This window comes from Calypte anna, chromosome 28 (genome assembly GCF_003957555.1).
Source record: "Calypte anna isolate BGI_N300 chromosome 28, bCalAnn1_v1.p, whole genome shotgun sequence".
NCBI lineage: Eukaryota > Metazoa > Chordata > Aves > Apodiformes > Trochilidae > Calypte > Calypte anna.
The window spans coordinates 5618170-5683165 of NC_044273.1; the positions used below are offsets into that span (position 1 = coordinate 5618170).

The following is a 64996-nucleotide window of genomic DNA, read 5'->3' on the forward strand; positions in this document are numbered from 1 at the left end:
GATTGACGCACGTCCTTGCCAATCAGACGCGGAGTGGGTGGGGGAACCGTGGCCGAGGGGGCGGGGCGAGGCCAGAAGCCGGGAGGTGCCCGGGCCCGCAGGGTCCCTCCCCGCGGGCGGCTTCGCGCCGGGGCCGAGTGAGGTGATGGGCGGGGAGAGGCCCCGCCGGGCCGCCCTTATCCGCCCTCACAGGCCGGGCTGGGGCCTGCGATAGGGGCGGACGGGCGGCGGGGGTCACTCGGGGGGGGGTGTCGGGGGGTGCGGGCCTCCCTGGGAGGCTCCGCAGGGCGGGGAAGGCCCCGGGCGGTGAAGCGGGTGCAGGGCCGCTTCCTGAGGGATCTGGGTCAGGGGTGCGGGGAGGTTCGGAGATAGAGGCCCCGGTACCAGCAGGGGTTACGGCTCCTGGTGCGGGGGGTCCCCACGCAGCGAACGTCCGCGGGAGGGGTTGTGGGAGACTTGAGGGGTTGCGTGGTACTCGTGTGGGGTTATTCCAGCTCCCCCCCCCCCCGCTCTGCCAAGCCGGTGAAGGGAAAATGGGAACAAAGGAATTAATAAATTTTAAGTTTCCCCGTGAGAGTTGCTCTGCAAATATTCATCCACCCAAAAAAAAAGAAAAAAAAAAAAAAAAAAAAAAAAAAAAAAGTACTCTGCCCCCCCCCCAAAAAAAGGGAAAAAAAGAAAAGACAAAAGAAAAAAAGTACCCTGCTGGCTGGCAGTCTCCAACACAGACCTCAGGATTTCTTACTCAGCATTTTTAAATACCTGCGAGGGATCTTAGAAAAGGGGGGGAGGAAAAAAAAAATCTGAATTAAGTTTATAATTTAGGATAAAAGCAGCAACGTCATTTCTGATGCCAGCACTGATCTTCCATCAGTTCTGTTTTACAGGTGGCTGAGGTGTTTTCTTTCAAAAGAGAAGTGAGATGGTGCTTATTATTATTATTTTCATTCATCACAGAGAATCCTAAATCAGGATGCAGAATCCAGGCCTCACCCCTCCCTTTCCAGGACTTCAGGGCTCTATTCAGTCCAAAAACTCAAACTTCCAACTCAAAAAACTGCTCCAAAACCTTCCAACACCCTCCCCACCCAACACCCTCCCCTTTTCATGGCACTTTTCCCCTCTAGATTCAGGATTCTCCAGGCTGCATCTTCCTTTGTTTTTTTCAGCTCCTCCCAAGGCAGAACACAAGGAGCTGAGTTTCCAGCTCTAAGGCAGCCACCAAACTCCTGTCCCTCTTGCTGCTGTTTTTGGGATGTGTTCCATGAGGAATTTTGCCACCAGGCCCATCCTTGGTGTCATTCCAGAGCCAGCCCAGCAGAAGGGAGAGAAGGTAACAACAGCTCAGCTGATTCCAGATGGAATTTTTCTTTTTTTTCCTGTGGAAAGGACTGCAGGGAAGGAGGGTGAGGAGCCTCAGGCTGATTTTTGACAGGAAGCTGCCATTTGGGTTCCAATTTTTGGAATTCTGGGGTGAGATGGGAGGGAGCAGTTCAGAGGATGGCTTACAAAAAGGCTGCAGTTCAGTTTACCTTTTTTTTTTTTTTTTTTAAGTTTCTTCCAAGTTTTGACAAGTTAGCAATTCCCTTCCTTGGAAATTGAAGGTAAAAACACCTGGCAGGACCCCTGTGGTTTGGGGATAAGTTCTGTGGAGCCAGTTCCCATTTCTCAGGGGAAGTCAAGGCTGCTTCTGAACTGCACAACCAGAGTGAAAAATCTAGAGCAATAAAAAAAAAAACCACTTCCAGGTATTTTATCCACCCCAAAAACCTCTCTCCCAGCCACCTGCTGGGGTTCCAAACCCTCTCCAGGGCCTCCTCTCCCCCAGCAGGTACAGCTGAGCCATCAGGTGGATAATTCCAAGCATGAAATTCTGGTTCTGGTTGTCCAGAACCTGACCCAACCTCTCCTGGGCAGTGGGTTAAGCTCCTCTTGCCACCTCTGAGCCATCCTTGGGAGGCAGAGCCCCTCTGAGGAATCAGGAATTCTCCAAGCAAACTAGAAGAAGTAAAATTAAACTTTATTTTAAAAATTATTCTAATATAGAAAAACGAGAGGAAACAAAGGCAACCAAAGTCCTGCCCCCCCCCAGTTCCACCTCGTGCCAGGAGGGTTCCTCTTCCAGCCTGGAGAAGGAAGGAGCAGGGACAGGAGGGGACACATCCTGCTACACCTGGAGAACTACAAACACCTGACAACACCTTGAACAAAGCCCACAGGACATGGAGAGGCTGCAGGAAACAATTAAACACGTTTGCTAAGACAGACAGAGCACGAGACAGGTGGGATTTCATCCTGGCTGCTCCCAGGTGTTGTGCAGAGCCTGAACTCCCCCCCCTTTCCCTTCCCAAAGAACTGCCAGGAGATATGGAAATGGGATCAGGCAGCAGGATTTGGAGAGGGCAGTCACCTCCAAAGCTAAACAGGACATGACAGAGCCCTCTTTATCCCCTACTTTTGACTTATTGGACAATTAGAACAAAATTAAAACAGTGAAGAGCCCCTGTCCTACACACTGGAGGCCCCAAAACCTTTTGTCCCTGTTAATTGTTGTTTTTTTTTTGCTCCTGGTGGCACAGTGAGTGCACATCTGGCATGGGGAGGATGAAGTTACTTTTTTTTTTTTAATTCCCCAGATGTGTTTCCATGGGCCTTTCTGCTGCTCTTACTGTAGGAAATGAAATACAACAGACAAATTCTTCAGCCTGCATTCTCTATACATACAGAAGTTTTTACACTATCTACAAAACAGTGATTAGATGCTTCTCTGTAAGTCCTTGCTACTCCTTTAAAAATACTAGAGAAAAAAACTGTACAGTTCTCTAAATTACATCTTTAGAAGAATAATTTTTTTTTTAGAAGTTCATAAAAGACTTCATGTTGGTTTCTAGAGAAGATTCAATGATTGGAGAAGAAAGTTTAGAAATCTGGTGTTCAGATCAAGTTGAGAGAGACCAAGCACTTAACAGAATGTTATTTTGTAAACTGTAAACTTCTAGTTTTCTGTTCAACTTTACACAAGCATTTGAAAATTAGGAAGAACTTCAGTTCTGAGGTCCTTGTTTTCATCTCTGCTACATACAAAAGATACTGAAAAGCAAAAAACTATTAAATAATTTAATATACAAGTGTAGTTAAAAAGCACTGTACATTGTAACAAATGTACATTGAATTTGAGAGATAGAAAATCACCCAGTTATGTTCAAATTTACATGATTTTTTTTTTTGTCCTTTTTTTTTTTCTTCTTTTAAATTCTGTGAGGGGAAGAGGACTCTGGAAAGGGAGCTCTGCACACCCCAGGCCACAGAAGCTCCTGGTGAAACACTCCCAGCACTTTCCCTCAAATTCTTCCTTCCCTCCTGAGAACTGGAAGGGACTCAGCTCCAGAGCAGCCTGGGTGGCACACAAGGACATTTGGAGAAAATTGCTGCTGAAATCATTAAAAAAAAAAAAAAAAAAAAAAAAAAAAAAAATCACCACCCTCTTGCAACACAACCCTCTGCAGCTACTGGACACCTGTCTCCAAAATCCTTTTTCTCCAACTCAGCCCAAATCAAGTTGGGATTTTTTGGAATATTGCCTTATAGGAGCAGTGCTCTTTTCTCTCTCTCTTTTTTTTTTTTTTTTTTTTTTTTTAATTTTCTTTTTGGCCAGCAGTGACAGCTATTTATTGGTTGCCCTGGGCATGTTAAATCAGTTCAATAATAGCCTCAAAATCAAAATAAAACCAAAAGGAAAGACAATGCCTGGCTTACCCAGCTGGGACTCCAGCAGCCTGTAAGGACATCTCAGTCACTCCCTAATTCCTCAGGGAAGAAGAAACATGGAACTGAGGTGTTTTCTTGCAACTCCAGAGACTTCTGGAGGGAACAACCAAGAAGTGACACTGCTCCCCCCCCAAACACACCAAATTCAAGACTCCAAAATAGTCCCTGGGGTCACCACATTCCCCAGGCAGGATTTACCTGAGTACACGACAACTACTGAACTTTTTCTACCAACCCAGGGCTGGCTCAATACAAGCTCAGTAAACCTGGAGTCACCTCCTCAGGGTGTCCCCAGGGACACCAAGGTGCTGGGGTGAACCTGGCAGCACCCCTAGGGACACTGCCCTGCTGGGCTGTCACCTCCAGGAGGCCAAGGGGCCAGGAGGTGGACATTGAACAGAGCTGGAGAGGCAGTGGCAGACACAGAAGAGCATCTCCAGGAGCAAGGGGAGCAGAAACAGGGATCATCTCCCTGGTGTGGTATCCACAGATACCCTGGATACTTCCTCACAGATGGATTTCCTTTTCCTTACAGATTGATCTCCTTCCTCACACACTGATTTCCTCTTTTTACCCAAGTTGGGAGGGAGACTTTAAGCAGCACTGAGCAGAAGATTCTCTCCCTCTGCCAATCCTGAGGCTCTGTTGCCCCTTTTCCACCCAGGACCAAAGCACACGTGGCTTCTGCAGGAGGAAATCTCCAAGAACAAGCCCTCAATCAGCACTAGAAGAAAGATTAAATCCTATTTTTGGTCAAAATCCAGGGGTAAAAAGCAATTGTTTCTGTGAGCTGTGGCTATGAGAGGGGACAAGGCTGAAAAAGATTTCACAGCATCCCTCCTACAATCAAAGTTCTCAGGATTGGAGGGGGGGGTCAAATATTTCCTTTATAATATTCCCCTCCTCGCTCAGTGAAAAAGCAGCAGTCCCAGAAAGCCCTAAACAAGCAATTTTCCTAGCAAGACTTCCTTTTCCCTCCTTTTTTTTAATTGAGGAGATAAATATGCAGAGCTACCCAGAGTGAAAACCACTTTTATTCAGCCCCATGAACCTCACAAGCTGCCCCAGATCCTTCCTAGGAAGCTGCTGATGCTTCATGAAATTTAAAACAAGTTTCCCCCCCCCCCAGGTGTTTTCTGCAGAACAACCCTGGGCCTCATCTCTCCTGTTCTGTGACAACCACAGAACTGAAAAGTTAAAAAAAAAATAATAAAAAGAACTGAGAACAAGGAAGCTGAGACAGAAAAGTTGAGAAACCTCCCATTTTGGGCCAAAACTAGAGTTGAGGTTTTTTTCTAAGCCTCTGGCTGGGGTTGAAGCACTGAAGTTTGAACTCTGACTTGGAATAATTTGGGAAAATCATTAAGGCACAGGTGCTGCCTGCCCCTGGGGAGCCTCCAGGGAAAAGCCAAATCCTGCTTCCCAGTTGTTTGCCCCAGAGGGACCAGCCCAGAGGACAAGAACTTTTCCAGCTTCCCTACAAATCCCAACAAATGAACTGAGACGGAGAGAGCCAGGGCTCTGCCTTCCCCTGGGGGGCACTGGACAGCAGGAACCCCCTCAAGGGGTCACCCCCTGATGAAGAAGCAGAGAGGTGGCACCTGACAGCATCTGCAGAACTCCCCCAGGACACCAAGACCCCCCCAGAGCTCACCCACCTCCTCCTCACCTTCCCTCCAGACAGCCCTGAGAAGGATTTGCAAGCAAGGAAGAGGGAAAAAAGCTGAGGAAGTACAGAGAGAACTTTCAGGGCACCCTCTGATCAACTCCTGATTCAATCCCAAGGCTCCCAGGAGGGGAAGGGATGCAGCAAACATTCAAACTGGCTGAAAAAAAAACAGGCTGGAGCCTGGAGAATACAACTGGTATTCCAAACTGTGCAAGTCCTCTTCAGTTGCTCTGACAGTTGGTTTTTATGTTGTTTTTTTTTTAAGTAGATATTCTAAAAATTCAAGGAACAAGAATCCTTTGGACTAAACCTTAATTTTCTCAGCAAGAGGAAAGCAGATTAAAACCTGTGGGTATATACACACTACCTGTATATTCACACACATCATGGAAAAGCAGCTTCAAATGCCCTGCTCACTTTGCCAGTCTATGAAATGTTTCTTGTCTTCCTTTTTGCAATCTGTTTCCTACAAGGCCCTCACTACAAGAGGAATTTGCTGCCTTTTCTTTGAAGAAAAGATTTTGCAAGAATTTTTTTTTCTTTTTTTCCTTTTTCTTTCTTTTGAAACACACTGTCCTGATAAGTTTTGTTTGTTTGTTTGTTTTTTCCTCTTTCACAGGAGGCTGGCCAGGCTGGTGGTGGGTCCATTCTGTGCCTGGAACTGTACAGGAGGGGGTCCATCTGTCCACTGCAAGATAATAAACAGCATGAAAATCCTCCAGCTGCTGCCTGGGGAGGGGAGGAAGGGGGGGCAAGGCCAGAGGAAGGAGCTTGCTACCTCCAGATCATTAAAGATTTCATCACCACAAGCTGCTTATCAGGTTTGACTCTTTCTGACATGCATGGAGCTCCCCTCCCTTGAGCAGGATTTTCTGGGGAAGCCACTCCACATGCTCATCATTCCAAAGCCAGCTGCCTCCCCCTGCTGAATCCAGGCTGAGTGGCAAGGCAGGGAAAGCATTTCCTGCTCCCACAGGTAAATAGCTGACCCTCCAAACAGGACAAACCACAAATTTCAGCTGGGTTTGAGGCCTTTTTGCATCACATTGCAGCATTGCCAGAGCCACAGAAACCTCCCTTGGCTTTTTGTACAGCCACAAAACATTCCCAAAAGGAATGGAGCCTGCATGGCCTAAAAACTGAAATTAAACACTTGAGTTTCTTTCAGAAGTGGCCACCTGCTACAAAAGCTTTAAAAAAAATGAATTAAGTTCTGAGGTCCCAAGAAAACACTTCTAAGAAAGAGAGCTCACCCCCCAGGTGGGAGGAAATGAATCCATGGGCTCACACTTCCTTTCCCTGTTACCAGCCCAGATTAAATCCTGGGAAGCTGCCTGGATTTGGGCAGCTCTGGGGAGAAGTGTGCTCAGCAGAGAACAGGAGAGGGAAAGGAAGGAAGGAAAAGGAAAGGAAAAAAGGAAAGAAAGGAAGGAAAAAGGAAAGGAAAAGGAAAGGAAAAAGGAAAGGAAAAAGGAAAGGAAAAAAGGGAAAGGAAAAAAGGAAGGAAAAGGAAAGGAAAAGGAAAGGAAAAAGGAAAGGGAAAAGGAAAGGAAGGAAAGGAAAGGAAGGAAAGGAAGGAAGGAAAGAAAGGAAAGGAAAGAAGGAAAGGAAAGAAAGGAAAAGGAAGGAAGGAAAGGAAAGGAAAGGAAAAAGGGAAAAAGGAAAGGAAAGGAAAGAAAGGAAGGAAAGGAAAGGAAAGGAAAGGAAGGAAAGAAAGGAAAGGAAAGGAAAGGAAAGGAAAGGAAAGGAAAGGAAAGGAAAGGAAAGGAAAGGAAAGGAAAGGAAAGGAAAGGAAAGGAAAGGAAAGGAAAGGAAAGGAAAGGAAAGGAAAGGAAAGGAAAGGAAAGGAAAGGAAAGGAAAAAGGAAAGGAAAAGGAAAGGAAAAGGAAAGGAAAAAGGAAAGGAAAAAGGAAAGGAAAAGGAAAGGAAAAGGAAAGGAAAAGGAAAGGAAAAGGAAAAGGGAAAGGAAAAGGAAAGGAAAGGAAAGGGAAAGGAAGGAAAGGAAAGGAAAGGAAAGGGAAAGGAAAAAGGAAAGGAAAGGAAAGGAAAGGGAAAGGGAAAGGGAAAGGGAAAGGGAAAGGGAAAGGGAAAGGGAAAGGGAAAGGAAAGGAACTGGCTTTACTTCCAAGCTGAGAGGAAGGGGGAGGCTGCATACCGTGATGAGGTTGTGTTCTGGAAGACTGCAGGCTTCAATGTGGTCCTGGAGGAGCTGCTGGGAGAAGTTCTGATGCATCTGGGCTGCCTCATGGGCGTCCATGGCATTTCCACAGGCTTTGTTCAGGTCTGGAAAACACAAAATCCCTCATTTCCACAGCACTGCTGGATGAGAAGCTCCCTTAGGAGAGGCAGGAGCACACCAAGCCCTTTTCCAAGAGTGCCCCTCGCAGGATTTGCTGTAATTTCACTTTCTAACTATGAATAAATCATCCCAGGAAGGTCTAAAAGGAGGAAGCCAACTCCTCAGCTCCTCCTGCACGGCTCTGCTTCGGGATTTTGAGGTTCCAGCACCACCTAGTGGGAACCAGAGACCCGCGGGTTTCTCCCTGCAGCTCCACCACTCAGCCACACAAAGGTCAAGCAACACTTTTTCTGGTAAATCCGTTTTTTTGGAGGGGCTACAGAAGCCCACAGCTCTGCAGAGACAGTGAGCTGGGCCTGGTGTCTGGTTCCTGCCAGGTTTTTACTCACAGGTATCAGCTCAGGCAGACGTAAGGCTGGAAAGCTATTAAAAATCTCCCAATTTCAGCTAAAAATCAGAAGCAGGGCAGTGGTAGGAGATGAGACATCACCATTTTTAATCCATCAACATTTGGTTGTGTTTTTTTATCCCTCATGAAGCACTTTTCCTTCAAGAGCAGGTGATTGGTGCTAGGGAAGAAGTTCTCTTTTTTGGGGGGGAAAAAAAAAAAAGAGAAGCAGAAGAGAAACTGCTCCTTGCTCTCCCCAGGGTGGTGTTTTCCTTGTCCCATCATGTTTTGGATGGAAACCACCACTTGGAAACAAAGAAGAAAAGGCTTTCAATTGCTTGGCAGCTGTTTTGTAGCAAAAGCAAAGCAGAAAAGAAGCCTGGCCCACAGTGCTCAACCCAGGGCACTGTGCTCAGAGTAAACATGACAATTTAATAGAAATTGAAGCTGCAGGGTAAGTTCTTGGAAGAGGGGAAGACTTACAGCTTTATTTTCTAGCCAGAGCAAATCAATTGCAGCATTAATGCTGTCAGCCTGCCAAGGAAGCAGTCAATATTTGAACAGAGCATCCTGGGGCTTGTCTAAGTCAGATTAAACAATATTTACCTACCAAGTGATATAATAGTCTCTTATATTTATTAAAGCCCTTACACAGAGGCAAAGCCTCAGTGAAACCTCACCAAATGTTTGCTCCAACTGGAACTGCAGTGGAAGCAGAGCTGCCCCTTGCAGCAAACCCCTCCATGCTCCAGCCCCAGGCAGAACCTTCAGGCCCTCTGCTGCTTTTTGAAAGCAAAACCCTTTTCTTTTCCCTTACCTCTCAGCAGAGCTGAGGACCAGAGCTGCACAGACATATCTGGGATCTTGCTTGCAAGCTGCATGGCTGGTACTACCATGTTGTTACTTTCCTAGGGAAGAGCAGATATTAAAAGATGAGAACTATGATAAAATGGATAGCTTGAAATTTTTTTTCCCCTCCTCACCAATATACATTCCATAAAGTTGTTACATTTGTGACAAAAAAAAAAACCCTAATTTGTCTGCTTTAATTGCTGCTTCATTCTAATGAAGAAGAGGAAGAGCTTCATGGGACAATAACCCAGACCTGGTTTGCTCTGTCCTTGTGGTGTTTGTACCCAAACCCAATGACAGTCTTTGTCCTTCATCCAGCTGCTTTCTCCAAAGGATTTCAGGCATTAAAACCCACACTTTTAGAGCAGCCTCCACTATTCTATTGAATTAAAATTGCCAACGACAGCTCCAGAATCAGATCAATCCACGAGCTGCCAACTCCCAGGGAGACGGCACCGAACGCGCGTTCTGCAGAGGAAGTGGAATTTCCCAAAATGTCCCCATTTGCTCTGACAAATGACAAGTCAGAGGTGGGCACAGGACCCCAGGAGGCAGCTTACCCTGTGGTTCCCTAACACATAGAATATGTGGCCCAAGAGGACGAGGGAACAGGCTGTCAATCGATTCAAATCTTCTGCATTTGACATTTTCAGCGTCTCTCGTAAAAATCTCCTGCCAGAACAGAGCCAAAAAAAAAAAAAAAAAAAAAAAAATCAAGTGTTTGAAAAGCTCTCCTTTCCCTCCAGGAGGTAAGAAACATCCTGAAGAACTGAATGAATCCAGGCTGGCAAATATTAACCTTCAGGAATAAACGTGTGCTCTGGGTGACCTTAAACAAAGCACTGCAATCCCCAAAGCTCAGCTCTCCCTTAGCAAAAATGACTAAAGCAGAGGTTTCTCCCTCAAAAAAAAGACTCTGGTGCAGCTGGGCTGCTGCAAAACACTTCACAAGTTGCCTTCTTAACATTAAAAGGATTAAAAACATTAAAAACTAGAAAGAGGTACACCAAACAGCTCCCTGGCATTTTTCCCCCACAAGTCAAACAGAAAGTTGACAAAATCCGGAGGGAAGAGGAGCTCGCAGAAAGGCCTGAGGGGCTGCATTTTTCATCTTCAAAAGCTTGATTTAGTGTTTCCCTTTTTCTCCCCACTTCCTAGGCACCAATTTAGACACTTCCAACTTCTCCATTCCCAGTTTCTACTCACTTGGCCTCGTTGTATCTTCCTTGGAAGAAGGAGAAGAGCCCTCGGATGTAGAAAGCTGCTGCTCGGAGGCAGTGGGAGCTGCAGAGAAAGCAAAGCACTGGAATTCGGGCATGGACAACAGATTTCTAGGAATCTTCCTAAAAATCAGGTTTCTCAACAAAACATTTCAATGGCCAGTCAGAACTTCTGCCTTGAAAACAAACTGATGATCTTGTTTTCTTTCAAAAGCAAAAAAAATTAAAAAAAAAAGCCAACCACAGATCCAATGTTACCCTCCCCAGGGAAACAGCAGAGTTTCTGGAATTCTCACCTCACAGGAAAATTATGGTCTGGATTTATCCTTTCCAATAAGCTGTAAAGCTACAAAGGAGAAAGGGAAGATCATCAGTTTCTCACACTTCAGATTTGCAGTCCTGTTACAGAAAATGTGCATCAAGTCACCAGACACACTCCAGGTTCCTTGTAGGGCTTGGATCAGAGCACAAATATTCCAAATTTGACCCTAAAAATCAAGTCTTGTACAAAATAGACTCCCTGGGACTTCATACAACTTTCTACACACTGTTGTTATTTCCTCAGAAACCTTCTAGCTGTTGGCTCAGCTGCCAAAACCCAACTGAATGCTGCAATCTTTACTTCAACACAGAAATCCACTAAAAACAAACAAACAAACAAACACACAAAACCAGCTTCTGAAATGATGATTTTTTTTTTTTTTGCTTTCTCAACTCTGGACCATTCTGCCTGACAAGACCTCACTTTGCAAAAAAAAATCCTCAGGAAGAGGGGTTCATCCAAGCAGAGCCTGAGTTTTTTTCTGCCAGGAAAGCTCTGAGTTGAGGAGGAGTCAGGAGCTCACCTCTTGGTGTCGATTGCCTTCCCTGATGTACACACTGGCCAAGTTGGTCACAATAAATGCCCACAGCTCCTGATGTGTGGTGAGCTAAAACAAAATTAAAAAATAAATCAAAAAATACCAACAGCACAGTCAAAGACTTCAGCATCCAACCCAGGATGTGCTCACCCCATCGAAAAAGAGATTTTTGGTGTTTTGCTGTTATTAAATCCCTCCCCAGACCCAAACTGTGAGCAGGAAATGAGTTAGAATTGATCAGAGATTTCTCTTCCAAACCCATTTCCACATGGGACAGAGGAAATTTGGGGGAAATAATGAAATGAAAATAAAAAAAATCACTTTACCCTCAGTGCTGTGGTAAATTGTGCTTCTGCATTGTCCATGCAATTAACAGAAATGCAGTAGAGCCCCTGCAGAGGAGAGGACACTGCTCAGGAAACACAGAATTCTGTGAAGCTGAGAGAACTTTACACAAAACCACAGAGATCTCAGGAAAAAAGGTAAGCAGGGAAAAAAAAAAGCAACTTCTACACCAACTCCTTCAGAAGAGTTTTTCTGTACAGCCCCCTCCCCCCTTCATTTTTTAAAATACTCAACCACCACTACTACAGAAACTCTTCCCAGCAGATAATTCCCACAACACGCTGTTCCAAACAACCAGGGGATAAATTTGGGATTATTTCCCTTCTGTAAAGAAGGATTTGAGGCTTTGGAGAGGTTGAAATCACAGGGGGTGACCCCCCCCCCCAGGAGGAAACATTGCTGGGTAGTTCCTGGTGGGGGGCAGAGCCTTGGGTAGGGGGGTTTCTGGAGTGAGCATCTTACTACTGGTCACAAACACTTACTAATAGAGTGTGCAGCTGGGCAGCATGGTTGGAAAAGAGTCTGGGAGACTGCTGGCAGAGCTGACAAACCTGGGAAATCTGTCAGGAAAAAGAAGAAAAAAAAGTCTGTTGAAAAAATACCATTTTTCTGCTTCCTTTTAGGCTCTAAATCCATCAATTTGCATCCTGGGTGAAGGTGGGGAGGGTTTGAGCTGCTCCACACACTCCCCCCACACCCCCGCAGGCTCCAACCGGTTTTAAATCCTTTTTTTTTTTTTTTTTTTTTTTTTTCTGGCTTTGCAGCAGCTCCACCATGTGGTGGCACCACCTGCAAACCGAGGCACAGCTCTGAGAGGCTCAGAACAGGAAAAAAAAAAACCAAAACTCTTCCAGCAGGTGAGTGCTTGGGAGGAGTTCTGGGAGCAGAGATTATTCTTGAAGCAGAAATTCCCCCCCCTTCCAAAGTGCACTGGGGAGGAGAAGGTGAGATGAAGAGGACTGCAAAATTGTGAGAATGGCAAAAAAAAGGAGAAAAAAAGGAAGGGGAAAAAGGAAGGGGAAAGGAAGGAGGGAAAGGAAGGAGGGAAAAGGAAGAGGAAGGAGGAGGAAAGGAGAGGGAAAAGGAAGGAGGAAAGGAAGGAGGAAAAGGAAGGAGGAAAAGGAGGAAGGAAAAGGAAGGAAGGAAGAAAAGGAAGGAAGGAAGAAAAGGAAGGAAGGAAGGAAAGGAAGGAAGGAAGGAAAGGAAGGAAGGAAGAAGGAAGGGAAGGAAGAAGGAAGGAAGGAAGGAAGGAAAAGGAAGGAAGGAAGAAAAGGAAGGAAGGAAGAAAAGGAAGGAAGGAAGAAAAAGGAAGGAAGAAGAAAAGGAAGGAAGGAGAGGAAAGGAAAGAAGGAAGGAAGGAAAAGGAAGGAAGGAAAAGGAAGGAAGGAAGGAAAAGGAAGAAAGGAAAGAAGGAAGGAAAAGAAGAAAAAAAGAAGAAAAAAACAAAAAAACAAACAAAAAAACCCCAGAAGTTTTTTCTTGCATGCTACAACACTGCCCCTTCTCTTCCTGGCTCCCAAAAAAAGGGCAGGAAGGCAGGGAGCCTAAAAACTGAGGAACACTTGGGCAAGACAGGAATGCTGCTGCACTCCCCACCCAGAGATCTGCCTCCAAAGGGGAATTCCCATGTTTTCCAGGGAAAAGTGTCCACATCCAGAGGGACAAAGCCCCCTCTTCTCACCTCCTGCAGTGCTGTGGCTTTGTGTCCTGTGACCAGGCGACACATGATGATGTGTTCCAACAAAATCACTTGGAAAGAGGAGAGGATGGGACTGCAATCCAGCACTGAAAAGGGCACAAAAGGCAGGCAGGGAATGAAATGAAGGCAAAATTAACATCAATTAACATCCCCCCCCCTCCCAGCACCTGTCCCAGCTACAGGTGGTGCAGTGAGGCTTTGATACAGAAGCTGCTCTGCCTGTGGGAAGGGTGGGTTGCAAATCCCCCCCCAAGAAACCCCAAATCCCCATCAAATCCAGGATGTCTGAAGGGTCAGGAGCACCAGGCAGGGAAAAACTCCTTGGGAATAGAGAGAATAAAAGGTTGGATAACCAAAGCAGGCAGCAAAGCAGCAGGAAAATGTGTCATATTTACATATTGTTGAGTGACAACAAACCAAAACTTGTTTTCTGTATTCCAAATAATCATTGTTTTAACCCAAAGTCCTCCAAAACAGCAGGAACTGAGTGACAACAGCCCCAGGCTTGGCTGGAATTCCAATTAACAGCAGAACCAGTTCAATGCTAATCCTCATCCTTACTTTTCAGCTTCTCCAGCTGCATGAGAGCTTTGTCTGTGTATTTCTGAGCCTTCTCCAGGTACCCTGCTTGCATGGAATGCATCACTGTCACCTGCCAGAAAACAAGAGGAAAAGCTGGCAAAAGAATTCCCTTTGCAAAGAGGAAAAAGTCTGGGAGTTCACACAGCTGCCAGCTCTTAAATGTTGACAGGAGAAGAGTCCCAGGCAAGAAGTGGGGTGTGGGTTCAGGGAGGGGAAGACTGATGCTGGTACAAACAGGCAGAGAGAGCTCTGGGTGGTTCATCAGGTTCTGTCTGGGTTAGGGATTCATCAGGTTACAGCTCCCAGACTTGTTGTACAGTCTCTTGAAGCACTGAGAGTACTGAGAGCAACAGCCTGACAGGGAGAAAGAGGCTGACAGGGAGAAAGAGGCTGACAGGGAGAAAGAGGCTGACAGGGAGAAAGAGAAACAGCCTGACAGATGCTGTGGCAGAGTGAAACTCTCAGGGTCAAGCACAGCAGCATCTGGACTGCAGAACCCACCCCTGTTGGCTCCAAGCCACTTTTAACCCATTTCTCATTCCTTACCAAGATACATCAAATAAGAGCAAAAAAAATAAAACCCAAAAGCAACCCAAAAGCAAACCCCAAAGAGCTCCTCACCAAGTAGACAAGCACACACATGTGCTCCTTGGGCAGCCAGTGGAAGAGGTCAGCAGGGTTGCTGGGCAGAATCTCATCATCATGCAGGGTGGAGATGGTCTGGATGCACTGCTGGAGCTGCTTCAGGCAGGGCTTCACACTCTTCACCTGCAGGAGACAATTCCCCTCAGAGATGCTGCACCCCAGATCACAGAATCCCAGAATGGGCTGGGTTGGAAGGGACCTCAGAGATCATCAAGTCCAACCCTTGATCCACTTCCCCCGTGGTTCCCAGCCCATGGCACTCAGTGCCACATCCAGGCTCTTTGGAAATATCTCCAGACACGGAGAATCCACTACTTCCCTGGGCAGCCCATTCCAATGTCTGATCACCCTCTCCAGAAAGAAATTCTTTCTCATCTCCAACCTAAACCTCCCCTGGCACAACTTGAGACCCTGCTCTCTTGTCTTGCTGAGAGTTGCCTGGGAAAAGAGCCCAACCCCCCCCTGGCTCCAACCTCCTTTCAGGGAGTTGGAGAGAGTGATGAGGTCTCCCCTGAGCCTCCTCTTCTCCAGCCTCAACACCCCCAGCTCCCTCAGCCCTTCCTCACAGCAATTCTGCTGGATCCCTTCACAGCCTCCTTGCTCTTCTCTGGACCTGCTCCAGCACCTCAATCTCCTTCCTGAGCTGAGGGGCCCAGAACTGGACACAGGACTCAAGCTGTGGCCTCACCAGGGCTGAGCGCAGGGGCAGAATCCCTTCCCTGGACCTGCTGGCCACGCTGTTCCTGAGCCAGCCCAGGATGCCATTGGCCTTCTTGGCCACCTGGGCACACTGCTGGCTCATGGTCACCTTCCTGGCAATCCAGACTCCCAGCTCCCTTTCTGCCACTCTGTGCCCAGCCTGGAGCTCCCCATGGGGTTGTTGGGGCCAAAGTGCAGGACCTGGCAGATCCTCCAACCTTTCACTTTCTTCTGGGCAAATCCTCTCCCCATCCAAGGAATGAGGGTATGGATAAATCCCAAGGTGACAGAGCAGGAGCTTGAGGTCTCTGCCAGGCTGAGCAAGACTCAGCCCTTCCTTTTCCTGTATCCATCCCAAATGTTTTCCCAAAGCCTCCACAAAGCTTGGCAGCTCCACCACCATGGAACCAGGAGTGGCTGAATCCCATAAACCCCCTCAAATCCCCCTCAAATCACCTCAGGAGCTACTTTGGAGGCAGAAATCTTTTTTTTTTTTCCCTCAGGGGAACTGGACCAGCACATACCTGCCCTGCATCCAGGTAGTGGGTGACCTGCAGGACCAGGAAGAACACACGGAGTGATTCCTTCTGGATGGGGTTTCCTTGCCAGTTCTCAACAATCTGCCCACAGAGAGTGAGGAGGGGATGTACCTCCTGCAGCTTTCTTTCCATCAGGAGGAGCTGCAAATTGAAAGAAAACCTCATGATTTTTGTGCCAAGTGCTTTGAAGGCTCAGCCCCAGAGGTGCCTAAATCTATCTGAGAGAGAAACTGATCCCAAGGCCTCTTTGCTGCAACACCAGATTTTTTTTCCCTATTTACAAGGCCTCCTGTGACAATTTCCACTTCTCCTTTTTCCTTCCAAATGAATTCTTTGCTGTGATGAATAAAGGAGAAAGGGAACCAAACCTACTCACAAGAATCCTGCAGGCTTAAGGCACATTTTTATACTCTGATTCCTCACAAAGCTTGTGAGACACCTTAAACACCCAGGTTACATCCCATTGTTCTCTAAATGTAACTTAAAACACTTTATTTTAAAAATAAAACCATACTTACCATCCCCTTGCTTAGCAGAAACAGAGCTCTGAAACAGAAGAAAATGATGTCAAAAAAAAAAAAAAAAAGCAAAAAGCAGCTACTCAAACCACAGCCCTATGTAAAACCCTGAGGAAAAAAAAAAATCTGCTGTTCTTCTCTTTAAAAACTTGAGATAAAGCTGTCCTAAGGAAACTACCACAAAAGGAATATCTAAAAGTGAGGCAGAACAGTCCCTGGAAGCAAATTCCCAGCCTCCCTGAACAGTTTCAGTTTCAAGAGGTTTTTAAGGCCAAAGCAAGCAAGTGGGAAAACTTGCTGATAAAGTAATAAAAAATAAACACAATTCATTTTGAAAAAAAAGGCTCTGCAGAGTCTTAAAGGCTAGGAAAACTCTCAGATCTAAGGGAACCTTTAGAAACACTGCTTTGCCTGGAAAAGCCATGAAGCAATCATAGCTCTGACTACACCCAAAATCTCTCTGGATAAAATGTAGAGGAAATCAAAATATTTTGGGGGGAAAAAAAAATCCCAGAAAACTCACCTGGTGTACTCTGAGCCCACCACCCGAGCATATTCTGCTCCAACTCCCAGGAGGTCACATGCAGACACCAAATCTTTTTCAAGTGTGTGTAGTTGCTGAAAAAAAAATAAAGGGAATAAAATAAAGGAGGATTTGGGGCACCCTCAAAAAAAGGAAAAAACAACAACCCACAAAAAACAAACAAAAAAACCTCAAAAAACCAAATAGAAACAAACAATAACCTCAAAGCTACAAAAAACAACATCTGTAATATCTGTAAAAAAAAAAACACGGAGTATTACATTGGAGAAAGTGGAAAAAGCACGTGTTTTACAGGAAAAAAAGCAGAGGAATTGTGGAAAGAATGTTTCAGGGGATGGAGAGAGGAGGATGCAGCCACCAGAGCAGCTCTCCCCCCCCTCCCTCCCAACTTTTGCACCTTCTCCAAAGTTGAGGGGCAAGCCTGGAATTTTGTAACCATTTTTTTCCAGTCAGGGAGATGGGAATTATCCAGAGAAATCACTTACTGCAAGCTGAAAAAGCAATCTGCAGTGCCAGTAGGGAGTCTGCTGGGAGATCTGGATGGCTTTACGGAGCAGAGGTTTTGCTGTATCCACTGAATTCTGGAAAGCAAAGAGCAAAACATAAAAAGAGGCCCCTGGGAACTCCCCCCCTATCACCACCAACTTTTAAATGAGCTGCAGTCTGGGGTTCTCCCCCCGCTTAAAGTCAGGAAGCTTCAACGGTGAAAAGAAACAAAGCCAAGTGTTTGCTAGGCAGGCCCCCACCCCTACACTGGGCTGAAAGGTGGCTCAAAAGTTGAACTTTTTAACTCCTTTGGCCACTGTTCCAACATGCACCTCAAGAGGAAAGGCAAAGCTTTGCTTCAGGGAAAGGAAAAGCTTTTTTTCCCAGAGAAAAAGAATCAAAATAGCCTAGGAACATAGTTAAAGTGTTAGGAAAGCCCTCTACTCTTACCCTGCCCCCCACATTAGCTGATTTTTTTTATATATATATTTTGGGGGGGGTTTTTTGGTTTTTTTTTGGGGGGGAGGGTTGCCTAAATCAAGGCTAAAGAAACAGTTTCCCCAGGTCAACTTCCTTTGCTGCAGGAGACCCCCTCTTGGAGTTCCAGCAGCAACTGCAAGAAAAGCCCAAATATCTCCCAGGCTTCCACCTCCTCTGCTCTGCAGTAACCCTGCAGCTGACAAGTCCTGTTCTGCATAGCACCAGAGATGAAAAAAAAAACAAAACAGACAACCCCAAAGATGCAGCTGCAGCCCAGCCCTGCAGCCCCAGGACAAGGCAGCTCTCAGCACACTCACCTCCTGACAGTACAGCTCAGACAGGAGGCTGGCAGCCTCAAACTTCACATCTTCAAACTGAGGAATCTTGCAGCAGCAGAGTTAAGGCAACACTGAGCCCAACAGCACCCAAAGAACCTTTTGGAGAACACCCACACCTGGGAAGGGACCCAGAAGCATGGAAACAGCTTAAAAATACCCCGTCAACCCCCCACCCCCAGAGCCAGCCTCTCTCCAGAGTTTTTCTCTTGTCAGAGCTCTCCCAGCAGAGGAAGGTGGTCGGGCAGTGATGCTCCTCACCCGGGCAACCTTCTTTTTTGCCGGGGTAGCCACGAAAAGGATACTTGCTGGGATATCAACCACTGCAAGAGAAGACAGGAGGTTAGTTTCCACCCAGCCCAGCACAGCCCCGGCTCCCCCCACACCCCCAACCCCTCTCACCGCCTTCTCCAGGTGCCCTCGGGCCTGATCGCCGTTGCGGGTGTGGTGGTAGAGGACGGAGCCGAGCTGGAGGTGGGTGCGGGCCTCCATGCGGGCCGGGGGCTTGCGGGGCAGCACGGCCTGGAGGCAGTGAACGCAGAGCCGCACTTTGGGCGGGCTAGAGGTGCGGAAGTGTTCGGCCAGGCCCAACAAAGCCAAATACCACGATTCCCCCCCGGCCGCACCTCCTCCTCCTCCTCCTCCTCCGCCCGACCCCGACCCCGGTGCGGGCCCAGCGCCTCCTCCACCACCTCCTCCGCCACCGGCCCCTCCACCTCCGCCACCGGCAGCTTCTCCGGCCCCCCCCGCACCTCCCGCTGCCGGCTGAGGTTGTTGCTGAGGCGGTGGTTGCTGCTGAGGGGCCGCGCCGGAGGCCGAGCCCGAGGCTCCCGCTGCCACCGCCGCCATCTCAGGGGCCGCCGCGACAACAGAGGCGGGAGGGGAGGGGCGGGGGCGAGGAGCGGCGCGCGGGGCACGCTGGGATATGGAGTCCGCCAGCGCCGGGAAACGCCGGCGGAAAAGCCTCCTGGGAGACGGGAAAGGCTCGGAAAGGAAATGGGAAAGGAGGGTGATGGGGGGAGGGGGCGATCCCGCCTGCTCGGTTTTCTGATCGTCGCCGCCGCTGCGGAAGGAGCGGGGACGGGGACGCGGGGGGAGGTTCCCGCGGGACTACAACTCCCGGAGGCCTTTGCGGCACGGCCGGCTGGCAGCCGCCCCCGCCCGCCGCGGGGCATTGTGGGACGGGAGCTCCAAAATGGAGAACGCCAGGGATGCGCCAGGTAGGGCCGAGTCCTTGCCCCAGCGCCACGGCTCCTTCCTTCCCTCATTCCTTACCTCATTCCCTCCTTTCCCAACCTTCTCCTGGCCCTGCAGCCGATGCAGCGTGGGGGGAACCGCGTACCGGGCTCGGCGGCCTCTGCGCTGCTGAGGGGTGGGAGCTGAGGAGGGGGGAGCCCCTGGGACCTCATCCCCTTCACTCCCTCCGAGGCCTCGTCCCCTTCACCTTCCCTCAGGGCCTCTTCTCCTTCATCCCCCCCCGGGGCCTCGTCCCCTTCCCCTCCTTCTCCCCCCAGGGTCTCGTCCTCTCGGTCCCCCCGCTCCCCTGAGGGCCTCTGGGAGGTGCTGAAGCTCTCCCCGTTAATTTTTCTCCCTCTTTTAACCCTCGCAGGGAAGGCGAGCCGCTGGTTTGGGGTCTCGCAGTCTAAATCGGCCAAGACGAGTGTGAATATCCTGCAGCAGGAGGAGCTGATAGCCCAGAAAAAACGGGAGATCGAGGCCCGGCTGGAGCAGCAAGCCAAGCAGAATTCCTTGAGCATCCAGCAGCTGCCTCTGTTGGGAGAGTAGGTGTGGGGTTAGATGGGAAGTTTGCCTGCAGGAGTGGGCAGGCTGAGCCTGGGTAAAGCTGTTGTGCTGGGGGGGAGCTGAAAGTGATAATTTAGTAAAGGTTGGAAGAGGTTATTTGCACTTAAATTGAGCTGTCTGGGTTTTCCAGATACTTGTGAGATAGCAGCAATGCTCTCTGTTTCCCAGAGAGCACCTCCTTTCTGCTTTCTGTTTGTTCCCTTTCTTATGAAAAGCTCCTCAGAGTCAGCAGAGTTTTCCAGCTAAATTCTTGCCTGGCTTTCTGGGAAGCAAAGCAGTGTCCCAGAGGCAGCAGAAATCCTCTTCTCACAGAGTGCAGGGGGGGGTAAATGCTGGAAAGAGCACCCTGGATGGGTCCCATCCTTCCCAAAAGTGTTGGATGACAGAGGACAGGAACCACTGGGATTTCTTTTTTATTCTGTTGAAAATAAACCTGCAGCAGGGGAGGCTGGGGAGGAGGGGGATTCCCATCACCAACTTTTCTTTTTTTTTCTGTTCAGAGATGATGGAGGTGACAATGAAGCCTGTGTTTCCAACAAGTTTGTTAATGATGGCAGTTTCCTCCAGCAGTTTCTCAAGCTGCAGAAGGAAAAATCAAGTGCTGGTAGGTCAACCTGTGGGCAAGAGGAGCTCTTGGGGGTACCAGCTGCCTCTCTGGGTTCACTTTACAAACCCTGCTATGAGTTGCTACTAGGAGGAGTAAGTTCTGAAGCAGTGGTGGTGGCTTTGAATGGGGATGGAGGCTTTCTCTGAGGTTTGCCCTCTTCCTTAACTCTGGCTTGATAAAAATCACCACTTTATGCAGCTTCTAGCAGCCTTTCATTTACCCTGAAAAGAAAAAAAAATGCTGCATCTCTCCATGGTGCAGCTTTTCCCCATCTTTTAAAACTTAATCTGAAAAGAAAAAGTCACCCCACTATGCAGCTTTCCCAATCCTTTTCACTTTGAATATAAAATCCAACTATGGAGCTTTCCCAATCTTTTAATTTTGAAAATAAAATCTCATTATGCAGCTTTCTAAAGTATTTTAACTTGGAAACTAAAAATCACCACATTGTGCAGCCTTTCCCAATCTTTTTACTCTGAAAAAAATCCCACTATGGAGTTTTCCCAATCTTTTAATTGTGAAAATGATTGTGCAGCTTTCCAAAATATTTTAACTCTGAAAATAAACAATCATATCATGGAGTTTTCCCAGTCTTTTAACTTTGAGACTAAAAGAATGACATCGTGGAGTTTTCCCAATCTTTTAAATTTTGAAAATAAAATCCCATTATGCAGCTTTCCCAATCTTTTAACTTTGAAACTAAAAAATTAATAATAAATAAATAAAAAAAAATCACGTTATGGAGTTTCCCCAGTCCTTTAATTTTGAGAACAAAATTCTATTATGCATCTTTCCCAATGTTTTAACTTTGAAACTAAAAAAATCCCATTATGGAGTTTTTCCAATCTTTTAACTTTGAAAACAAAATCCCATTATGCATCTTCCCCAACCTTTCAACTTTGAACCTAAAAAACCCCCACCCCACACAACTTTTCCCGTGTTTTCCAACCTAACTCTGAAAACAACTCCCTCTCAGCCTCCTTTAAAGGCGAGTTGTAATTCTGTAACCTTTTTTGTTTAATTTTTTTCCTCCCCACACACACTCCCCCCCTTTTAAGGCCGCACAGGCATTGTTGTGGTTTTTTTTTTTCTTTTTTCCCCAAGAACCTCCCCCAGGTTCTGCCAGTAACTCCGCAAACACCTCCCCTGCTGGGAAGAAGCCTCTGCTGTTCGGGAAGCGCCCTGGGCAGGTCCTCAGCATGCTGCACCAAGCCAAGAACTACTCCCACTCCAAACAGAGCCCAGTCCTCACCCGGCTCAGTGTCTTCCAGTCCCCAGATGAAGAGGAAGAGGAAGATTATGAGCAGTGGTTGGAAATTAAAGGTAAATGGCAGCTTGTTTGCTCAGGGGGGGCTCCCCAGGGCAGAGCTGGGCTGGGTTCTTGGTACAAATCCTCTAAAAGTGCCACCACTTGATGCTGGGGGGCTTCTTCAGCAAAAAACAAACAAACAAAAAACCTGAATAATAGAAATTTGTTCTGAGGGTAATGGAGCTTGGGGGGTTTCTAAGCCTGTTTCTGCTTTTTGGAGTCGGAATGTGTTACGGGCAGCTCTCTAGGGGGTGGACAGGCAGAGTGCTTGTATTAAAAGTGGGAGTTTTGGGGTTCAGAACGTGTGCTTGCATTAAAAATGGGATTTTTTGGGGGGTTTAGGACATGTGCAGGCAGAATGCTTGCATTAAAAATGGGAGTTTTTGGGGGGTTTAGAACAGCACGAACAGTGTTTGCATTAAAAGTGGGTTGTTTTTTTTTCTTGGTTTAGAATACGTGCAGGCAGGATTCTTGCATTAAAAATGGGATTTTGGGGTTTAGAACATGTACAAACAGAATGCTTGCATTAAAAATGGGATTTTTTTGGTTTAGAACATGTACAGGCAGAATGTTTGCATTAAAAATGTGATTTTTTTGGTTTAGAACATATACAGGCAGAATGTTTGCATTAAAAATGGGATTTTTTTGGGTTTAGAACATCTACAGGCAGGATGCTTGCATTAGAAATGGGATTTCTTTTGGGTTTTTAAAGGCTAGAAGATGAGAAGCCTCCAGTTGAGGTGTTGATGCGTAAGGGAGGAAATTGTGTTACTAAATTCAGGGAAATTCCAAGCTCTTGCCTCTTTTCCAAGTTTTACAAGGAAATCTCCTTTCTGTGCCTTGACTGCAGGCCAGAAAAGCAGCTCCTAATTATTATTATTCCAGCTCTTAATTAACCCAATTTGTCTGGATCAACAGGGCCAGGGAAGCAGCAGAGCTGTTCAATAATCTGAATTTTAGGGGTGTAAAATCAAGTGTAAAATGAGATTGGAGCTGCTAAATAAGCCCCACTGAGCTTTGTGTCATCACTTATTTCACTCTGTGTTTACAAAACCATCTCTAGGTATTTCTGGGGGGGTTTCTAGGAGTTTAATCTGAGTTTTTAATCTGGGTAAGTCTGAATTTAAGGCTGGAATGCACTTGAGGAAGGTGGGGAATGGCTTAGAGACCCCCCCAGAAAAAGTGGATCCATCATTTAAAGGCTTTGAATGGGTTTGAATTCAGTTGAAAATCAGTGTGGCTGCCCTTTTTTTGTTAAAATCCCCACCCAAAAATGTGGCTGCCTGTGTCCACTTCCCACTGACTGTGTCCTGGAAGTGCTGAGGGTTCCTCTCTTGGCACTGAGGCCAAAATTCCAAAATTCAGGAGTTTTTTTGGGGGGGGCAGAGCTTTTCTCTCTGCTGCGATCCCCTCCAAGGGAGGGCTGAGCCCTGGGCATGTGGCAGTGCTGTGCTCTGCCTTCACCCTCTCTCCCTGAGCCCAGAATGGTGTGAATCTGCCCCAAAAAAGTGGGGTTGGGAATCTGCAAATCATTGCTAAACCCAAACTCCTTTTCCTCCTTTTTGGGATTGAGCCTGGAGGAGAAATTCCCGGGAGCAAATTTTGTTGTGATTGGAATTCCCCCCCCCTCAGCTGCACTGAAAAAAAAGAAAACCACCCAAATTCTTCCCTTCCTCTTAGAGAGGGGGGTGTGTGAGGGAGTGGGGGGGTGTGTGGGGGGGAAGGGAGGTGGGTTTGTCATTCCAGCTCTGGAAAAATGGATTCCCCCCCCCCAATTTCACCCTTTCTCTTCCCATCCCCCTTCTCCTTTTTGTCGGCCGCCGTGGTTCTTTAGAAGTAATGTGCCTGTTGCCTGTTTGGTGTGTGAGTTGAACCCCAGTACTGACAGCCTGCTTAAAGTTTTACCCCCAGAGGATGCTGAGACCAGACAAGTGGTGGAAAAACTGGCTAGGTTCGTGGCTGAAGGGGGACCAGAGTTAGAGAAGGTGGCAATGGAAGACTACAAGGATAACCCAGCTTTTTCGTAAGTGTTGGGGGAATTCCTCCTTCCCAAAGCACAGCACTGGCCCTGGGGAAAAGGGGGAAAGCAGCAGCCATACTTTGGTTTAATTGGAGTCATGACTAGCTGGGGAAACTGAGGCAGGAAGTGGTGGGGCCAGAGGATTGCTCCTCCCTCAGAACTGTTGGGTGTTTCCTTCCAAGTGACACAAAATTTGGGTGCAAGGCCTGAAATGGAAGCTGGGTCTGTTTTCTACATGCTGAAGGCTTTTAAGTGCATTCCAAGGAGTTTCTGTTTGGTTTGAGCTGTTGATATCCCAAAGCATCAGTATTTGTTTGTAGCTGTTGCTGATAACATTTTTTTTTCCCTCCACCTTAGGTTTTTGCATGATAAGAACAGCAGAGAATTCCTTTACTACAGAAAGAAAGTGGCAGAGATAAGAAAGGAGAATCAAAGTTCTCAGGCATCCTCTTCTCAGAAAGGTAATTAAGGCTGGGATCTGGAGAAGACTCTATGAGTTGCAAAATAGTTTTAATTTAAGCTTTTTCACTCTCTGCAACTCGTTAGGTCTATTCTGGAAACAGCTGGAGGGGATATTTGGCTGTCAATCTCCTGCCTATAAATAGAATTTCAAACTGGGAGATGGTGATCAAACATCAAACTTTTGTGCCAAAAATATTTCCTGAGCCCACTGCATACTGCACAGAAAGGGCTCTTGCAAGAGGTTTTCCTCATATTTCTCCAAAATCCCTCAAGAGAACTCAAATAATTCTTCATCAGGTGTTCTGGAAAGTGTTCCAGCCCTGGGAATACATTTAGGGAAAGGTGTTTTGTAAGAACAGTTGGATTGCTTGACCATGATCCCCATTCCTGCTGCCATTTCCCCACCTGAAGCTTTGATTTGCTGCTGGGGTTGTAAATCCTTGCAAGTCAGGGAGTTTTCAGGTGGGAAACAGCAGAAATGGGTGATCTGCCCCCAGCCAGGTGGTGTGGAGAGTGGAATCTGCTTAATACTGGGTTAATTAAATTATTCAGTGGGTGAGGTGTGGTTTGTAGGCCAGGTGTTTTCTTGCCTCTGTTTTAGGCCTGTGTGTGGCTCAACTCCCTTTGCTGTGGGAGTTAATGCAATTAATGCAATTTGGCTGGCCTGGGGATGAGGTAATACCTGAAACAACCCAGGGCTCAGCAGCCTGGAGGCTTTGAGAGCTTTTTACCAATATCACCTGACTTCCATGTGACATTTTGGGGGTTAAACAGTGTTATCCATGCTTTACAGGTGTAGATTATGGATGGAAGGGGAAGGTTGTGACTTGTCCATGGCTTTTATGTCTTCTGCCTCCTGGAGTGATGGCACTGGGACTGCAGCAAATGGCACCCAAGGCTGTGGTGGCTAAATCAGGGATTTGGCTCCTTAGAAACAGCCAAAATGCTTGAAAATATTCATGGGCAGAGCCTTCCCCCTGGTTTTGGATGAAGGCTGCAGTAACCACCTCTTCCAGGGACTGTCCCAGGGAGAATTTCCCTGGAATTTCCTACAGCCCTCCCCTCAGGTGGCCAGCAGATACAAAGGGCTCTTGCCATTTTTTTTTTTTTTTTTTAAGGCCTTCCCCTTGCTCCTGAGGGGGATGTCAGTGGCCAGGCTGTAACTGGAGGTGGTTACCAGTGCTGAGGTGGAACCATCTGGGAAAGCATCTCAGGAAGGGGAGGAACAGTGGGGGAGAAGCAGGTGTTCTACTTTTGAAGAGAAAAAGGTGATTTTTCTGTCCACCTGCTCCCATCTTTCCTGACACAGAGGAGTGGGCACTTCCAGAGTTATCATCCAAGCTATGGTGCAGTGTGTTTTGGGGTTGGTTTTGTGATGTAAACTGCTTCTGTTTAACACTTCTAAAAATTAAACTCCACCTTTTGCCCTTATTCTGCTCTTGGGGTCCTTAGAACAGATAGGTTTTGACTGTTGCTTGGGTGAGTTGGGCCCAGTACTGACAGCCTGCTTAAAGTTTCACCCCCAGAGGATGAAGAGACCAAGAACTCTGCTGAGAAACTGGCCAGGTTCATAGCAGAAGGGGGTCCTGAGGTGGAAGCTATTGCCTTGCAGAACAACAGAGAGAACCATGCTTTCAGGTGAGGGCAGAAACTTCTGCTCTGGGGAGGAGGGAGGGGGTGGGATGGGCTCTGCTCTTCCCATCCACCAAAAATGTTTTGGTTTCTTACCCTGATGCATAGGGGAGCCCCTGCAGCTTGGCCAAACGTGTCCTAGAAGGCAGGGGAATCCTTAGGGAGGGCCTCGGCTTTCCAGCCGTGTAACCTGATCCTTTTCAGTCCCCCGGGTGGTTTTTTGGCACCCAAATGAGCTGGGGTTTGCTGGGGAATGGGAAAGGCTCCTCCCCTCCTCCAAACCTCTGCACTGTGTGCACACACACACGGGATGGTGCTGGAGAGCAAGGAAAAAAAAAACCTTGCCGGCTCTCCAACCCCTGCCGGTGGCTGTGACAACAAAACTTTCGCTTTTATTCTTTTATTTTATTTTTTCCTTATAGGTTTTTATATGAGCCAAACAGCAGAGGCTACAAGTACTACAGGCAGAAGCTGGAGGAGTTCCGGAAGGCCAAATCCAGCCCTGCCCCTACTCCTTCCCCTCTAGAGCCCACTCTGAAAAGGAAGAACAGCCCTGAAGCATCACCATCACCTTTGCCCTTACCAGCTTTGCCCTTGCCCTCACCTTTACCTTTGCCTGTCCCCTCCCCTCTGCCCTTGCCCCTGCCTGTCCCCTCCCTGCTGCCCCTTCCCTCCCTCTTGCCTATGCCCCTTCCCTCCCCACTCCCTTTGCCCCTTCCTGTGCCCTCCCCACTGCCTCTGCCCTCCCCTTCCCCATCCTCCTCCACCACCCCCCCTGAGCAGGCAGCTCCAGCCCTTGCCACCACCACCACTGCAGCCCCAGGCACCACTAAAAAGAAGAGGAAGAGCAGATGGGGGCCGGAGGAGGAGAAAGTTGAACTACCCCTCCCACAGCTCATCCAGCACCTGGATTCCCCCTCCCCTCTTTCAGGTGAGTGGGGATGGAGATTGGGTTGGATCACTGGGGTTGGGGTTTTTTTGTTTTTTTGTGCTTTTGGGTTTTTTTGTTTGTTTGTTTGTTTTGTTTGTTTGTTTTATCCTGGGGAGTCCCTTCTGCCTTTTTTTGCAAATGGAAAACCCAGCAAGTCTTGTCTCTTGCTGTCATCTCCTTGTTTGCCAGCCCCCTCCCTCTCAGCTGGCTCTAGCAGCTCACTCTCCCCTGTGTGGAAACCCAGATAAACCACTTTATCTTGCTGACACCAGGGATTGGATCTTATCATTCTCCAGCTCTCTCTAAAACCCTGCTGTGCTCTAGCTCATTACAGCTTTAGCCTCTCTGCTATTTAGGGCTATTTCACTTCAGGAAGAGAGTCTCTCAGCAAACAAATACCAAAGGCTGAACTGGGCTTCTTCCCCATGGCAGGAAAAAAAATCCCTGGGCAGCACTTCCAGCTCCTTCCAACTGATCAGAGGGCTCAGTGGGAAGAGCTGTTTTCCACAAGTAGAACCTCCAGGTCCAGTTTGTTCCCATTTCAGTTTATTTGACTCCAGGGGGGGTTCACAGCCCTCAGCCAAGGCTCCTGCACCTCTTCCTTCACCTGAGAGTGCAGCTCCTTCTGAGTTTTGGAAAGAATTCCTCCAGTTGAGGCAATCCTAGGGAGCTCCCGGAGGCTGAGCTTGGGTGGCCCCTCTGTGCCTGTGCAGAGAGGTAGAGATGCATCCAAAAATGGAGGCACTTGGGGACAAGAGGTGAACACAGGCATTTAGGGTGGCATCTTGGAATCCTGGGCACAATTGGCATGGAATGGGGAGAGGGTGGAAAAAGGAGAAAAGACCCAAGATGAGGCACCCAGCTTGACAAACGGGTTTAGTGGCACAAGGCTAGAGGCATGGGAAGGGCACTGAGTGCTTGTCTCAATAAGGACCTTTTTTCAGAAAAACAGTCCCAGGAGTGAGGTGGGACAAGGAGGAGAGAGTCAGCTGTCACTTTCTGAGCTGCAGAGTGAACCCCCAGCTCATTCCCAGCACAGAACTGGGAATTCAGCCTGTTCAGCTTGCTACTCCAGCAAGGCTGCCGCTGGGCTTCAGAGGAAGGAATTTCCCGAGCCATTAACAGCTCAGGTGGGGTTGGCTGCATGTGCTTTGGTGTCTGTAGGTCCTGCAGGGTTCAGGAAGGACAGACAGACCTTTTCCAGCACTGCAGTACAAGATCCCAACCTGGGTGGCTTTATTTGCCCTTGAGTTGCTGCTCCTAGGAAGGCAGAACTCGGATGCAAAAGTTTTTCCTGATTCCTCCCTCTGGAGTAGTTCTGTGTCCTTGCAGACTGTGATGAACTTCCATGGTGGAGCTGGGCAGGTGCTTTCAAAACAAACATCAGATTCCATCTTCCTGCTGTCCTGGGAGGCTGCGTGGGTATCCATGTGCTCATTCCAGCATTTTCCCTGCTGAAATCTCCCCTGGCTCTTTTAGCTGCCCCTTGGTTAGGTGGGGTCATTGTGTTCATGCTGACTTTCTGCAGAGTTTTGTGGCAAGGGGAAGAAGAGGACAGCAAACAATTTGCCAGGCATAAGAAATCCACTGTGAATGCTCTGCAGGGGGAAGGATTTTATTAAAATTTATTTTTGTAGCTTCAGGTGGGCTCAACCCTTTTCAGCCTGAGAGGGGAAGGGAATTGTGAGTTACAGCCCTGGTCCTGGGGAAGGTTTGAGCTGCCCAGTGTGCTTTGGGACCTAACTAGCAATGTCTCAGTCCTTTCTCCTCAGCAATCATTTTGGAATTAGTGGAGAAGTTTTCTAGTTCTTTTTCCTCTTGACTCTTGTCATAAATCAGCAGTGGGGAGGAGGAAGTGCTGCCCTTTTGGGCAGAAACAAGGCTCCTCTGAACTGTATTGATATGGAAACACTTAATGGCAGGGAGTAAAACCTGAACAGAACAGCAAGGCTGTGATTAATGAACTCTGGGGACTAATGGGAAAATTACAGGCTGTCATTAGAATTTTCTGAAACCTGGGATGGGATTGGTTTGGGCCTGATTAGTTTTAATTGAGTGAGATCTTCAGAGGAGGAAGCTGAGAAGCCAGGCACCTCTGTCTGCACTGAGGTTTCTTTTGCTGTCCTTAAAGGACATTTCCTTCTCTTGTAACAAGCTCCTCTCTGGGCATGTGGGAAAGGGATAAACCATCAGGTAGGCTTCTGCCAATGCTGCAGATAGACTGCACCATTAACCCTCTAGGCAAAGCTGATGTCATCCAAGGATTAAAAAAAAAATAAAAATCTCTTTTTCTTTCCTTCTTCCCGCTGAAGAGGAGACTAAGAAGCAACTTGTGCTCTGCTTGGTGTGAGGAGCTCAGGGATATTATCTCTCTGCAAATTCATTGATTATATGAATAGACTTCTCTATCTTCAGGTGTGGCCTTAGGGGGGAGCTTTGTTTTTCCTCTCAACTTTCCCTGATTTGGGACGCTTTGGGCCAAGACCACAAAATTGACCCTGCTGAGCTCCGGCCCTGCAGTGACTCCTTCTGCATAAAACCTCCAAGGTAGCAGAGCACTCAGACAAGCCAGGTGTAGTTTTAGCACACCAAGGAGCACTGCCAGATGCTTTCTGGGGAGCAGATGATGATGTTGTAGCTTCACCTTTCTGCTTTGAGGTGGTTATAGGTGCTGGCAAACCACCAGCTCCTGGGGCCCCTGGAGCTCTGCCTGGCTCTTTGCCCGAGCCTTGAACGGAGCCAAAGAGCTGCTGACCTCTGTGAAGGGCAGAGCCTTCCTCAGGGCATTCAGAGAAAGCTTTCCCATGCCCTGGGACAGGAGGTGAATCTTTGATCAGGGTTTGGTGCTGAAGTGCCCCAGTCTCATGTAACATTTTGGGGCCAGAGCTGGAGGTGGAACAGATGCCAGGTGCTTCTTAAAACCATTTCTGAATCTGGGTTCTGCCCCAGAGAGAGAAATGGGGCTGTTTATCAACAACAGATAGATTTATTTTCCTATTTGCTCTCATTTCTCAGGAGCTGAAGGTGCTTATCCTAGCACCAAGCCTGCCATAACACAGTTCCTTGCCTCCCTCCTCTTTGGAAAACCTCTTGCAGTGCTTTACATAACTCTTCCTGCAGAGTTGACTCCCAGAATGTGCAGAGGGAGGGTGGGTGCACCCTTTGATGTTCTCCTGGGGAGGCTGGAGCTAAGGAAGCCACTTTCCAATCCTGGAGTGGCTCAGCCAAAAGCTGGAAGGGAGATAAGAGTGCTCAGATCAATTGCCCTGAGTTCATATAAGAGGAAGGAAGAAAATGACCCCTGGGGCCTAATTAGCATGCTGTGTAGGCATTTGGTGTCATGAACAATGATCCTATTATTATCTGGCTTCATAATTAATAGAGAATTAATAATTAATGAAGCATCATTTAGCTGTAGTCTGGACTTATATTTATGGAGGGGTTTTTTTTTTTTTTCAATGAGGAAGAAATCCTTTTCCTGGTCTTGACAAATGCTGCGTGGCTGCTTTTCATCCCTTAAATATTTAACTGGTGGGGTTGTAGCTCTGAGGTGCTTTAGAGGAGCTGCCAGCCCTACTAGATACATGTGAACCAAGTTCACAAGGTAATTCCTATTGTAAAATCTCAGGGTTTTTGTAAATCTCAGCCCCACGAGTGTTACTGCACCAGTTTCAAATAGAAGTTGAAGTTACCCTTTGAACTTGGAGTGCTGTAGGATCATTTCAGAGTAGTAAGTGCCCTGCCCAGATGATGTTAATATCTAATTTCAGGGCTTATCTGATACAACAGCATCAAAACATCCCCAAGGAGGAGCTTCCAAGAGGAGATGCTGCAGGAAGAGCAGGCTACATCAGTGGGATCATGGAGGAGAGAGTTCAAATGCCTCTGAAAGCAGGGACCACGTCCCTCGCAGTGCTGCTCTTGAGCCTGCATATTAGAAACTAAAATCTCCTTGGGGAACAGCAACTTCCCAAAGCAGCATAATGCTCCTGTCTTTATTCTGATGTGGTCAATTGCTTATTTGGAATGAAGTTGCTGTTGACACAGTGAGCAGCAGACACTTCCATGCCCAGATTGGCCAAGATGCTGCCAGGCTCCTTGCTGCCCCTGACTCAGTTCTGAATAATTAAAATACTGCTTTTTGCAGTGCTTGGGGTTCACGAGGAGCCCTTGTGGGGTGAATTAGTCTTAAAAAGGACCAGACTGTTTAAAAAGGAGCAGATTGCTGAGCAGTGTGACCTCTGAGGCTGCAAAACTGAGTCTGGGAGTTTGAGAACGTGACACAAGCAGAGCCTGGGACCAGAGGCAGGGAGTGCTGGTGAAGAAGCTATGACCTGGTGACTTTTCTGCTCCTGTGGTTCCTAAATCCTGCTCCTGTGGTTCCCAAATCCTACCAGGTGGTTGTTCCTCAGTTAAATGTCCCAATGAACCATGAAATGAGTGTAAAACTTCAGGTGGGGATCTCAAGCTGTGGTTTTGTTGCTCTCAAGGGTTGTCACAGATTTTTGAAAGTCTTTTCACCTGTGCTTATTCCAGTTCAGGACCTGAAAGGTCTTGGCTATGAAAAAGGGAAGCCAGTTGGTTTGGTGGGTGTGACAGAGCTCTCAGAAGCCCAAAAGAAACAGCTGAAGGAGCAGCAGGAGGTAATGCCCCCAAATTTATTTCCAAGTTGATTTGTCTGTGGGCTTTTTGTGTTGCAGCATGGCTGGGGTAGGTGGGAAGATGGAGATAGCAAAGAAACTTGCCCAGTGAAAAACTGGGCAGTGAGAAACTTCCCACAGGCAGATCTCTGGGATTGGTGCTGAATGCCCAGGAATCCTGGGATGCAGCAATGTCAGAGGACTTTGGGGAATCTGTCTTGAGCTGGCCCCAAACTAAACCCCAAAATCTATAAGGTCTGTGGGGTCCCATCTGCAGCTGGTTCTGGATTGCTTCAGCAGTGGGGAGAAGCTTTGGGGGAGCCAAGAGCAGGACTGGCTTTTTGCAGAGGGTGAGGGGGTGATGTTTACACTCAGGGAGGGATGATCAGAAGGCAGCAGCCCTCTGTGTTAACATCCAGGGACTTTTTCTCAGAGGAGCCAGCACGTAATGCTCCTGTTTGATCTGGGAAGGCAGCAGATGAGCTCAAGCACCAGCTCTGCCTTTTGGGATTTTTGGTTTTCATCCTCTGGGTTCTCCAGGGCAAGTGGGGAGGGGGTGGGCTCTGCCCCAGGGCTCTCCAGGCTGATTGCTGCCTGGGAACTGCTTTGTCTTTTGAGCAAGCTCTTGCATCTCTCCCTTTAGATGCAGCAGATGTATGACATGATCATGAAGCACAAGAGAGCCATGCAGGAGATGCAGATGATGTGGGAAAAAGCAATTCAGCAGCACCAGCATGGCTATGACAGTGATGAGGAGGTGGACAGTGAGCTGGGGACGTGGGAGCATCAACTGAGACGCATGGAGATGGACAAGACCCGAGGTGTGTGGGGAGCTCTGCCAACCTCTGCCTCTCTGCTGCCTCAGAAGGGAGATATCTGAGCTTGCCTGGCTTGGCATGGGAGTTGCAGGGTCATTTTTGGCTTCCCTGCCTGGTAGATAATGACCTCTTGTTGCTGGGAGGCTTTTATGCTTCGTCAAGCCTCTGAAATTCCCAGTCACTGGATGATGGGGTTTATTCTGGTTTCTTTTTTTTTCTTTGTCTTGGGCAGAGTGGGCTGAGCAGCTGACCCAGATGGGCAGAGGGAAACATTTCATTGGAGACTTTCTTCCACCTGATGAGCTGGAGAAGTTCATGGAGACATTCAAGGCATTGAAGGTGAAATGGCAGAGACTTGACAGGGTGTCCCCTATAGCAGGGAGGGAGGCACCTGGGTGCTGGCAAAGCTTCCTGGAAATATTTCTGCCCCTGCACTGGGAGCTCTGTTACTTCTGGAGGAACCAAGGAGTTAGTTTTTTGACTCTTTGCAGAGAACTGGCTGTAGCAAATCAGAGATCTGATACTGGGACAGTATTTGGAGGTGAACTGAAATGACAGATGAGCCTCTGGGGCTGCCCAGCATTTGTCTGCTGCTCCTGTTTCAGATAAGTGGTTGCTGATGCCAAGCAAGGAAAATTTTAATTTCTATCCAGTTGATTGCAGCAAAATGAAGATATAAAACCCACAAAAAGCTTATGCAAAGCACTGCAATACCTGCCAGTTCTTCCTGAAGTGCAGAACTTCTTGATGCTGGCACATTCCTTGTGTTGTTGTGTAACCAGCATGGGGTCTGACATCCCTGGAGATCCTGGCTGAAATACAAACTCTGTCTGAAGCTTGATCCACTGAGCAACTTCAAACTAAAGAGCTAAATATTTCTCTGCTTAATCTCCCAGTAGCACTCCCTGCTTCCTGCAGATTATGTTACAGGGCTGTGCAGGGCTTTTATCATTTACCTGCTTTCTTTTTTGTGGTGTGGTGCAGGACTGGAATCCCAACAAATAGTGCTGGTTGGGATGGTGCTGGCAAACAGCTGATAACTGAGTAGCTGAAGCTGGTTTTCCCCTCCTCTGAGCAAGAAAGACAGGAGCAATAACCAAAACCTCCCTTTTGTGTCTCTGCAGGAAGGACGTGAGCCAGATTATTCTGAATACAAAGAGTTCAAACTGACTGTGGAAAACATAGGTTATCAAATGCTAATGAAGATGGGCTGGAAGGAAGGAGAGGGACTTGGCTCAGATGGACAAGGGATTAAAAACCCAGTCAGCAAGTAAGCAGAGTTCTTCTACTATTGATTTAGCCCTTTCCTCTTGGGCTGAGAATTGCTGCTGCTGGCAGCAGGTGCAAGGAACATGGCTGTAATTCATCACTGCAACAGAATCTGGAGAAAAATAATCTCAGATTTCTTTGGGGCTCCCTTCCCCCATGGCCTGGGTTGGTTCCTCTGTTGCAGGACCCAAGACAGGAGTTTCTTTAACTTCTAATCTCAGTTTGCATGGTGCCTTCTGCTGTCAGGAGCCTTCCCCCAAAGCTTCCCCATGGATAAAAGGAAGAAAACCATTGGCTGTGCCTCCCTTCTCCCCAGGCACCTGAGGATTAAGCTTTACATTTATTTTGGTGTTAAAGAACACACCTTTTGCATCTGAAACACCTGCTGCCTGCCACTAGGCCTTGGTCTGCTGTGGCTGAGAAGCAACCACCAGTGTTTGCCACTGCTAGACCTGTGTTTGAGGGATGTTTGGGTCCAGATCAGAGCTTTGTGTGTGATCTTGCACCTCTCCTGGTGTCATAGGAGTTTTTCTGAGCTGATCACACTTTTACCTCTCCAGAAATAGATGAGCATCTCCTTTTAGGTGGCTCATCTGTTGGGAACATCTGCTGAACTTCAAATCTTGGGGATAGGAAATAATCTGAATTGTTTTCTAGCTTTTGAGAAAGAAGAGTTTGTTGATTGCACAGTGGAAAGTATCACTACAAAGAGCTTCTGCTCTTCTTTTTGCAAGATGATGTCTCTGGGAATGGTGTTTCTTGGTTCAGAGAAGTCCTGTGATAAAAGGTGGAAGTAATCAAAGCTCTGGAAGGCAGTGCCTTCCCATCCCAGGGTTCAACCAGGGCTCTGATTTACTTGGGCTCTACCACCTCCATGTCCTTAGGATGGTTTAGAAGGTGCTGCTGCAGGTGGAAAGGGGTTGCTGGTGTTTTGGAGGCTGTTGTGGGGTGAGGGGATGGGAGGCAGATGTTCAACAGCTCTGTGCCTCCTGTCACCTAGGAACAAATCCAGGGCTTTGCTTGCCAAAGGTTTTGTCTGCCCCTTGGAACCGGGATGGGATTTTTCCCTTCTTTAAAAGGTTAAGCAAATCCCTGTTGACATTCCTGCTTCCACCCAAGCCCAGTGACTGTCATTGCTTTGGAAAGGTGGGATGGAAACCTGGGAAAGGCAATGAGGTGCTGAGTGCCAGCTCTCTGCCTCCCTGCAGCACGCTCTATGTGTCCGTGCTCCCCAGTGCTCCCTCTCTGAGCTCGGAGAAGAGCCAGAGGTGTTTTTCTGGGGAGGAAGGGAGGTGACCTGACCCACTGCTTACCTCGGAGCCTTCCTTCCCTTTTTCCAGAGGAACCACTGCTGTGGATGGAGCTGGGTTTGGCATTGATCGTCCTGCTGAGCTGACCAAGGAGGATGATGAGTACGAGGCCTTCCGGAAGCGCATGATGCTGGCTTATCGCTTCCGACCAAACCCTCTGGTGAGCTCACCCCAAAACCAGGCCAAAAAAAAAGGCAAAACCAGGGTAAAAAAAACCCCAGGGCAAATCCAGGAGGCTTCCCCTAGCATCTCATGGGGTGGGAGTGTTCCCAGTGCCTCACCAACCAGCCAACACTCTGAAAGTTGCTCGTGAAATCAAGTGATCACTACCAAAACACCCCTGGATGTGTCATTTTCCTTGCTGGGCCTTTTTTTTTTTTTTTTTTTAAATACTGATTTAATTTTCTCTCCTACATACAAAGTAGAAGCCCTGCACACAAAAGGAAGTGAGTGGGTTGTCTGAGAATCCATGGTTTGTTTGGAAGAGCTGTTTTCTTGGTTGCAAAAGCCAGGGAAGTTTGTGTTTGCCTCTTGCAGTCAGTGTGCCAACACACCTGGGAAGCTGCATTTGGAGGTTTTGTTGGACAGACCTCAGGTTTCTTGGTCAGAAGCGTCCCATTTCAGTGGCTTTTTTCAGATAATTAAGCTCAAATGCTTAATGCTCTGTGAAGACATCAATTCTGATTCATTTTTTCTTGTTTATTTTCCCCCCCTTCAGAACAATCCACGACGACCTTACTACTGAGAAGGCTCTGGGGACAAGGTCTTTCCAAACCAGTTGTGATGTTTCCTGTGAGATGTTATGAAAACTGCATTGCCATTCTCTTCTTTCCTAACATTGTGAAACCTCCTGAAGTCATGATACCATCTCTCACCCAGAAGGAACCAGCCTGCCAGCCCACACTCTTGCACCAGTGTCACGACAGCCCCGTCGTGAGGAGGCTGGGGTGGTGGGTGCAGTGCAGGTGAAATGGAGACCTTGACACCTGGAAGGGCACCAAAGATACCAATAGGAACAGTTCAGGGACTCCATTCCTGCTTAGCTCAGTGCCATGTGACAAGGAATGAATTTTTTTGCAGCTTGTGCTGCTCTGGGGTTGGTTGGTTTTTTGTTTGGTTTGGATTTGGAACATAGGGGATTGTCTCCCACCCAGCTTGTTGTTCAGTCAGGCTGTTGTTCCCTAAAGAACTGACTTCTGAGGCTGTCTTGAAGCTGGAAGTACAGCCTGACCTTCAACTGTCATTGCAAAACCAGTGCCTGGTTGGTTTCTCCCTGCCTTGTGGAAGGCAAGGATGTGGCTGCAAGGGTTGAGGGGCTGAGGGGCAAGTTCAGAGGCAACAACTTCTTGATTTCTTGAACACAAAGCTCAGCCAAGAGGAGATTTGCTGACACTCTGGATGGGGCTGGGAGGGTGAAGATCCAAGCCCTTCAAACACAGTTTGTCAAAGCCTGTTTGGCTTTTGTGGTCATAAGAAACCCCTCTGCAAGTATGAATTTTCTTCATTTGTTCTGTAAATAAAATAAAACTCATTTGTTCCTTAGTTTCAAGCACTGAATTTTGGGAAGGAGTGGCGAGTTTTTTCCTAGGCTGAGGGACTGCTCTAGAGCATCTTGGAGAAAACCCCAGATGGTTTTGGTTTAGGTTCCTCTTGGGTTCCTTTTGCATTTTTTTTTTTTTCCTCTCAGTCCAGCCACTCAGCAGATGATTCCCTTTTGTTCACTTCCCAAGGTGGAGTTAAGGATTGGCTTTCAGGGGAAGCATTCAGAACTGGGAATTCAGGAGGGGTTTTATGCTGAGGAAAATGACAATGTGGCTCGGGAGCAGGGAAGGTTGGGAATACCAGGTAAGAAATCTGGCAGGAGGGGCAGTTCCTGCTCAGATGATGAAGGTCCCTGTGATGACTGCTTTCCTGGGGCCTTGGGACACCCAATCTCTGGGGCTTTTCCCTCTTGGGATTCCAAGAATTTGGGGTTTGCTTCCTGGCTGGCATAAACCTGGAGCTAGTAATCCTCCCTGACCAGAACCAGGAGCTGGTTAATTCTCAGTGACCAGAACCAGAAGCACATGGGGCTGGAGCTGGGCTGCCCTCTTTATCCAAGGTGCAGTTTTTATTCCAACCCTTGGGAATGTGACATCTTTGGGCAGTGCCAGGGAGCTGGTTCCAGGCTGGGGGCAGGGATCAGGGATTCCTGTGTCCATTCCTGGTGTCCTGGCAAAAGTTGGTTTATTCCTTTATTTTAATTTCTGCTTTGCTGTGGGGTTTTTTTTATGGACCTGCAGCCACACATTCAGCTCTGGAGACTCCTGGAGAGCCACAGCATCCTTGGCTCTAAAGCAGGAATTGCAACTTCAGAAATCACCAAATTTTTTAGCTGAAATTCCCAGTGTGAAGAACATGGGTGGCTCCGTGGTGCCTTTCCTTGGGAAGAAGCTGAAGGAGCAGAGGTCTCAGGAGTTTTTCCTCCTGAAAAAAAGGAAAAAGTGGAGTTTTTCCACCCTTTTCCTGGGTGCTGAGAGGCTGAAGTTGGAATCCCTCCTACCCACTAGGTACAAAGTCCTGGGTGGCTTTTCTGAAGCAAGAGGGCAGAGCCAGGAGAGGAGGGGGGGGGTGGGGGGGGGTGAAGGAGAAAAGTGGAGCTGAGAAGGACCGGGGTGGGTTTCCTACACCTCTGCCTGGTTCTGGAGGCCTGACCCAGCTTCTGGAGTGCTGACCCAAGGTTCTGAGAAGAGGAGGAGGTTAGGGGAATGCCAAGCAGGGACCTTGCAGCTCCTCTGCTCCGTTCAATTCACGATTCAAGGGATGAGCTAGGGGCTTCCCTGAGCTTCACTCCTCTTTTCAGCTCCTCCTGCCTCTTTTAAACACTTAAAAATTCCCAGAAATTTCCAGAAACAATCCCCCCCCCCCCCCCCCGAGCTTTCAAAGCCTCTCCTGGGGTGGTTTTATCCTTTCCCTGCAGCCCTGAGCATCGTTTGAGGGGCACAGGACCCTCGGCAGGACACGGGGACATTCGGTCCCCTCTGTGTCCCCTCCCCCCGGGACCCCTATGCCCTCCCCCCCTGGGGTGTTTCGGCCGCTTTAAGGGCTCTGCCTGGTGGTGGCAGTGGGGACAAAGTCCAGGGGTGGTGGCAGTGGCCGGGCCGGGGATGCAGCTCCCGGGGGTGCAGCTCCCGGGGGTCCTGGTCCCCTCCTTGCTGGCCATCCCCGTGGCCTTGGGCACCAACGCTGCGACCACCTTGGCAGAGTGAGTGTGGGCTTTGGGGACAAAAACTCGGGGGGTCGGGGTGTCCCCCCCGTTCCCTGGAGCTGCTGGGAGAGAGCATCAGACCCAGGAGAAGGCAGAGCCAGCACCACAGGGTCTCATCCGGATTTTGGGAGGGGGAAGCAGTGTCCAGGACAGGGTGCTGGGTCCCTCCTGGGGTGGGGGGGAGCAGCAGGATCCAACCCTAGGGATCAATTTGGGTGCTTCTGCCAGTTTTCCTGGGTTTTAAACCCATGTCCCAAGTGACACAAGGGAGCTGTGGGGGTCCCTGCACGGCACCCAATGTCACGGGGGGGTCCCCAACAGCCCCAATCCCCTTTAGGGTGCATTAGGATGCTCAGCACCTCCCTGAGCCACCCAGCATCCTTTCCAGCTCCTTGGCCCCCAGGACAGGGCTTCCAACTCTTGGGTGTTCCCTCCTGGGACACTGGGGACTCCTCCAAACCTCTGCTCCCAAGGTGGCCAGTGCCACCCCTCCATGCTGGCCTTGTCCCTGTCACCACCATGCTGCCTGCTTGTGGTTTTCCTGCTGAGGGACACCCCAATCCTCTGCTCAGTGTGTTCCCCATGTCCCCTGAGCAGGGGACCCCAAGGTGCTGGTGCAGGGGTGGGGGTGTCTGGGGGTGTCTCTGTCACACTCATGGTGACATCTCAGGGTCACACTGTGCAGCTCCACCTCTGAACTTTGAATGAATGGGAGTCGTAAGTTAATTCCACGGGCTTAATAATGCACTGAGGTGGGGATTCTGCAGTTATTTGATTGGTTTTTAGGTGATTTTGTTGGGTTTTTGTTGGTTTCTTTTTTCCCCCAAATACTTGGTGGTTTGGGTGCGGGGAGGACAAGCTCAGCTGTGACCCCCATCCTGTCCCTGGGATCCTGTGCTCCCCAGCTCCTCTCCCCCTTCCCATCCCTGTCCCTGGAAGAGCAATTCCACCTTCTGCAAAAGGCAAAAAACCCCAAAAAAATGAGCTTGGGGTTGTCCCACCCTCCTCTAAACCCCTCCCGAGTTCCCTGGGGCAGGGCCTCATCCTTCTGCTCCTCCTGCTTCGGTGGAGCCCTCTCTAAACTGATGGGACAAAAGGTGTTTGGGGACACAGTGCTTCACCCCCTGGCTGTCCCTGGGGGTTTGAACCCCTCCCCATGTCCTGCAGGAGCCCACTGGTGCTGGTGCTCACAGGGCTGCTGCTGCTCCTCGGTCTCATCTCCATCATCTTCATCACTGGAGGAAGCCACTGCCAGGACCCCCTTTTCTGCGGTGAGAAAAGACACCCCACACCCCCTTCTTCTGCTATTTGGGGACTGATCCCAGGTCAGGCAGTGGGATTTGGGGATTTGGGGGGAGCCCTGGGCCCCTCTGGGAGCTGTCTCTGGGTGTCCCCCAGTGTTCGTGCTGCTCTCCTTCACCTCGGTGGTGGATTTGGTGATCTCCTTGGAGGAGGATGGCTTCATCTCCGGCTTTGTGGAGTTCTACATCAGAGAGGTACCCAGCCAGGGCAAGCCCCACGCTGTGGGGGGTATTTCTGGGGTGTGGGAAGGCGCCCTCCCCCCCATCCCAAACCATTCCAGGGTGAGCCCCACCTGCGGACGGCCCACGGGATCATGATCTGTTACTGGGATGGCATCGTCCACTACGGACTCTACCTCACTATGATCGTGGCCATTGGGCAGAGGTGAAGGGGGATCCCGGTGGGACAGGGCTGGGAGCACCCTGAATTTTGTGGGGTGAGCCCGAGTGGGGTGTCTGATCCCCGCATTTCTGCAGAAAGAGCTACAGGAACCTGGGGCTCTTCTGGCTGGGCTCCCTGGTAATGAGCATCACTGTCTTCCTGCTGGGGAATCTGATAGGTAAGGGGGGTGCAGATAGGGGGTCGGCTCTGCCAGAGGCTGGGGAAGGGCTGGGGACATCCAGCCCCGTCCCTGAGCCGTGGGTTTGCTCCCAGCCCCTCGCTCTGTGGGCAGGGGCAGGAAGGAGCTGCCCCCGGGGACAAGCTGCGGGTCCGGCTCCGGGCGACTGAGACCTCTGCCCCTCCTCCTGCTCTCCTTCCCCAGGGAAATACAGCTCGGAGCTCAGCCCTGCCCTCCTGCTCAACCTGCCCTACATCCTCATCCCCCTCTGGGCCGGGGGGAGGCTTTTCCAGCAGCCCAAAACTCCGCCGAGCTTCAGCCCTGAGAAGGTAACCTGGGGGCTTGGTGCCAGGGGCTGCACCCTCAGCCCACCCCACACCCCCAGACCGGACCAGGGGCTCACAGAGCCAAACCCACCCCCCCCACCCCCGGGGTTTTCCCTCTCCCAGGTTGCAGAGGAGCAAAGCAAACGCCTGTACCAGCGGCCACAGGACCTGGGGCTGATCCTGCTCCTGCTCCTCACCATTGCCTTCACCTTTTTCAGGGGGATGGTGAGTTCCGGAGGGGATGGGGGAACCCGGGGATTGGGTGTATCCATCCCACACTCCCTTCTCCTCCACTACCTGCATCTCCAGGTGGTTCTAGACTGTCCAGCTGACTCCTGCTTTGAGTACATCTACCAGCGGGAGCCTTACCTGCGCGACCCTGTCGCTTACCCCAAGGTGCAGGTGAGTGGGGCTGAGGTCCCTAACCCTATAAAACCCTGACCCTATAACCCTAACCCCCCCTAACCCTAACCCTTGTGTGTCCTCAGATGCTGATTTACCTGTTCTACATCCTCCCCTTCTTCTGCCTTGGAATCTACGGACTGGTGCTGCCCGGCTGCTCCTGGCTGCCCGACTGGAGCTTGGTGGTTGCCGGGGCCGTGGCTCAGGTGAGGAGGGGGCTGGGGGGGGGAGTCACAGCGGGGGGGACCCCCAGGGGTTGGGTTTGAGTACCAGCCAGCAGAAAGCAAGCAGGGCTGAGGCTTGGGGGGGTTGAGGGGGGAAGGATGGAGCTTCCCCCCTGGCTGCATGTGGAGCAGCTCCCACCTCCCCTGCTCGATAATTACTTTGGCCCCGCTGGATTCATTGGACAGAAATAGGCTGGAGCCACCCCCTGGGGCTAGAGCTGGGGCACGCTGGGGGTGGTCTCTCACTACCGGACCCCCCCCCCCACCCCTCCCCAGGCTCAGTTCTCCCATTTGGGATCCTCGCTGCACCCCCGCACCCCCTTCCCCTACCAGACCCCCGAAGATGTTTGGTGGAGCTTCCTCATCACCAACCTCCTCTATGCTCTGGGACCTCAGCTCCTGGCCTATCGCTGCCTGCACTGCCCTGCCTTCTTCCTGCCCTCCCCCCCTGCCACCCTCCTGCCCAGCAAGAAGCACCAGTGACACCTCCTGCCCACCCCGGGGGGGCTCATGCCGCCCCCCACCCCCCACGGAGCAGCCTCTGAGGGGACCAGGCTTGGCAGAGATGTCCCCGCGGATGCTTTTGTCCCCCGGGGGATGTTCTGGTCCCTCGGGGTGCTCTATGGGGACACAGCTCCGGCCACAGCCCTCCCGGGGTATGGGGGGGGGGGGGGGGGGGGGTGAGGGGGCGTGTGGGAGACGGGGTCCCCTCCTGGCAGGTCCTGGGGGGCCATGAGGACTCCGTCCCACCCTGGTGCTCCCGGGATGATGCTGGAGAGGGGACCGTGCCAGGAAAACACTGTTTACAAAATAAAGGACTGAGGGTACAGCTCTGACCCCGTGTCCCTGCTCTGTCCCCCCCGCCCCCCCGTCACCCTGCTGTCCCCTCCACCTCAGCCCGGGCCCAGGGCCTGTAGGAGCTCTCTGACATTTTTGCCCCTTCCTGAGTTTTTCGCCCCCTCCTTTTTGACTTTTTTGCCCCCTCCTGCCCTTTGGGGTGTGTGGGGCGCCTGCTGCCTGTGCTGCCCTTGCTGGGGGGGCATCGGGACTGCGGGGGAAGGAGGGAACCCTGAGTGGGTCGGGGATGAACACGGGTGGGCAAGGGGTGGGTGTGCCCACGGGTGGGACGGGGGTGCTGGCAGTGCCTGGGGGCAGCCCCTGAGGGGCTAAGGGGGGGGATTTCTCCCATAAAACTCCTCTTACCCTGCGGGATCCACCCTGCAGCCCGGGTAGGATGTACCGGCGGTACCGGGGCCCGGTGCCGGTCGGGCCGGTGACCTTGGCGAGCCGTCGGTCCTGCGCAGCTCCGGTAGCCGGGGCAGGGCCGGGCCGAACTCCCGGTGCCGCCCCCTGCGCGGAGCCGCAACCGGCACCGGGAGCACCATTGGTACCGGCGGCACCGGAGCGCTCCTGCGGCCGGGCCACACCCCCCCCCCCCCTCCCTTCCCCGGCGGGCCGGTACCGGCGTCCGCCGAGACACGGTGAGTGCGGTGGGGATGCGGTGGCAGCGGCTCCGTTCCCTGCGGTGCGACCGCGGGGAACAGGGACGGGACCCCCGGTACCGACACCCCTGGGGGGGGGTTGCTCCCGGCGGGGCGGGGGAGGCGGCTGCCGGGCCGGTTTCCCCCGCGCTGCATTGCCGGTTCCCAGGCACCGGAGTCCCGCAGCCCCGGGGCTGCCGCCGCAGTGTCCCGCACTGCAACACCGCACCGGCCCCGGGGCCGCAGGCGGGAGGGAACCGGGTGGGAACCGGGCCGGAACCGAGCTGCTCAGCTCCCGAACGGCCACCGGGACACGCGAGAGGGGCTGCCCCGCTCCTCCTTGCCCCAAACTGGGTACCGGGACCCCAAGAGGGGCAGCCCGGGTCCCTCTACCCCAGAAGCGGGCACCAGGACCCCCGGAGGGGGCTGCTCTGCTCTCCATACCCCAAGACCTGGCACCGGGAGCCCCTCGGGACTGCCCCACAGCTAAACCCTTCCCCATCCCCACGGGGGGGATTATTCCCACAGGAAGAGGGGCGCAGCCCCCCGAGCTGCCTGGGCTGGGATCTGCGGCACCCCCAAGAGGGCAAAATTCGGGGTGGGGAGGAATGAGAGTCCCCGGGGGAGCCGGGAGTGGGGGGGTTCTGGCACGTGTTTTCCTTCCTTCTTTCCCTTGGGAAGAGGGGACGTGGCACGGGGCAGGAATCTGGGGGAGGTTCCAGGGGGGGTCTCTGGTAGCCGCAGCCCCCTCCCACACCATCGCTTCAGTTTCCAGGTGTGCCGGGGCTGCCATAAATAACTCAGGAGCTCCATCCCCGAGGCGGCTGCCATGAAATATTCATTCCGGCTGTAACCGAGAGGGGGACCAGGAGTTCAGCACGGGCTGGGGATGGGGGGGGGGGTGTCCCTGCGGGTGGGGTAAGCAATGAAACCCCTCCCTTTGGGGGCGCGGTGGTTGCTAAAGGGCTCTGCTCTCCCATCAGATGCGTCCCCACAGCCCCTGGGCTGCTGGCCCGGCAGTTCTGCTGCTCCTGGCCGGTGTCCTGGCCACCAACACAGTGCCCAGGGGAAGGAAGAAAGTGGTGCATGTCATGGGTGAGTGGGGTCCTGGGGGGGACGGGACAATTGTTTAATATCAATTAAAGCACGGTCAAGGCTCTGGGATACCCATCGTGTCCCCTCCGCCTTGGCCAGGAGCTGCCCAACTCTTCTTGGAGTTTGTCGAGTCCCCAAAAGGGGGAAATTCCCCCCAAAAGAAGGAAATCCTCCCCCCCCCCCAAAAAAAAAAAAGATAGCAAATTCCTCTCCAGAAGAGGGAAATTCCTCCAAAATGAAGGCAAATTCCCCCCAAAAGAGGGGAAACGCTCACCAGAGGTGGTTCCCACCCCCCCACCTTGCCTTGTCCCCATCACGGGAGGGGAGGGAAGGGCAGGCTTGGGGACAGGGACAGCCCTGAGCTCCCCATCCCTTGCAGAGGGTGATAGTGGGGCCGTGGTGGTGCAGACAGCCCCGGGGAAGGTGGTGACACACCGAGGTGGCACCATCATCCTGCCCTGTCGCTACCACTACGACGTCTCCGCCCACGACCCGGCCGAGATCCGCCTGAAATGGACCAAAGTGACAGAACCTATGGCTTTCGTGGACGTCTTCGTGGCCCTGGGCAAGGCTCGCCGGGCTTTCGGAACCTACCGGGGACGGACGGCCCTGCAGGAGGATGGTTTTGGGGACGCCTCTCTCATTATCCGAAATGTCACCCTGCAAGACTACGGCCGCTACGAGTGCGAGGTCACCAACGAGCTGGAAGATGACACGGGAATGGTCAAGCTGGACTTGGAAGGTATCTCCGGCTGGGAGAGGGGAGGGAATGGGGACAACCTCTGTGGTCAAGCTGGAGCTGGAAGGTGGCTCCAGCAGAGACTGGAAGGTGGCTCCATGAGGGAGATGGAGGGATGGGGACAACTTCCATGATAAAGCTGGAACTGGAAGGTGGCTCCAGCTGGCAGAGAGGAGGGATGGGGACAAATGGTCAAGCTGGAACTGGAAGGTGGCTCCTCGAGGGAGATGGAAGGGATGGGGACAACTTCCATGGCCAAAGTGGAACTGGAAGATGGCTCCAGCAGGGAGAGAGGAGGGATGGGGACAACTTCCATGGTCAAGCTGGAGCTGGAAGGTAACTCCAGCTGGGAAAGGGGAGGGATGGGGACAACTTCCATGGTCAAGCTGGAGCTGAAAGGTGGCTCCAGCAGGGAGAGGAGAGGGATGAGGACAACCCTGGGGTGTCCCCATGTCCCCCATGGCTTGGCCAGGACACCATCCCTGCTCTCTCCTGGCTGCTGCTTTAGGTTCTGTTGTTTCCCGGCGTGTGCCGTGGTTTATTGCCTCCCTTATTGGCTTTTATTGTTGCTCCAGGTTTACAGCTGGCAGCTAATAAACACTGGAGATAAATAGTGCCACGGCCCCACAAAGCACTGGGAGGGACACTGGGATGTCAGGACACAGCAGGAATGCTGAGCGTGGCTCCCAGCCTGCCGGGATGGGATGGGATGGGATGGGATGCTGCAACCAGGGACACTGGGAAGGGGGAAAACCCTTTTTGGGGGGCTCGAGAGGCTCAGCTGTGACTGGGGCCTGGACATGGGGCTTGGCTCTACCCCATGTGGCCCCAGGTCCTTAAGCTGCAGCCCATCTTTTTCCCCCACCCTTTCCCCCACCCTTTCCCCCATCCTTTCCCCACCCCATCCCAGTGCCACACAGGATGCTGCGGCCACATATCCCCATCCCTGCCAACCCCCTCCTTCCTTTGTATCGTGTTGCCCCCCCCCCTCCAAGGCCAAGTCTACTTCTGGACAGCAGCCTCAGGGTGTGTGTGTGTGTGGGGGGGCACTTTGGGGTTCCTGGAGCCCCCAAACTTCCTCAGCAGAAGTGATGGCAGAGCTCATCTGGCCTTTGCTCCGAGCCTCCCAGCACCCCCAGTTCCTCACTGCCCCCCTCATTCGTGGGGTGCAGCTGCAAAACGAGGTGAGGGAGACCCCAGCCCCCCTCCTCTCCCTTCTCTGCCCCCTCCCTTCCCCCCCAGGTGTGATTTTCCCCTACCACCCCCGCCTGGGACGCTACACCCTGAACTTCCACGAGGCTCAGCAGGCGTGCCTGGAGCAGGATGGGATCCTGGCTTCCCACGACCAGTTGCACCAAGCCTGGCTGGAGGGGATGGACTGGTGCAACGCGGGCTGGCTGGAGGACGGTTCGGTCCAATACCCCATCTCCCGCCCCCGGGAGGAATGCGGCCGCAAGGACACCCCGGTGGGGGTCCGGAACTACGGTTACCGGCACAAAGAGAGCGAACACTACGACGCCTTCTGCTTCACCTCCAACCTCAACGGTAAGGGCGAGGGGAAACTGAGGCACGGAGCAAGGCGCTTGGGGGCTGGGTGGAACCCGGGGGGGGGGTCCTGGGGTGGGTCAGAGCCCGACGTGGCTGCACGACCCCTCTGTAGCACCTCGAGAGACGGGGGGGGGGGGGGATGCTCACCTCTATAGTGGGAGAGCCCCGTGTGTCCCCCGTCCCCCCCGGGCAGGGGACGGAGGGAACCGCAGCAGTGAGCGGGCTGCGTGATGGATGGGGCCGGGGCCACGCAAGACAGATGGGAGCCGGGAGGGCTCTGGGGGGGTATAAATCCCTCCCCGATGTCAGGGAAGCCCGGGAGGGCTTTGCCCGTGTTTATTTAGTGGTGGCAGGCGGGACAAATAGCGGCTGTAAGCGGCAGAGGAGCCAGAGCCACCAGTGCATCACCTCGGTCTGGTGGCTCCTCAGAGCCCACCCCGCTCCGTGCCTCCTCCTGTCCCCCCGTCCCCCCCCTTCCCCCCTAGCTCCCCCCAAGAAAAAAAAATATATATATATTGCGGGGGAAGGGGGGAACTGTAGGGGCTTGGAGTGCTCAGGTCCATCCCCGCCACATCCATTTCCCCACTCCTTTCCTCATCCCTTCCCCACCCTTTTCCCCAAACTTTTCTCTATCCTTTTGCCCATCCTTTTCCTTATCCCATTCCCCATACCTTTTTTATCCCACTTCCCATTCTTTCCCTATCCTTTTTCCCATCCCTTTTCCCCTCCATTTCCCCATCCCTTCTCCAGGTTTTCCCTATCCCTTTCCATGTTCCTTTCCCTATCCCTTTCCCCTTCCCTTTCCCCTTCCCTTTCCCCTTCCCTTTCCCCTTCCCATTTCCCCTTCCCATTTCCCCTTCCCATTTCCCCTTCCCATTTCCCCTTCCCATTTCCCCTTCCCATTTCCCCTTCCCTTTTCCCCTTCCCTTTTCCCCTTCCTTTTTCCCCTTCCTTTTTCCCCTTCCCTTTTCCCCTTCCCTTTTCCCTTCCCCTTCCTCCTTCCCCCTTCCCGTTTCCCCTTCCCGTTTCCCCTTCCCGTTTCCCCTTCCCGTTTCCCCTTCCTGTTTCCCCTTCCTGTTTCCCCTTCCCATTTCCCCTTCCCTTTCCCCTTCCCTTTCCCCTTCCCATTTCCCTTCCCATTTCCCCTCCCTTTTCCCCCTCCCTTTTCCCCCTCCCTTTTCCCCCTCCCTTTTCCCCCTCCCTTTTCCCCCTCCCTTTTCCCCTCCCTTTTCCCCCTCCCTTTTCCCCCCCTTTCCCCTCCCTTTTCCCCCTCCCTTTCCCCCTCCCTTTCCCCCCTCCCTTTCCCCCCTCCCTTTCCCCCTCCCTTTCCCCCCTCCCTTTTCCCCCTCCCTTTTCCCCCTCCCTTTTCCCATCCCTCCCAACCTCCTCCCGGCTTCCTCCAACCTCTTTGTTCACCTCCCTCCCCTTTTTTCCCCCTTCCTCTTATCTCCCCGAAGGCAAAGTCTACTTCTTGAAGACCTTCCGCAAACTCAGCTACTCCGAGGCGGTTCAGGCTTGTAAGAACAACGGGGCTGCGGTGGCCAAGGTTGGGCAGCTCTACGCCGCCTGGAAGCTGCAGCTCCTGGATCGCTGCGAGGCGGGATGGTTGGAGGACGGGAGCATCCGCTACCCCATCGTCAATCCCCGCGCCCGCTGCGGGGGTCGCGAACCTGGGGTCCGCAACCTCGGCTTCCCCGATAAGAAGTACAAGCTTTTTGGGGTCTATTGTTACAAAAAAGCCGGGGAAGCAACCCCGGAGAAAGCGGGGGGGCATTCCAATCGGGTGTGAGGCTTCACCCTCCCCACCCCGAGAAGCCCCCATCCTTCCCACCCCCCCCCCCCCATCCCGCCCCGACTTGGTTTGGGGACCCCCACCGTGGGGTCCCTCGGGGGGCTGCGGGCAGCCCCGCTGGTGGACTGGGGCCGTGCCCCAGGCTGTGGAAGCTTGGGGAAACTGAGGCAGCGGGAAGGGAAGGACTTCAGGAGCCCAGCCAGGAGCCTGCGCTCGGATCCGGGGCCGGCCCCGGCCCCCCTCCTCCCCCCCCCCCAGTTCGCTGCGGTTTTTTGCTTCTCAATCGGCATCACTGCATGTGCTAAAAGCCCGGGCAGAGCAAAGCTTCAGCCCCCCCTCCCCTCCCCCCCCCCTCCATGTTCCCATCCTCGTGCCCGGGGTCCCCAGCTCTGCGCTGTCTCCGGGACCATGCACTGAATACCCCCCTACTCCCCTCCCCCTCGGGGGATGCTGTGGGCAAGCAGCTTCGTGGCACTGCCAGGTCCCTTGGGGGGGGGGGGGGGGGTCTGACCTTCCCCCAGCTCCCCCACACCCCACCTTGGCACTGGGCAAGGACTGGGAGCACTGGGCTTGGCTTCGTGCAATTCGTGCGGCTGAAGAGGGGGGTGAGGGGCTCCCGCAGCCCCTCCAGCACCCCACGGGGGTCACTCCTGGAGCTGAGTGGCCGATGGTGGGTGCAGGGAGGTGCTGGTGGTCACTGTCCCCTGTGCCCCCCTCCCTCCCCCCTGGGCTGGGTACCAGCTCTGGGCTTTTCGCAGCCCTGGCACTCGACAGCTGGAAGTAGATGAAATAAAAGCTTCGGCTGCTTTGGAGAGCTGAGCCCTGGCTGGTGTCTCCTTCACTGCTGTCACCTCCCAGCAGGGACAGCTCGGGTGCAAGGAGACCCCGGGATGCCCTATCCCAAGGGATGCTCCCCCCAAAGCTCTGATATTCCCCCTGTCCCTGTGTCCCTGGTCCCCGGCACTCACGGATGCTGCAGCATCCCTCCTGCATCCCTGCTCCTGCATCCCTGCTGTATCCCTCAGGACCAGATCCAATGGAGCAGCAGCAGCAGAGCCATCTTGGGGCACTGCAGTGACCAAGAGCCACCCTGGGGACAGATGGGGACACGCCACGGGGGGTTTGGGGCTTCTTCCCCACCCAGTGCAGCCGAGGCCGTGGGTCACCTTGAGTGACTTTTAGTGCTGCTGATGAAAATAAATTGCTGACACTCCCAGCCACTGCCACCACCTCCGGGAGGGGACCGTGGGGACCCCAGAGCCCCAGGTGGTGGCCATCAGACGCTGATGGATGGCACTCAGGGCTGCCGCAGATGGCACTCAGCTCGATTCATCAGCATCTCTGGGTGGTGGCTGGGAAAGCCACAGCCACCGTGACACTTTGGTGACACCACCGGTGACATTTGTGAGCCCTTGGCTGCCACAACGAGCCCGGGGAGAAGGATTAAGTTTGCTGGGAATCAGTTTAGGGAAAAGGAGGCAGAGGGAGACGATGGGGAGGCAGTGGCCACCTGAGGGGAGGGAAGAGCCACGAGGGGACCGTCCCCAAGGTCCCTGCACCCCCTTTGCCCCTCAGGAAAGGCTCAACTGTTAAAAAAATTTATTAAAATGTCCAGCAGTACAGAAAGGCAGAGTCAGAAACGGGGTGGGGAGGGGGAGGGGAGGCATTTAGGGAGGGGGAGAGGGGCAGGGAGGGGGCTGGGCACACGGCCGTCACGTCGCAAACAGCAGAGAAAGCGCCGCACACACACACACCGACTCCAACGGGGACCCAACGACAACGGAAAGGGAAGATAAAAATCACCCCCCCAAAAAAACCCAGGCAGCCCCAGCAGCAGTGTCCCCCTTCACCCCACGCAGGACCCAGCGAGCTGGACTGGGAAAATAAACTGGGGAAGGCTGCTAAAAAAAAACCAAAACAACAAAAACCCCCAAAACGGGAGCCACCCCAGAGCAGTGGGACCCAAAGGGTGAGGTGGGAAATGGAGGTCTGGGGGGTGAACCCCAACTCCTTTCGGGAGGGGGCTAAGGCCCAGGTGACGAACAGCCTGGGGCCATGAGGGGGGGTCTCCCCGTGTTGAGGCTGGGGGGCTCGACCCCCGAGGGTGGGGGGCTGAGCGTGGGGCATGCAGGGAGGGCTGGGGACGCACACGCAGCCGCCCCCTCCGGATCCTATTCCCTAGGGGGGCATCCTAGGAGCTAAAGCCAAGGGGAGGAGGGGAAAGGGGTTATAAAAGAAGGGGGTGGGAGTGAGAGGGGGTAGGGAAATGTCACCATATCCCCTGGGGGACCCTTGTGCTTCCTGGTCCCCAGGCTCTAGAAGTAGTGGCCCTCCTCCATCCAGTCCAGCCGGAGGCGGTCGCGATGTTTTCGCCTCTCCTTGCGGGGTTTGTGGTGGTGGTTCTGGTGGCGCTGGTGGTGGTGCTGGTGGTGCTGGTGGCTGTGACGGTGGCGGTGGTGCCGCCGAGCTCGGTGTGACCGCCTGGCTAAACGGGGGGGGGGGGGACGACACCAAGAGAGAGAAAAAAGCCGGGGATGGGGGGGTGAGGGGCTTCGAGCTCCTCCTTCCCCCCCCGCCCCAAACTCTTTGGCTCCTCTTGGTCCCTCCTTACGTTTTGTGCAGAGGATTTTGGGTCGGTCCCATTTGCCGGTGCTGTGGCACTTGATGGTGGGGAGGTGGCGCTGGGTGAAGCCCTCCTGGCACTGGTAGCGCAGGATGGAATGGATCGGGTACTTTTCCGTCTTTTTCCCCACCAGGAAAGCGTTTGTCACCTCCGGCGGGGACCCGCACAGCACTGGGAGGGGGACACACAGACAGACACACAGACACCCTCCCCGTGTCACCGGGAGGGGACAAGGGGGACACCCTGCCGATGCCACCAGGTGGGATGGATGGTTTGTGGGGAGGCTCTCCTGGTAGGGATGGGGGGGGATGAGATGTTCCCCAGGATTCCCGTCATTAATTAACGGTTGGGAATCGTTAAGGGGAGGGAGGGGGACACAGGGTCCCCCAGGTGGCACGGAGCAGCTGGAGGTCAATGAAACTTCCCCGAGAAGGAAGAGCTTGAGCCAGGGGAAAAAAATCGAGTGGAGAGGGGAGAAGGGACTGGGGAGGGGGAAGGAAAAATAGAGATGAAGGGGAAGGGCTGGAGCTTTCCTGGGAGAGGGGTCCTGAGGAGGAGCCCAAGGGCTGTGGGAGGAGGATGAAGATACTGGGAACTGTGGGATGGAGATATGGGGTCTGTGGGATGGGATAGTGGAGGCTGTGTGATGGAGATAGTGGGAACTGTGGGATGTAGTTATGGGGGGCTGTGGGATGGGATACTGGGGGCTGTGGGATGGGGATACTGGGGGCTGTGAGATGCGATAGTGGTGGCTGTGAGATGGGATATTGGAGGCTGTGGGATGGGGATAGTGGGGGCTGTGGGATGGGGATAGTGGGGGCTGTGGGATGAGGATCATGGGGGCTGTGGGCTGGGGACACTGGAGTACCTGTGCCCTTCTTGCAGATGTAGGGCAGGTTGTAGTTGCAGGGCACGTCGTTCCACTTGCCAATCTCGTGGGACACCAACACCACGCAGTCCTCACCGCCAGCAAAGAAGTTGTCGGGTTGGTTCTCCCGCCAGTTCTCGTATTGCTGGGGGGGTCGGGGAGACACGAGGGAGGGTGAGAACCCCCCCTACCCTGATCCCTGCCCCCTGAGACCCCCTGCCCAGGCTCTCACCAAGCCAGTGTTGTCAGTCCACTGGAAATCCTGCTCCACAATCCTGTCGTTCAGCCCGATCCAGGTGTTCTCGTGCCCGAAGCCTGCAGAGACACAGGGGGGCTGGCACGGCGATGGACACCAACACCCGTGGGTGCTGTTAGGAGCTTGGGGAGGGTTTTTTTTCCCCCCCTCCCCAGAGGAAGCAGCACCGTTGATGAAGCTGTGCTCCTCGGGGGAGTGGATGCTGGCCAAATGGCCAGCCCGGCGGCGGCAGTCACGTTCCGCGTCCTCCCAGGAACGGCGTCGGGAGAAGTAGCGGTAGCAGTGCCCCTGGAACTTGTGCCAGTTGTGGTCACAGCCCTCCGTGTCTGCGAGGAGAAAGGGGACAATGAGGACAACAAGAGGGGAAGGGTCCCCTGCTCCCCCCCTCCTCTGAGCAGCACCCCCGGGGAGGGATGGAGGAAGCGTCCGCACGTCCTCAGAGCGAGGATGTCGGAAGTTCTGCCACAACCAAAAAAACTTCTCGGTGAGGAAGCCCTGGCCCAGGCTGCCCAAAGAGGTGGTGGTGGAGTCTCCTTCTCCAGAGGCTTCTGACCCCCACCGGGATGTGTTCCTGGGTGGCCTGCTCCAGGCGGTCCTGCTCTGGCGGGGGGGGGGGAACTGGGTGATCTCTAGAGGACCCTTCCAACCCCTGGGGTTCTCTGATGCTGGGGTGGAGAAGAAGAAGTCCTGCTTCCCCTTCCCCCCAAGGGACAGGGCAGTGTCCCCACGGGGGTCTTGGCCTCCTCGTGGTGGGGTCACTCTGCTCCTCACCTTTCTCACAGCGGCTGCCCCCGTAGCTGGGCAGGCAGAGGCAGATGAAGGAGTTGACTTCATCAATGCAGGTGCCCCCGTTCTGGCAGGGGCTGGACAGGCAGTCATCGATGTCTGTGGGGACACGTGGGGAGCTGTAGGTGTAGGGAGACCCCCACCCACCACCCACCAGCACCTTGCCAGAACCCAGAACCCAGAATGGGGGGGTTGAGCAGGATTTAGCCTCATCTCCCTTTCCCAGCATCCTGTCCTTGCACAGATGGGTCCTACCCCAGCATCACCACCCCCTGGCCCACCATGCTCAGACCCTTTCCCACCATGGCTGGATCCCATCCCACCATGTTCAGCCCCTTCCCCACTATGGTTGGATCCCATCCCAGCATGGCTGGATCCCATCCCACCATGCTCAGAACTTCCCCACCACGTCTGGATCCCATCCCACCACACTCAGACCTTCCCCACCATGTTCAGCCTCTGTCCCAACATGGTCAGATCCCCCCTCACCATGCTTGGACCCTGTCCCCCCATGTTTGGATCCCAACCCCCCACATCCTCCTGTGTCCTGCCCCCTCACCAATCTCGCAGTTCTCCCCGGTAAATCCTGGGGTGCAGCTGCACCCACAGACGGTGCCATTGGCCCTGCAGGTCCCACCATGCAGGCAGGGGTTGTTCTGGCAGGGGTCAGCAGGAGCTGCAGGGTGGGTGGGAGTGGGTGCCGTGAGCTGGGGGGGACACCCACCCCTTCCCATCCCTTCCCACGGGGCCCTTTCCCCCCAACTGGGGCTCTACACTTGTGCAGTTGTCACCGGGCTGCCCATGTCACCTCCTGCGTCCCCTGCCACCTCCCCACAGTCACAACTTCCAAGTCTGTAAGAATCTGAAGTTCCCATTGAACTGCAAAACCCACGATCTGCTCCTGACCCTTCACAGTCCCTGGAAACTCCCCAGTGCGTAAAAAGAAAGACATCGCCCCTCAAAAAAAAAAAAAGAAAAAAACCAAAACAACAAAACCTAAAAACCCCACACTGTGCCAGCCTGAGGGGGAGGGAAGGGGGGGTCAATCGTGATGTCCTGCTGCCCCCCAACCCCTTTTCCCCTGGCTACCCCCCTCCCCATGCTCACCATGCCCGCTGGCATTGCCAAGGTCCCTCCAAGCCACCAGCTCCTCCGGCTCCTCCCCGCTCCCGCTGTCAGCATCCAGCACTGGGGACCCTCCCGGGCCCCCCATCTCCAGCACCCTGGAGGGCTCCAAGACTGGCCCCATGCTTGGGGACTCCAGTGCCTCCCACATCCCTGGGTGGGGGGTGCTGGGGGACAACTGGGGGGGGCTAGGGGGCATAGGGGGCTTGTCCCTCCTCATTCCCCCGGTGACACTGTCCTGGCTGGGGGGGGTTGGGGCATCCTGGGGGCTGGGGGCTGCTGGGGGGCTTTGGGGGGGCTGGGGAGAAACTGGGGGGTGTAGGAGGAGATGCTCAGCTCCCCCCAGCTCAGCTGCAGGGTGGCTGGGGGGTCCTGGGGCCACTGAGATGAAACCCGTGGACCCCTCCTCAGCTGCTGGCTCCAGGGCATCCACCTCCACTGGCCACTGGGTGATGGCCCAAGGGGACATCTTGGTGGCCGAGGGGGGAGAGGAAGGTGAGGGGACACCCTGTGCTGGGGGGGACACAGCTGCTTCACTGCTCAGTTCAGCTGAGCCCTTCCCAGCATCCCGGGCCTCAGCCTGCTCATAGGGGGCTGTGGGGCTCAGCCCCCCCTGGGGCTGGGGACCAGCCCCCTCAGTGGGTCTGGGGGTGACAGGGTGTCCCAGGGAGGGGTTGGCCGGGTGGAAGAATGTCACTGCTTTCCTCTGTCTCTCCAAAGAGCCATCGCTCAGGGTCCCGCTGCTGACCCCGGTGTCACCACGAGGCCGTGGGGACATCTCAGGGCCCTCGGCCACCAGCGGGGCTGGGGGCAGCGGGGGCCATGGTGGGATGGACCCCCCCCCATCCTCCTGGGAGAGGCTCTCCCCGGAGGAGGCCTCTGTGGCATCTGTGGGGGAGCAGGGAAAGTCCCCACAGGTGCTGGGGACACGGGGCTGAGCCCCCCCAGTGGTGACATCCTGGCGGCCAAGAGCCCCGTGGGGAACCCTGGAGGCAGGGAGGGAGGGGGTGGGCGCAGGGGGCATCCATGTGGGACCCCCAGGGTTGCAGGGGGCTGTGCGGGGGCTCCATCTGGGTGAATCCTTCTGGGCTGATGCCCGGGGCTGGGGGGGCACCGGGGTGGTGGCTGCTGCCATCAGCTCTGCAAGAGATGCCACCACAGCCATGGGGTCCCCAGGATGGTGCAGTCCCCTTCCCCACGACCACCCCCCCAAAAAAAAACCCAACCCCTTTTGGGGTGTCACTTACCAGGGCTGATCTCCTCCTCCACCTCGTTGGAGGGTGAGTGGGTACCCGCTTGCTGGAGGCTCTGGGTGCTGCCATGGGGGATGCTCCACTTTTCCACCACGTTGGCTGCAGCCCCCTGCACCTCCAAGGCCAGGATGGGGGTCTGGGTGACAGTCCCCACCGGGTCTTCATCCAGCCTGGGATCTCTGGTCAACGTGGGGGGGTCCTGGTTCTGCTGGTGCAGTTGGAAGTAGCGCCCGTTCAGCCCGGCGTGGCTGCTCCTCCTCGGGGGGCTGGGGGTCTCTGCTGCCCCTCTGGGGACTGTCCCCAAAGCAAGTGGTGAGCTGGTGACATCTCCCCATGTTGGGCTTTGGGACCTTGGCAGGAGGGGCTCCTGGGGGCCGGGGACTTCTTGGAGCAGTGGTTCTGGACTGGTGCTGGTTGGATCCTGCCAAGAGCTCAGCAGCGCCTGGTCCAGCAGGTTGAGAGCTTCATCCTCAGTGGGCCAGGGTGGCCAGGGGACCGTGGTAGGTGGTGGGGACATGTCACCACCCAGGCCAGGACCTGCTGGTGCCCCTGAGGGTGCAGACCCGGGGAGGTCCCCATGTTGTCCCACTGGGCTGCCACCCTCCACCTGCAACTGCTCATCCTCCTCCTCACCCATCCCCAGGGGTCTGGGGGTGTCCCTGGTGTCCCCTGAGGTGCCCAGCTCCTCGCTGTGCTCCACCAGCACATTGGAACTGCTCTGTGGGTCAGTCACGGATGGCACCTCCAGCTCCCTCTGCCCCATGGCTTCTTCTGCTGTGGGGACACCATGAGCTGCTGAGACCATGACCAGCAGCAGGTGCTGGGACCAAGGGACACTGGGGGCACAAATGGGCACCAATATCCCCACCACCACCCTTGGAGCTCAGCACCAGGCAGCACCCCCCACCATGGGGTGTGGCAGAAAAGCATTTTGGAAGCATTTGGGTTGGAAAAGTTCTTTAAAGATCTTTCTAAGTCCAACCCTGAACCTCCCGAGCAAGGAGATGAACCAGGCAGCCCAGGCTCCCTCCCAGTGTTCCTCATTTATCTCATTAATTCCCCAATTAAATATTTCATCAGTGGCACTTTTTCCCACTGGTTCCCCAGGGAAGAAGGAGCAGGGCTGGCCAGGAGGTGACAAAGGGCTCAGTCCCCATTACCTTTGTAGCAGTAGGCATCAAATTTGGAGGTCGTTGGGGGGAAACCCGTGCGGTTGGGGAATTGGTAGAGGGTCCGGACCCCGGGGGTGTCCCCCCCACATTTCAGACGGGGGATCCTGATGGGGTAGCGGACGCTGCCATCGGCCAACCAGCCGGGGTCACATTGGTCCAGCCCTTCACTCCAGGCCAAGTAAAGCTGCCCCGTGGTGGCCAAGGAAGCCCCCCGGCTCTGGCAGTGCCTCCGGGCCTCCTGCCAGCTGAAGCGTCCCGGAGCCGTGGCGTAAAACACGGTCCCTGCCGGAGAGCAGAACCCGTTGGAGAGGGAAAGGTGGGAGAGTCCTGGTGGCTCAGAAACAAGGGGTGGGCTTTGGATGTCTCCAAGGCTTGTGTGCTCGGCACCAGAGCCCGAGGGGACACAGGGAGCTGCACCCATCCCCGCAGCAGGGAGGAGATGAGAGAACCGTGGAGTCATCAAATCGTTTAGGGTGGAAAAGAGCTCCGAGGTGATCCAGTCCAACCCGTCCCTCAGCACTACATCTCCAGGGCCTGGAAACCCCTCCAGGGATGATGGGGACTCCAGCCCTGCCCTGGGCAGCCCGGGCCAGGCCCTGACAACCCTTTCCAGGGAGAAATTGTTCCCAAGCTCCAACCTAACTCTCCCCTGGCACAACTCGAGGCCAAATGCTCCTCTTGTCCCATCCCTTGTTCCTTGGGAGCAGAGCCCGATCCCCCCTGGCTCCAACTTCCTCTCAGGGGGTTGCAGAGAGCCACAGGTCTCCCCTCAGCTTCCTTTTCCCAACCCCTCCAGCTGATCCTCCAAAGTTCTCCAGACTTTTCTCCTCTCCTACATCCCCATCCCCACCTCCCTTCCCCTTTCTCTGCCCATCTCATCATCAGGGGCCCCAAACTGACCCCAGGATTCGAGCTGCAGCCTCACCAGTGCCCAGCACAAGGGGGATCCCTGCTGACAAACACTCTCCCGGCCACCACCCCCCCAAGGGATGTCCGCTGCCACCCCCCCAGCCCCGCTTGCCTCGGAGCTCTGGGGCATAGCAGTAAACATCGTATTCTTCCCCGGCCTCCCTCCGGCCGTAGCTGCGGATGCCGGGGAGGCTGTTCCGGTCTCCGTAACACCCAGGGCGGGACAGGGTGATGGGATACCTGCCGGGGAGAGGCATGGAGGGTGCTCAGCACCCATCGGCTAGGGCTGCCGGGCCCAGCACCCCGTGCCGCACGCTTTGCCGCGGGCTCACCGGACGGTGTGGTCACCCAGCCAGCCCGCGTCGCAGTTGTCATAGCCGTCCTCAAAAGCGACCTGGAGGTGCTGGGGGGAGGCGATAAGGGCTGAGTTGTCCCGACAGGCGCGACGGGCGGCCGAGAAGCTCAGGGCGTAGCGCTGCCCCCCCGGGCGGTAGTGGAAGACGACGCCTGGAAAAGAAAGGGGTGGCACAGGGTGGAACGGGGTGTGGGGAATGCAGGGGGTGTAGGGTTTGGGCGTACTGCACAGGATCTACAGGTTGCACAAGGCTCACAGTGGGGGGCACAAGGTGCACGGCTCGCACGGGGTGCACGAAGCACCTGGGGTGCATTAAACGAATGGGGTGCCCGAAGCACCTGGGGTGCCCGAAACACATGGGGTGCACGGCTCTCACGGGTGCACGAAGCACCTGGGGTGCATGACTGGCACGAGGCTCAGGGCTTGCAGAGGGTGCAGACCTCGCACCCAGGTCCAGATTTTGCACAGCTCCTTGCTTGCCCGGGGCTCACCAGCACCCCCACCACGCCCACCCATGGTCCTGGTGATGTCCCTAGGGTCCTCCCCATACTGTCGGGGTACCCTGCTCACCCGTCACCTCCAGCGGCACCAGGTCCTGCTCATCCTCGATGCCGGCCACCACCTGGCAGCGGTAGAGCCCCGCGTCGCTGGCGCGGGCTGCATGCAGGAGCAGGGTGGCATTGGAGCGGTCGCGGGGGTAGCCCGGCAGGGCCACCCGCCCCTCATAGGCTTTGACCACCTTCACCGCCTTGTCCTTGGCCACCAGGATGGGGACATCCTCCCGCTGGCCGCCGGCCGAGCGCACTTTGCTCCATTTGAGGCGGGGAGGGTCGGGGGGGTCGTTGGGCCCCAGCGAGGCTGAAGGACGGAGGAGGAAGAGGCAGGGGAGGGCAACCGACTCCCCCAGCCCCACGCGAATCGTTTGGGTCTCCAGCCTGTGAATGTGGATCACTTTCCCATCCTCCTGGGAGCCTGCGGGGAACAAGCGCCCGGAGACCACGGGGATGGGCAGAGGGAACTCCTGCACGGGCCTTGTTAATGGGTAGAGGGGAGGAGATGGGGGCACTGCAAGGGTGTGGGGGGTCCCTGAACCCCCCCTCTAAGGAGGAGGATGAAGGGGGTTGATGAAGGATGAAGGAGGCTGGCAGCCTCCCTGCCAGCCAGCTGGAGAGCGACTGTGCTGGTTAAACCTTCCCCTGGGGGCCGAACCCCCCGATCCCTGTGACCCCCCCAAATCTGCAGCCGCAGCTCCATACCCAACCGCTCCCATGGGAATCTTGATATTCCCCCTTCCCTGCCCTCAGAGCCCTCCAAGCCCAGCCCCACGCTGGGATAAAACCTGGCAGCCACCACCTCCTCCTCCTCCTCCTCCTCCTCCCGCCCTAATCCTGCCCCAGCTGCAAATCCCACAGGTCTCAGAAGCCCCCACGGAGCTCCAGTGGGGCTGGGGGGATGATAATCCCCCTCCCTCCCCCGTATCCAGCACCTCTTTGGGGTGTAATAACCCCAAAACCCTTTCTCTCTCATCCTGGAGGGCACCAGGGTGGGGGATCCCAATAACACCCCCCCACCCCCTCCATGGAGCAGGATGCAGGAATCATTCAGGAATGGGTGGGAGCGGGGGGACAGGATCTTAAATCCCCAGGGGAGGGGGCTCAGCAGAGGGAAACCAACGGGATTAAGGGTTTGCGTGCGGGATCCCAGCCTGGAGGGGGGGTCCATGGGTGCCTGGGGGGCTTCTCCCTCCCTAATCCCCCGCAGCCCCAGGCGGGGGGGACGCAGCCCCAACCCTGCCTTGATTATTACTCCTCGAGTATTTCTTCTGCCCGAGGCAGCTGATTATTTGCTCAGTGGTTAATTAGCCCCGGCAGCACTTACCCAGGGCGGCAATGGGGAGGAGGGTGAGTGCGAGCAGGAGCCAGCAGCTGGCATCCCCCATCACATGGACCATCCTTGACCTGCAAGGACAGGGAGGGTGAAGGGGAGGGTGCAGGAGGGCACCTCTCGCCCCCTCCCTCCTTGTTGGGGATATAAAACACCGGGGGACCACGCTGGCACCAACCCCCCGGGGAGGGCAGAATTGGCCCCACTTAAATCACCAGAGTTTGATTTACCCCTTGTTGGGGGGTGGGGGTGGGGGACAGGGTCGCACTGAGCCCCTCAACCAGCACCCAAGCGATTTGTCACCAAGACAAAAATAATCACCCGGTTCCCACCACAACCCTGACCCCCCAGCTTTTTGGGGACACCAGAAGCCCCTTCTTCTTTCCCATCTGCCCGGAGCTGAGCCTTCACCTCACAACCCACAGGTTCTCCCACCCCTGATGCTCCATTTTCCAACCCTTGATTCCCCTTCCCGTCCCTTCTGCTTTTGTGGGACGAAAATAGAAAAAGAAAAGAGACGATAAGGGGAAAAAAAACCAACAAAATAGAGACCCCCCGCGTTCAGCGCTGGCAAAGGGGCTTTTTGGGGGTGCAAAACTGGGTTTTATTTTATCTCCTGTAAAGAAGAAAGCGTTTTCAGCCCCTTCCCTCCTGCAGCAGCTCCGTGGGGCCTTTTGCCTCCAAGCTCAGCTGCTGAGAAGACATTGAGGTGACCTGACCCCAGCTCTGGAGGGACATTCCCGGCGTCTGGAGCAGGGACCAGGCTGAGGTTCATTGCCCCTTCATCCCCCGATAGATGAACAACCCCAGGACTGCCCAACACCCCCCCCCCCAAACACGGCAAAAACTCCTTTTTTTTTTTTTCCTTCTCTGAGATGCTCCGGGAAGGAAATCCACCCGGCAGCACCAAACTTCTCCCCATGGAAGTGGTGCTGATGGGGGAAATAAATAGCTTGGCAGGGTCTGGCTCGGGAGGTTCCAGCTCCTCCCCATTCAAATGCTAATTTTGACTTTCTGGGGGGTCAGGAGCTCTCCCAGCCACGACGGCCCAGGGAGGGTGGGTGCAGGATGAGTGCCCTGAGCTGTGCTGCCATCCCAGAGCTTCAAATCGCCCAAAATCCCTTTTTTTTTTTTTTTTTTTTTTTTGGTCTGTGTGCGAAGAATTCTTTTCCACATCCTTCCTGCAGCTTCCAGGCAACTTTTTTTCCTCCCTACCAAAAGGCAAACGGGAAGAATTCCCACGTGGGAAAAGCGGCGACTAAAGCCTCACTCCTCAAAAAAAAAACTTCCCCTTTTTTTTTCATTCTTTTCCTCCTCAGCCCATGTCCATCCTTATTCCCAGGGCCACCAGCCCCAAACCACCACATCCTGGCCCGGGGGCCACCTTCGGGTGCTGGGACGGAGCCAAAAAGGATCCATCAGACTCTGAGGAGCCGCGGGAACGTGCGGGAGTAGAAATACTCCTTTAAGCTCTGGGTTGTTTACCCAGAGACGGGTCCTGGTTGTGCAAACGCTGCTGAACAAACACCCCAGAGTTTATTTAAATGTTAAACACAGAAGTTGCTCCTTGAATTTGCAACTACTACCCGGAGCAGCCGTCTGGGATACTAGTTGCGAATCCAAGGGTGCCACGGCAGGATGGGTGGACAAACCCGATGTCCCCAACTCAGGGGACATCCCAGGCTGGCAGCAGATGCTCCGGCTGCGGCCGTGGCTTTCCCTGACATCAGCATTTTCACATTTTTTTTTTTCTTTTTTCTTTTTTTTTTTTTCTCCTAATTATTTTTTGCTTTGGCAGCAGGGAAGGTGCCGGGGTGGGAAGGGTTTGGAGTTGCTTCTGGGGGTGTCCCCATACCTTGGGGGGGTAGGACACACTGTCCCTGCTGCTCTGCTGGGGTCACCCGACTGTCACCCCTGCCCTCAGAGCACGCAGGGACCACGGTGGCACCGCGGCTCTGCTCCGAGCCCTGGTGACAAAAAGAAAAGCTCCGCAGCCCCTCACCAGACCCCCACCCCTGTGCTGAGCCAGCAAAAAGTTTATCCCAAGGTCAGGACAAGTAGCAGAGCAGCTTCCAGCACAGGCGATGTCCCCACACCCCGAGGACCCCCAGGCCACCGGGCAGGGTCCCCCCAACCCAGGGACATCTCCCTCCCATCTCCTCTTGATCCACTGACCCACGATCCAGCCCCGCGTGTGGCACAGCTGGCAGCCCCCGGGAAGGGGCCACAGGCTCAGCCACGTCGGGCATCACAACATTGATTGTCACCCCAGCGGTGACAATGCCAGGAGGGTGACACGGGGAGCCAGCGCCGGCCACGCTGCTGCGAGCCCCAGAGAATTCATTTCATTATTTTGGGGGGGAGTGTCTCATTCTGCACTCAGGGTGATGCCACGGGCTCAGGGCAGGGTCGAGGCCCCAGTGCCACAGAACTGGGGACAAGGAGCGTGTCCCTGTTCCCCGGGCGGCTCAGACCCAGCCGGGGAACGGCAGAAGAGAGAAATTTCAAATAACTCCGGTGCAAAGCTACCTCTCTGCTCCCCCCCCAAACCCCCCCCCGCCTCCCCCCGCCTCAACCCGGGCGAACATTTTCACATCTGTCACTAGCTGTCACCTCATGAATAATTCATCCGCCTCATGAATATGCAAAGCCGGGGCTGGTGATTAGCTCCAGTTGAAACATAGCTTAATTCCTCACAGGCCATTGGGCGCCAGGACGACCCGACCACTTTTGGGGTCTCCCCTTCCCCCCCCCCCTCAACCTTCCCGGAGCCACGGGCTGGGAGCGGTTGCAGATCCTGAGGTCCCCACGGAGCAGAGGGGACATTTGGGACAATGCGGGGGACACAGGCTTGGGGAGGCTGTTAGGGGCAGGGGAACACTGCCCACTCACCCACCCACCCACCCAGGCAGCCTGGGTACAGCGGGACGGGGATGCCCCCCACCCCGGGAATACCCCAGCCCTGGGGGTGCCCCCAGCTTCCCCCCCAGCCAGGGCGCAGACCCCGTGACCTCTGCTGTCTCCACAGGTCACTCGTGTCCCCCAGTGCCACCAGCACACACGCAGCATCTCGGTGCTCACCACCCCATCACGGGGCTGATCCTGCACCCAACCCTGCGCCACCAAACCCCCATCCTCCCCCCAGCGCAGCACCCACCTCCCTCCCAGCGCCACGGTGACTCCACCACCCCGAGGGGGATGGGGTTATCCTCCCCCTCAGGGTCCCCCCCGGGTGCTGCGCGGCCGCGGTGGCAGTCCGGTGACAGGGCCAGCTCCGCGTCCTCTCCTCTCTGCCCACAACAAAGGAATTCTGCACACCCGCTGCCGTCACATCGCACGGGCAACGTGACGCTCCCCGCTCCCCCCAGCCTCCCGGAATAAATTAGCACCTTGGAAAACTGTGATCCCCTCCAATATGGGCCCTTTGCCGGGTGCGATTTTTATTAGGCAGACAGTCTGCAGCCTTTAGTTTTAGAATTTGCTCTTCTTTTTCTTTTTTTTTCCCCTTTCTTTTTTTGTGTTCTTTTTTAAATATTTTTTTTTTAATTTTTTTTAATTTTTTTAAAATTTTATGTTGTGGGGTTTTTTTTCCCCCTCCTTTCCCCTCGTTTTCTGTCTCTCCCTAGGAAGCTGAACACACACCACAGCATCTCCTCAAGCCCCCCAGCCCTGGCCCTGCTTGTGGTTGGTGATACCCAACGTGGCACCGGTGTCCAGCACCAAAAACGAGAAGGAAAGAACTAAGGTGGTGCTGGGCCTGGCACAGAACCAGGCCTCCAACAGGATTCTAGGGAGCCGGGAACACCCATCCAGCAGCAGACCTCTCACTGGTACCTGCATCCTCATCCCTCCATCCCTCCTATCCATATATCCATATATCCATTCCTCTACCCATCCCTCCCTCCATCCCCCCCTCCATCCTTCCCTTCATCCCTCCATCCCTCCCTCCATCTATCCATCTATCCATTCCTCTATCCATCCCTCCCTCCCTCCTCACCACTCAGTGTCCCCATGCTGGGACACACAAACTGGGGTTCATCCTGTCCTTGGTGCTGAGCCCTCCCCTGCCTGCTCTCTGCACCCCGGGGATGCAAAACTTCCCAGTTCCCTCCCAGACAGGGAACCACCAGCTGGGGACCAGGCGGCCAAGGCAGGGGAGGGGACAGAGAGACACTCTGCTCCGGCACCGCGGGGTGACAGGTCCCCAGTGGGCACCCACTGCCATCCCTCTGCCCTTCTCCCTGCCCACCCCCTCGCTGCCAGCCCCTGCCTGTGACCCCCAGCCCTGCCTGTCCCACCGGCCCCGTGTCCCCTGTGCCGGAGTCCCCCAGCCCCTCTCAGCCCCAGTACCAGTGTCCCCAGCCCTGAGAGCGCTGGTCCCGTCCCCCCCCCAAGTGGTGTCCCCACAACCCCAATGACCCCGGTCCCATTGTCCCCCTGCCAACGCCCCCAACCCCACCCTCAGGGTCCCCTCCAGCTCTACTGTCCCCAGCACCCCCCTCCCTGACAGCCCCAGTGTCCCCAACCCTCCGATCCCACCCCGCGCCAGCATTCCCCATCCCAGTGTCCCCCCACCCTGACACCTCCGTTGTCCCTCGTGTCCCCAGCCCGGATCCATCCCGTTCCTGCCCTATCGGTGCAACCATCCCCGCTCCCCATCCCCGTGCGCTCCCAGCTCCCGGCCCCGCCGGCACCGGGCACCGCAGCGGGGGCGCGGCGCGGGCGGAGCCGGTACCGGTGCCGATGCCGGTGCCACACATACCTGGGCCGATGCTCACGGCACGCAGGGGGTCATCCCCTCCGGTGAAGCCGAGCACCCCGCCGGCACCGGGGGCTTAAAAGCGGGGCGCGGAGGTTGAAGAGGAGGGAGGGGGGCAACGGGGCCGGGCCCCCCCCTCGGAGGGGGCCGAGCCAGGGCCAGGCCGAACCAATCACGGCTGGCAGCGGGCGCGGCCCGCCCCCCCCCCCCGAGCCGGTACCGCCGGTAGCGCCCGCCCCGCACCTGCCCGCAGCGGCGGCGAACCCGCTCCGCGCCCCGCCGCGCTGCCCGGCGCAGGGCGAGGGGAGGCCGCGCATGCGCCGCCCCCCCCCCCTTTCCCCAAACCAGGGCCGCCCCCCAAATCCCCCAACACCCCCCCCCCTTATCCCGGAGGAGGCCTCCCCCTCCCTATGGAACGGGGCTGTCCCCCGCCGCAAACTCCGCAGCCCCCCGCAGCCCGCTTAATGGCTTAGTGGGGGGGTGTCTGTAAAAGAAGCGGGGGGGGGTCTTTGTAATAGGGGGGATCTTTTTCAGCCCCTCTAAATGGGTGCGGACCCCGGCGTGCCCCCCGCACCCCCGGCCACCATCCCTGTGTTGGGAGCAGGCTTTATCCCGAGGGAGGGGTAAAAAAATAAAGGGGGGACACCTTCTAATGCCCCTATAGCCCCCCCTGCAGTCCTCGCGTGTCTCCCACTATCCCTGCCCTGGCATCCAGTGGGATTTTAAGGGGTGTCCAAACCGAGGAGCATCTTCCAGCCCATCCGGGGCCGTCCGGGGGCGCAGGGGGGCTGAAAGCTGTGGAGGATGGATAAAGGTTTTGAAAACCATCACTGAGCTTTCAAGGAGGGGATTTAAGGCGGGGGGTCACCTTCCCACCGGTGACTGGAGAATGCCACCCTGTCTCCGCCCTGCCTTGGCAACAAGGGGTGACAAAATATTCCCCCTCCCCTTCCCCTTCATTTTCCCCATCCGATGAGTCCACGGAAACCCGAGAGCAAAGTTCTCTCATTTCCGACTCCCCATTGTGCCCGAGTTGGTTTCTTTTTTTTTTTTTTTTTTTTCTTTTCTTGTCGTTTCCTGCCTTTTGTGAACCCCCACCCCCCTTGCCCCTCCTCAACACAACCCCGGCCTTGCCACCGCACAGAGCTTCTCTTGTTCCCCTTCTTTCTGTGGCTGCAGCTGGCGGCCCTGTCCCCACCAAGGTGCCCGAGAGAGGGGGACAGTGACAGGGGTTAATCCTCCCCCCCTCTCCCTCCGGGGTGTTTGCCAAGCAGGATTGGGGACAGGATCCCAGAGGGATTTGGCAGAACCCTGATTTCTTGGCTACTTCCTGCTCCATGGATCCTCATCCCTCTATCCTGCACCCATGGGTGCTCCTTTGCTGGAAGAAGGGTGCTGCACCATCTCCATGTGCCTGGAGAATCCAGTGTGGATGGAGACAGGACCACAGTGGGATGGGACCAGCTCTGAGGTGCTCACCCTACTTGTGCAAGGGCCTGGGCACCCTGGAGGGTGACACTGCTCCTGCTGTCACCCTCCACAGCCACGTTCTGCACCCACAC

The 64996-nt window shown here is 54.0% G+C and overlaps 5 protein-coding genes and 1 long non-coding RNA gene across 10 annotated transcripts; 4 read left to right on the plus strand and 2 right to left on the minus strand.

Annotated features, from left to right (window-relative positions):
• The first annotated feature begins 900 nt into the window (after positions 1 to 900).
• LOC115599818 lies at positions 901 to 3472 on the plus strand. 2 transcript variants are annotated; one of them, XR_003988617.1, is made up of 2 exons: positions 901 to 925; positions 2047 to 3472. It is a non-coding gene; the product is annotated as an uncharacterized LOC115599818 (long non-coding RNA). The 2 variants fall into 2 exon arrangements; XR_003988616.1 differs by lacking the exon at positions 901 to 925 and adding an exon at positions 1097 to 1333.
• MAU2 (MAU2 sister chromatid cohesion factor) lies at positions 2551 to 18784 on the minus strand. 2 transcript variants are annotated; one of them, XM_030466161.1, is made up of 20 exons: positions 18681 to 18784; positions 18331 to 18450; positions 18234 to 18251; positions 17911 to 17976; positions 17113 to 17208; positions 16607 to 16701; positions 16084 to 16111; positions 15551 to 15706; positions 14304 to 14450; positions 13662 to 13752; positions 13083 to 13186; positions 11884 to 11961; positions 11383 to 11448; positions 11042 to 11125; positions 10493 to 10542; positions 10183 to 10260; positions 9537 to 9648; positions 8942 to 9032; positions 7593 to 7720; positions 2551 to 6125 (listed from the first exon to the last, which is right to left on the minus strand). In XM_030466161.1, exons 2-20 carry the CDS (start codon positions 18418 to 18420, stop codon positions 6051 to 6053), a joined length of 1653 nt encoding a protein of 550 aa, XP_030322021.1. In that variant the 5' UTR covers positions 18421 to 18450; positions 18681 to 18784; the 3' UTR covers positions 2551 to 6050. The 2 variants fall into 2 exon arrangements, with proteins under 2 accessions (XP_030322021.1, XP_008495956.2); XM_008497734.2 differs by lacking the exon at positions 18681 to 18784 and having other exon boundaries at positions 18331 to 18659.
• A 303-nt stretch (positions 18785 to 19087) lies between these two features.
• Positions 19088 to 36286, plus strand: SUGP1 (SURP and G-patch domain containing 1). Its single transcript, XM_030466521.1, has 14 exons — positions 19088 to 19148; positions 19538 to 19709; positions 20232 to 20335; positions 21443 to 21661; positions 23547 to 23670; positions 24025 to 24128; positions 25644 to 25767; positions 26184 to 26692; positions 31229 to 31335; positions 31976 to 32153; positions 32383 to 32489; positions 33275 to 33420; positions 34760 to 34889; positions 35448 to 36286. Exons 1-14 carry the CDS (start codon positions 19124 to 19126, stop codon positions 35472 to 35474), a joined length of 2076 nt encoding a protein of 691 aa, XP_030322381.1. The 5' UTR covers positions 19088 to 19123; the 3' UTR covers positions 35475 to 36286.
• Positions 36287 to 37841: 1555 nt separating this feature from the next.
• Positions 37842 to 41625, plus strand: TM6SF2 (transmembrane 6 superfamily member 2). Of its 3 annotated transcripts, XM_030466502.1 has the most exons (10): positions 37843 to 37973; positions 39144 to 39247; positions 39375 to 39472; positions 39559 to 39662; positions 39755 to 39837; positions 40042 to 40166; positions 40287 to 40388; positions 40473 to 40565; positions 40652 to 40771; positions 41066 to 41625. In XM_030466502.1, the coding sequence occupies exons 1-10, from the start codon at positions 37876 to 37878 to the stop codon at positions 41270 to 41272; spliced, it is 1134 nt and encodes a 377-aa protein (XP_030322362.1). In that variant the 5' UTR covers positions 37843 to 37875; the 3' UTR covers positions 41273 to 41625. The 3 variants fall into 3 exon arrangements, with proteins under 3 accessions (XP_030322363.1, XP_030322362.1, XP_030322364.1); XM_030466503.1 differs by lacking the exon at positions 40287 to 40388 and having other exon boundaries at positions 37842 to 37973; XM_030466504.1 differs by lacking the exons at positions 37843 to 37973; positions 39559 to 39662 and having other exon boundaries at positions 39156 to 39247.
• A 457-nt stretch (positions 41626 to 42082) lies between these two features.
• On the plus strand, positions 42083 to 48253 carry HAPLN4 (hyaluronan and proteoglycan link protein 4). The gene is made up of 5 exons (XM_030466505.1): positions 42083 to 42270; positions 43254 to 43365; positions 43745 to 44107; positions 45347 to 45649; positions 47110 to 48253. Exons 2-5 carry the CDS (start codon positions 43254 to 43256, stop codon positions 47439 to 47441), a joined length of 1110 nt encoding a protein of 369 aa, XP_030322365.1. The 5' UTR covers positions 42083 to 42270; the 3' UTR covers positions 47442 to 48253.
• A 1506-nt stretch (positions 48254 to 49759) lies between these two features.
• Positions 49760 to 58742, minus strand: NCAN (neurocan). Its single transcript, XM_030466135.1, has 15 exons — positions 58670 to 58742; positions 57362 to 57763; positions 56769 to 56943; positions 56549 to 56676; positions 55516 to 55809; positions 54350 to 55147; positions 53485 to 54242; positions 53085 to 53280; positions 52537 to 52653; positions 51963 to 52076; positions 51359 to 51517; positions 51168 to 51250; positions 50936 to 51080; positions 50056 to 50238; positions 49760 to 49929 (listed from the first exon to the last, which is right to left on the minus strand). Exons 1-15 carry the CDS (start codon positions 58740 to 58742, stop codon positions 49760 to 49762), a joined length of 3795 nt encoding a protein of 1264 aa, XP_030321995.1.
• Positions 58743 to 64996: the final 6254 nt, after the last annotated feature.

Excerpts from the sequence above, each read along its gene's own strand:
- HAPLN4 (XM_030466505.1), top strand. The coding sequence starts at position 43,254 with ATGCGTCCCCACAGCCCCTGGGCTGCTGGCCCGGCAGTTCTGCTGCTC. Across the intron at positions 44,108-45,346 it reads GGTCAAGCTGGACTTGGAAG|GTGTGATTTTCCCCTACCAC; the intron begins GTATCTCCGGCT and ends CTTCCCCCCCAG. Across the intron at positions 45,650-47,109 it reads CTTCACCTCCAACCTCAACG|GCAAAGTCTACTTCTTGAAG; the intron begins GTAAGGGCGAGG and ends ATCTCCCCGAAG.
- SUGP1 (XM_030466521.1), top strand. The coding sequence starts at position 19,124 with ATGGAGAACGCCAGGGATGCGCCAG. Across the intron at positions 24,129-25,643 it reads GGCATCCTCTTCTCAGAAAG|TTTCACCCCCAGAGGATGAA; the intron begins GTAATTAAGGCT and ends GCCTGCTTAAAG. Across the intron at positions 25,768-26,183 it reads AGAGAGAACCATGCTTTCAG|GTTTTTATATGAGCCAAACA; the intron begins GTGAGGGCAGAA and ends TTTTCCTTATAG.
- NCAN (XM_030466135.1), bottom strand. The coding sequence starts at position 58,742 with ATGGTCCATGTGATGGGGGATGCCAGCTGCTGGCTCCTGCTCGCACTC. Across the intron at positions 55,810-56,548 it reads CTATGCCCCAGAGCTCCGAG|GGACCGTGTTTTACGCCACG; the intron begins GCAAGCGGGGCT and ends GCTCTCCGGCAG. Across the intron at positions 53,281-53,484 it reads GGTCCACGGGTTTCATCTCA|TTGTCCCCCAGCACCCCCCA; the intron begins GTGGCCCCAGGA and ends AGCCCCCCCCAG.
- TM6SF2 (XM_030466502.1), top strand. The coding sequence starts at position 37,876 with ATGCAGCTCCCGGGGGTGCAGCTCCCGGGGGTCCTGGTCCCCTCCTTG. Across the intron at positions 39,838-40,041 it reads CCTGCTGGGGAATCTGATAG|GGAAATACAGCTCGGAGCTC; the intron begins GTAAGGGGGGTG and ends CTCCTTCCCCAG. Across the intron at positions 40,772-41,065 it reads TTGCCGGGGCCGTGGCTCAG|GCTCAGTTCTCCCATTTGGG; the intron begins GTGAGGAGGGGG and ends ACCCCTCCCCAG.
- MAU2 (XM_030466161.1), bottom strand. The coding sequence starts at position 18,420 with ATGGAGGCCCGCACCCACCTCCAGCTCGGCTCCGTCCTCTACCACCAC. Across the intron at positions 11,449-11,883 it reads CCCAGCTGCACACTCTATTA|GGGCTCTACTGCATTTCTGT; the intron begins GTAAGTGTTTGT and ends TCTCCTCTGCAG. Across the intron at positions 7,721-8,941 it reads GTCCTCAGCTCTGCTGAGAG|ACCTGAACAAAGCCTGTGGA; the intron begins GTAAGGGAAAAG and ends TGTGTTTTCCAG.